General features: G+C 48.5%; 2 protein-coding genes across 2 annotated transcripts in view; both read right to left on the reverse strand.

Moving 5' to 3' along the window:
• Positions 1-1,046: 1,046 nt before the first annotated feature.
• Positions 1,047-58,909, reverse strand: tnrc18 (trinucleotide repeat containing 18). The gene is made up of 30 exons (XM_076032296.1): positions 58,742-58,909; positions 56,458-56,829; positions 39,169-39,309; positions 34,949-35,053; positions 32,848-34,509; positions 29,515-29,599; positions 29,093-29,322; positions 26,717-26,863; positions 25,095-25,279; positions 24,399-24,840; positions 22,559-23,518; positions 22,177-22,322; positions 21,941-22,074; positions 21,712-21,831; positions 20,599-20,776; positions 20,174-20,495; positions 18,813-19,034; positions 14,962-15,171; positions 12,907-13,355; positions 12,346-12,483; positions 11,180-11,360; positions 10,973-11,090; positions 10,018-10,093; positions 9,779-9,887; positions 9,445-9,561; positions 7,812-7,967; positions 4,616-6,369; positions 3,598-3,834; positions 3,388-3,462; positions 1,047-2,454 (listed from the first exon to the last, which is right to left on the reverse strand). The coding sequence occupies exons 2-30, from the start codon at positions 56,675-56,677 to the stop codon at positions 2,248-2,250; spliced, it is 9,126 nt and encodes a 3,041-aa protein (XP_075888411.1). The 5' UTR covers positions 56,678-56,829; positions 58,742-58,909; the 3' UTR covers positions 1,047-2,247.
• Positions 58,910-67,664: 8,755 nt separating this feature from the next.
• The window catches only part of actb2 (actin, beta 2), a 4,508-nt gene continuing 910 nt past the window's right edge, over positions 67,665-71,262 (reverse strand). The window contains exons 2-6 of the mRNA XM_076032297.1: positions 70,326-70,455; positions 69,700-69,939; positions 68,884-69,322; positions 68,592-68,773; positions 67,665-68,482 (exon numbers count right to left, since the gene is read on the reverse strand). Coding sequence (XP_075888412.1) covers positions 68,339-68,482; positions 68,592-68,773; positions 68,884-69,322; positions 69,700-69,939; positions 70,326-70,448 — 1,128 coding nt within the window. The 5' untranslated portion in view covers positions 70,449-70,455 and the 3' untranslated portion in view covers positions 67,665-68,338. The remainder of the gene's footprint in view (positions 68,483-68,591; positions 68,774-68,883; positions 69,323-69,699; positions 69,940-70,325; positions 70,456-71,262) is intronic.

A 71,262-nucleotide genomic window follows, 5' to 3' on the forward strand; every position in this document is an offset into this window, starting at 1 on the left:
GAGCATTGTAAGTCATTATAAGGCCAGGGTGGGGGGGCGGGGGGGGGGGGGATGGATAAGGCCGCCCAAAAAAAAGACGGGGAAAAAAAAAATGCTCACAACCCTGAGCAGAACATTCATCAGTCTCACCCCCAAGAACAAACCCAACAGACCATCAAAACTATAGGCACGTGTAGAAAACAACAACACAAAATAGACTGGTAAGCAGCAGAGAGGTAAAAAAACAAAAAAAAACAAAACGGAAACAAGTGTTTGAATGACGCGGGGACCGTGGTTGATGTGCGTCACTTCATCCGTCTTGGAGGAGGAGGAGGAGAAGTGGGAGGCAGCGGTCGGAGGTCTCTCTGGGAAGACGTGGAAGCCTCTGTGTTCAAAGTGCTCTCGTTTTCAAAGGTGATTGCTTGGTAGGATTGAGGAGGGGGGGGGGGGGGGGGAGTGTCGGGAACTCTGGCTCAACGTGCGCACCCGCGACAAACACGGAGGAAAGCTGAAGAAGAAAAATGTATTCGTTCGTTCATTCGAAGCAAATTCAAACGGAAGGACGCTCGGAACCTCAGTCGGGATTCGATTCAACTAGCTAGCACAGGCATGGGCTAACTACGGCCCGGGGGCCATACGCGGCCCGTTAAGCTTTTCAATTTGGCCTTCCGACCTTGAAGAAATGATATTGGTGTGTAACTCATAAAATAAGTGGATTCCATCCATTTTTTTTTTCAGTGTTTCAACGCAAGTTGTTGAAACTTTTGTTAATTTTTAATTGACATTACAACAAATTATTATATCCCATGATATATATTTTTTTCTCCTCTTAGTTGAGTCACCAAAACACCTCTGGGAAACTTTAGAACCCATTGTGGCCCACCTGTCAGAAAGTTTGCCCACATCTGAGCTAGCAGCTAGCAGCTAGCAGCAGCGTTCCGACCTCAACGCATCCCCGAACGGACCGCAGAGAAAAAAACATCCATGATGCACCTCTCTGTCGCTTTGTCACGGCCGAACGTTTGAAAAATAAATGCTCTGTATTTCATTTTCTATCAGGGATCTCCTGAAATCTTTACGTTTGCTTGGAACGGAAAGCATTTTCCCGGGTGGATTTTTTTCTTTTTTTTTTTCCTCCCCATCCCCTTTTCGGCAACTCAAACCATGAAATTGGAAAGTGCTTTTGTTTCCTCTCCTCCTCGTACAATATTCCCTGTCCTCTCTTCCTCTCTCTTCGAGCCTGAGTCTCTGAGGGAATCAAACAAAAAAAACAACGTTTTGGATTGTCGGGGGAGGGATTTTCTTTAAGTGCTTTCTGTTGGATGGCCATCGCTTTCGCTCTCTCTCTCTGTAGCTCCTCCTCCCTCCTGTGCGTCTCTCCTCTCGTCCGTCGCTCCTGCTGTTCTCTTGGGTACATTAATCACGACTGTAACACGACTGTAACATCACCAACCACAGCAACATCATAAGCACAACGTCACACCGTCCGTCGCCCCGGATCGACCGACGCGCTCTCTCCTTCTCTCGCGTCGTTCACAGTTCATTAAAGCTTCGCGGCTTGTTTTCTTTTTTCTTTTTCTTTTTCCCACCTCCATAGAAAAAAGTACTCTGACATAACAAATCTATCACATGAAAAATAAAACACTCATATCTTCCTCTATAGTACTTTGTGGCTATTAGGTGTGCGTATTTACACGTTTTGCGCGGAGAGTCTATTTACATGTAAAAGAAGTGCTTGCACGTGTGTGTGTGTGTGTGTGTGTGTGTGTGTGAGTTCTGAAGCTTAAAAGTCCGAGTGTGCAAACGTCTATTGGAACCATCCGTCCATCCATCAGGGTCACGGGGGTGTGCTGGAGCCTCTCCCAGCTGTCATCGGGCGAAGGCAGGGGGACACCCTGGACAAGTGGCCAGTTCATCGCAGAGCCTCATAGAGACAAACAACCATCCGCACTCACAAACGCACCTACGGACAATTTAGAGTTTCCAATTCGCCTCACATGCATGTTTTTGGAGTGTGGGAGGAAGCCGGAGAACCCGGAGAGAACCCACGCCAGACACGGGGAGAACATGCAAACTCCGCACGGTAAAAAGGCCCGGAACGGAACCCGCGACCTGCTAGCTGCGAGACGACGGTGCCTAAGCTAGCGCCGCTAATACTGTCATAATGTCGTAGCCGTCCGGAACGGTCCGAAACGTGGGAAACGGTGTTTCACGTCAGTGATTCGACTCGTCCCGAGGTTTGTTTCCTCTCCCCCCGGGTCCGACCGCTCAGCAGATGACGGGCACGCCGTCCGTGTTGAAGATCATGCCGGTGGTGGGCTCGTAGGTGCCGGCCAGGTAGTAGAGGTCCTCGCTGTCGGCGTAGCGCCGCGTGTGGGTCATCTGCTCGTACTCGTCCACGCTCACCACCAGGCACTTGTGGCTCACCGTCTGCACGTCGTTCTCGTCGCTGTGGGACGACTGGTAGAGGGCGCGCTGAGGGAGGAAGGGACACGGACACGGACACGGACACATATAATGTGTCATTTTACTTCTCTTTGCACAATATTTATACTGTAGCTACGCAAATTTACCCAATGTGGGATTAATAAAGGTGTTCTTTTTGGTAGGAGCAACTCTCACAACTTGCATTACGAAGGGACAATGCATCAGATGTGGTGCACCCCAGGGTTTGGTACTCGGACCCCCTACTGTTCATCATCTACCTCCTGCCTGTTGCCGATATTATTTATCTCCAAATGTGACAAAGGAAATGAAGATTCCTATTGCTAGATAGCTTGTCACTATTATTTTTTATCATCGTTATTAGCTTATTAGCAGTCACTTAACTGTTTTCAGTCCTTAGCATAATTTTAAATCTGATGTTTTACTTTCATTTATGCCTTAGATGTGTGCTGGGGTTATTCCTTTCTTACTCTAGCTACATTTTATTGTCATTTCTTTTTAGTTAACATAACTTTCCTTCTCTTTGCACTGTATTGACACTGTACTGTAATTACGCAAATTTCCTTATTATGGGATTAATAAAGGTGTTCTACTCTATTCTATTTGGTAGTAGCGACTGACAACTTGCGTTACGAAGGGAAAGTTTGTATCAGGTTAAATAGGTTTTTATAATCTTAACCCCCCCCCCCCCAGGACATCATCACACATCACATTTCTTTGATTCTCATCCCGTGTTTTTTCCCCCTTTCTTGCTACCATTGAAAAAAGACAAACTAAAGCAGGCAGAAACGGCGTCACAGTTCATAAAAGGGGTAAAATGGGTGAAACACCCATTTTGGGTTGAACCGTTTCCTCTTAGTTACAAGTTAGACTGCACACCTGATCAGGCTTGAACCTAATTATTAACATTTGCCACAGTTTACGTTTTTTACGTCTTAAGAAAAAAAAAAGATCACTCCTCACCTCCATGAAGTCTTTTCTCTGGATGGACGAGTGCAGGGCAGCAGGTAAAGACTGACCGCACATCTGATCCCAGTTCTGAAAAAGAAATGAGTCATTTTGAGAAGCACTAATAAAAAAAGAAAAAGGGAATTTTTATTCTGACCCTGTTCTGATTCACTACTCGGCTGCAACCATCCTCTCCCCAACCAAAGCGACTCCTCGCGCTCGTACCTTCTTGTCCGTGAGCTTCTTGCCGGGGTTGGTCTCCTCCGGGTGGTAGAACCAGTTGACCCGGACCACCATGTTGCTGCCCCACGACTCCCACATGCTCTGGATGCGGCCGATGAAGGGCAGGTTGGGCCGGCCGGCCGACAGGAAGACGGCGCAGTCGCCGATGCGGATCATCTCGCGGCCGCGGACGATGGCCTTGTAGAAGAGCTTCTTGGCTTTGCCCTTCATACCGCGTCTCTGGATGGGGGTCAAAGAGGGAGATAGTGTTGTAGTCAAGACGGCACCAACCAAGACCAAGGCATTATTAAGACTGTATGTCAAACAAAGCACAGCAAAACAGAAAAAAAGAACCAGTATCTTTTTTTAACTTCAGCAAGAATAAAATAGGACCGAGTACCAAACCCTGGGGTGCACCAGATCTGATCCACTTTCTCTTCGTAATGCAAGCTGTGAGAGTTGCCACGACTACATTGAACAGATCGCCTTTATTAATCCCACATTGGGGAAATTTGCATAATTACAGCAGCGGTATGGTGCAAAAAGATGGAAAATTATAGTAATTAAAAGGAAATCAGGAAATTAAAAAAATAAAAATTAAATATTTGTAGGGTGAAGAAGGAAAAAAAGGTTTTGCTGCTATTTAAAACAATTTCCAAGAAAGAAACAATAACTTTGCTTCGTAAAATTGAAAAAAAAAATGAACTTGGAATAATTTAACTGGAAATAATGGCATGTTGAGCGCGAACAAAACGCGGGAAAAACCCCCCAAAACTTTAATGTCTGAGCTCAACTCATGGTGGTTGTGAAAGACCTCAGAGTTCTGCACAGTTGGTGGTTGAGGTGGTTAAACAGAAGTTCTCTATTCTGTTATTATCTGTGCAGTGCCGACTCGACTGGTCCTGATCAAAAACCCAGAGTCCGAGTCCGGGACCCTTTAAAACATCAATCTCAAGTACTCCAACACTAGAGTGAGACATCTGACTTGTGCCCTCCGCCACCCCCCCACTGCGGTCCTCACCTGGGTGGGCTTCCCGAACCACTTCCACAGCTGCCTGGCCGGCAGGAAGGCGGAGATCTTGGGGCGGTTCTCCACGCTGGGCAGCCGCTGGCGCTTGGCCAGCTCCTTGGTGGTGGGCAGGTGGACCCCCTCCCTCCGCTTGGGCCGGCCCGCCTTCCCCTCCCCGCCGCTGGGCTTGGGCTTGGGGGGCCGCCCCCGCTGGCCCGAGCCCTTCTTGGCGGGCTTGGCGGGCAGCGAGGCGGGCGGGGACGGGGAGGTGGAGCAGGAGGCCGACTCGGAGGGCGGGGACAGCTCCTCTTCCTCCTCCTCCTCCTCTGCCTTTAGTTCCTCCTCTTCTTCTTCTTCTTCTTCTTCTTCGTCCTCCTTCAAATCGTCCTCCTCCTCGCCGTCGTCTCGCCGCGTCTCTTCGCTTCCCCGCTTGTTTGGCGCCGGGGAGGCGGAGACTGCGTCCGAAGTGGGCGTGGCCTCCCGGTCGTCGTCCGAGCTGCTGGAGGAGTCGTCGGTGGACGAGGAGGACGAGGACGAGGAAGAGGAGGACGAGGAGGACGAGGAGGAGCCGGAGCAGGACGAGGACATGGAGGAGCAGCTGGACGTGCACTTCTTCTTCTTGCTCTTCCTCTTCTTCTTGCTCTTCGCCGCCGTCGTCGTCTTCGCCTTCCGTCCTCCCTCTTCATCCTCCGACTCGGAGCTGCTGCTGCTCCGAGACTCCTCCTCCTCCTTTATCTTTCTCTCCTCCCGCTTCTCCACCTCCTTCCTCTCCTCTTTCTTGCCCCGCCCCTCCTTCCCGTCCTGCAGCCTCCCGCGGCTCTCCACCTTCTCCGCCACCTTGTAAGGCTCCTTCTTCTCGACGGGGGCCGCGTCTCGGTTGCGGCCGCTCGCCTTCGGCCCGAGCGGCTTCTGATTGATCGACGGCGACGGGGCGGTGGCGGGGGCGTGGTCCCTCCTGACGCCGGCCCCCGTGCGCCCCTCCAGCAGCATCAGCGCTTTGGTCTTCTTTGTCTTGGGGGAGGTGACGCCCTCGTGGTCGAGCTTGACCAGGGGCTCGTCCGAGGGGGGCTTGCGGCGCGCCGGGTCGCCCGCCGCCGAGCCGGACTTGGGTCTGGACCTGGCGCTGGAGGACAGCGGGTCGGGCAGCGGCCTCGGCTTGGGCCGGGGGGCCATAGCCGCCGAGGAGGAAGAGGAGGAGGATGATGAGGGTCTGGGAGTCGACGAGGAAGAGGACGAGGAGGAGCCGGGTTTGCTCATCCTGGAGACGGAGGAGGGGAGGGAGGGCCTGGAGCTGCCGCGGTGGTCAGGCGGCGGGGGTCTACTTTTTGGGGCGGAGGAGGACGAGGACGACGAAGGCACGGCGGATCTCGCCAGCGGCTTCGCCGGCTCCCGCTCGCGGCCGTACGAGCCCAGGTTGGGCTCGCTGTACAGGTCCACCGTCAGGACCTTCCCGTAGTGGGCCGCGTAGAGGGAGGGGGGCGGGGCCGGGCGGGAGGAGGGCAGGGCCGGGCGGGCGGGGGGCGGGGCTGAGCCGCTCTTGCGGGCGGGTTTGGACGGAGCCCCCACGGACCCCAGCGACGGCCGCGAGGCCGCCAGCGGCTTCTCCAGCAGGGGCGACTTCTGGGACGAGGGGGTCCGTTCCTGGGGAGGGGGCGGCGGCTTCTGGGCCGAGGCGGGGGGCGGCGGCAGGGGAGGAGGGGGCGGCGGCTGGGCGGAGGACGGCGAGGGGGCGGCCTTCTCGCGACCGTCTGGGTTGGAGGAGGTTTCTGGGAAGATAAACAGAGGGTGGAGGGCTTCAAAAAAACGAACCGCGCTGACGGGACTTTGGCAGGGGCGTTTTTACGGGCTAAGAACAAGACGTCAGCGTTAAATCCTTTCAGGGGATGGAAACGCAGCCCTCAGCAAAGTGCTTACGGAGGAGAAGCGAGGGGATCAGCATCAGCACATCAGGCAGACAGCGCGTGAGCAAGTTAACCGACTTTAAGAACGGAGGTTTAGGCAAATTCCTAAAAAAAAAATTACGACTTCAGACGACTGCCAGGGCTGGATTCAAAAAATAGCTTCGCGCTATTTCTGTCGGCTCTGTTATTGTGTAGGTGACACAAGCCAAAGGGGAGGCAAAAATTACACATTAATGCCAATTAAAAGATATAAATTGTTGAATTTAATTTAAAGGGACAGTTTAGAAATGCATTTATTTATCCTGTGGTGAGTGGCTAGCTAGTGCTTGGAGAGGAGGAAAAGCCTGGAAGGTGATTGGACGATCTCCCTGTCCAGCGCATTCAAGCAGACCAATCTGATTTTTTTTTTTTTTGGTTTTACTGCCAATTCAGTTGATTAAATTTTTTAATCGTGATTAATAGCATTAGTGTCTTGAGTTAACTCGTGATTAATCGCAAATTCAGTGCAATTCTTTTTACCCTGCTCTATATGTAATTGAACAATATATTTATTGTGTTTCTTATACCCTAGGAAAAATTGGAGGGGACAATATTAATTCCTTTGTGGATTATAGTATTATATATATTATAATATTTTGATTTTCATTGGAACGTTCCAAAATACATACTCAAACTGTCCAGATACTCTCAAAAAAAAAAATACCTCGAGCCTTGAGGCATTCTCAAGCCAATGCTCCTAACCGTCAAGGTTTACAAATATAACAATTCCTTTTCACTGCTGTGTGAGATTGGTCTGGTGTGCCCCTTCATTGTGTGTGTGTTTGTATGTCTGTTTGTTTCGTCTCTCTCTCTCTCTCTCAATCTGAAACTAAGGTACGGACAAGTATAACGTACAAATACGATTGCCTTTGTCAATCGCGACATTTTATTTTGAAAATTGCTTTTATTTTTTTTCAATAAACCGGATTCTCTCATGTTTCTTTGAGTGACTTCCTGTGTCAACGTCGACAGCCTTAGTTTTTATAACTTTATTCTTTTTTTTTTAACACACTATACGGTCCCTGCTCCCAGACAGAATAATATTTCTATTTCAGCAAATGCTATAGAGGTTCGACAGTTCAGTTTGTTCTTCTGCGAGAAGCAGCAACATTTCTTTGAGCGATTTCGCCGATGTGTTCTTGGACTGGGATCCTCCTGCCGGGGTGTTCAGTGTATTCAGCTGGCCGGGCGGTTTGGCAATGACGACCCGACGGCAACGACTCCACTCGGAGGCCTGGTTATTTTTGGCCAGCGGGAGGGGGCCTCACCTGGCTTGGCTTTGGGTTTGCGCCCCGGTTTCCCTTTAATCTTGGGGGCGGCGGCTTCGTCGGCCTTGGCTCCCGCCTCTTTGCCCTCCTTGCTGCACTTGCGCACCCTCCTCCTGGAGCAGCTGGCCACCAGCAGGGCCGGGGACGGCTCAGCGCCTGCAAGGGAAGCACCGAGCCAACAGGCTGCAGGGTAAATGTGTGGTGGGAGAGCAGGAAAAAGACAAGGAAAAAGAAAGTAGAGAGGAGAACATGGCCTCTCGTGTCTCCCTTTGCTGCCGTGTTTCAACCTCTCGGCTGAGCCAGGAGCTATTTTTGAGAGCGCTTTGTGTTTTTTCCCCGCCGCGTTCAAAGCTTGCAAAAGCGCCAGCATGCCGGACTGCATCAAACCATTGAGAGCTGCCTTGAGAGTAATAAGAGGAGCAAATGAAAGGGTTTGATTCTTCTCCTTCATTAATATTTATTTTTCACTTTTGGGAGGGAAAAAAGATGCTTTGTGGGATTTCAAGTCTTTAGTGGCTCAAAGGAAACTCATTTGGATGTTTTCACATGATATCTGATTTGTTAGCTGAATAATCTTTGACTGTCCAATCCAATTCACCGATAATAATCTATAATACTACATATAATATAATGATTGCAACCAGCTCTTCTCCACCACTAAACTGCTTTTAACAAACCCTGTCCGCATATCTTGAAAAATCTCAATCATGCTTTCATCGACTGTCACTGTATCACACTGAACATCTGCACAAACTGGTTGCCACCCGTCTAAATGACTCTTGTACGTCTGTCTTGTCTTCTTATATTATTGTCTGGATATTATTTTTATTGTATTGTTTTGTTTGCACTCATTGTATTGCGCCGAGTTATGCTGTGTCTTGGTGTCATTCATGAACCAAAGGTGGCTATTGTTGCTATATAATAATATAAATGTAAATATTAATATTTAGTTACGCACCATGTTAGAGGGTTACTTTCAGAATTGAATTTGCAGCATTAGTTCTCTGAGAATCTTTTCCATTAGCAAAGCAAAGTCGGTGTTATAGCTGAAATATCAATATTGAATCGTATCAGAAATTGAATTGACTTGGGACCGAATGTATCGGAATGGTATCGGGAGGTCAGTGGCGATACTCGGCTCTACTATCAACCTGAAAAATCAAGCATTTTGGTGGGGTTGGCAGAACAGTTTTTGCACATCAATACAAAGGAAAAGGAAGCACATCCATCAGCTTATCAGCGCCGTGGATTTTATTGATGATCATAACGTAATTAAGTCATAAAAACGTGACAGTGGTGCGTTTTAACGACTGGTGAGTCTCTCTGCCGAGACTCCACAGGCACAGATCTCTGACGGGTTTCCACGCACTGAGGAATCCCGACGCCTAGCTGAGACAATTTCATTTCGTTTGTTTACACTGCAGATGTGATCTGCGGCTCTCAAGAGGGAAGAACGTAAAAAATAATAAACTCGTGGAACTGGGTCGCTTGAAAAAAAAACGTGCGATTAAACTCTGAGGGGCGGCGTCCGTGAGACAGAAGCGTGAGGAAATCCTGTGAACCTACAGATAAACATACTGTGTGTGTGTGTGTGTGTGTGTGTGTGTGCGCGCGCGCGCGCGCGCGCACTCACAGTGGATCTTGTAGTCCGGCGGCAGCAGCCTGATGTGGGACAGCGGGATGCGGCCGGCGTCGCCGTCGTCGAACTCCACCGTGATGAGGTCGTCGTTCTCGTCCATGTCTGAACTTCCTGTTTGTGGTGGAATAAAAAACAGAGTTTACGGAATGATTTGTGCCATTAGTTGAAACTACATCTGCACTGAATATGAGCAGCGGAATCCCGGCCACCGTTTACAACATTCTGGTCGCCATCTGGCTCCATGCGGTAGCAAACCGTGCGTCAGTGAGTCAGAGGGCTCGGCTCAGTTTTCTCTGTACATGTGTTCCTGCATAATAGTGTTCCGTACCGTTGACCACGGTGCCGGGGTAGAGGCAGCGGTACTGCTGGCTCCAGTAGGCGGCGATGCGGGTGCCCTCGGGGAGGTAGCGCACCGACGGCGGCTTCACGTCGATGATCTGCACGCAGGCAGGATAAAGACCTTTGGCTTTCACGACACGCAACACAGGTCGGGGAGGAGGGGTGAGAAGAGGAGAGAAGGAGAAGAGGAGAGAAGGAGAGAAGAGGCAGGTGGAGGAGTTGACTCACAGCCTCCTGCAGCAGCTGCTCCAGGCAGTAGATGTGCGGCCGGTTGCCTCGCTCCCCCTCCACCACCACGCTGTATCTGCACAGAGAAGCGGCGGCAGCAGCAGCAGCAGCAGCAGCAGCAGCAGCAGCAGCAGCGACACAAGGCAATTATTCACAGAGCAATGAGCCAAGCTTGTCTCGTCTTCTCAGACACACCTGGGTGACCTTTGACCCTGGCCCTCTGGTAAACAAGCTGGGCTGAAAACTATATGATAAATTATATATACAATATAATACAATACAATATAATATAATATAATTCAATACAATGCAATACATCTATACGTACACACACACTGTAAATATATCATATCATATCTATATGTGTATACATATGTATACATGTATATATATGTATGTATACATATGTATATATACATATATGTATATATATATATATATATATATATATACATATATATATATACATATGTATACATACATATATATACATGTATACATATGTATACACATATACACATATACACATGTATGCATATATATATATATTTACACATATACACACATATATATATATATATATATATATATATATATATATATATATATATATATATACACATATACACATATATATATACACATACATATATATACACATATATATATATATACACATATATACAGTGACATTAAATGTATAATTTTTTTTAGCTTTTTGAAAATGTATATATGTATGTGTGTATACACACATATATATATATATATATATATGTATATATGTATGTATACACACATACATATATACATTTTCAAAAAGCTAAAAAAAATTATACATTTAATGTCACTCTTAAAATGTCTTGAAGATCACCTCGTCTAATATTACACTTGTGTATGTGTTGTGTGTACGCCGACCGTGATGGCCTGCAGACGTGTGCTTCTGGTCTTTACTCACATGTCGGGTGAGTGCACGGTGTTGACGTGCCCCGCGTACAGCAGCTGGTCGTCCATGGGGATGAGAACTCGGAGACCATCCACCAGGGAGTCCTTATCCAGCACGCACTGCACTGGGGCTGAGCACAGACACAGACAGACGGCGATGAACGGCTGACGTCAATTTCTTATTTCGCCTTTGGTCATTTGTGGCTGCGCCTGCACCGACCTGGTGAGGGCGACCTCTCCGACACGCTGCCGCCACCACTGCTGCTGCTGCTGCTGCTGCTGCTACTGCTGCTGCGCTGAGGGAGGAGCTCGTCCTCGCTGAAGCTGCTGTCCTGGTTGGGCTCGAAGTCTTCGTCGGCGGCCATGCTCTCCATCAGGCGGCTCACGGCTCCCCGGGATTGCTGAGACAGGCCAGAAAAGTCGTCATTCTCACTGGCAAAACTTCAAAACTTTCTCATCACCTCGCATGGAATTTCCATGACCTTCCAACAAATACAGAAATTTCACACTCAAAAGACAGGTGAACCTTATGCAACCATAATTGCTTCAAACATAAAGGTAACTGCATGTGAAATCTGTAGGTCATTTAGAATAAACTACACAGGCGAAGCTAATCGGCTAGGCTAGTTGTGTTCACGGAGGTGAGGGCGGCACGTTGCTAATGTTAGTGTAGAATAACAAACAAATGTGCTCGTTTGTAAGGGGCACCATAAAATGTTGTGACTTTTCTAAAACGTTTAGCGATTTTACAAAGTTCCATGACTTTCGAAAATTCCCCGACTTTTCCAGTTTTCCATTACCGTGGGAACATCTGAACATCTGATGACATCACCGCAGTACTAAGATGTCCGTCTAAAATGCGTGGGTTTCATATTTTTAGAGAAAACCAACATGGTTAAAGACAGAGCGGTAGTTTTGGCAAAAGCCGGTCGAAATGCGGGGAGGCCGTCACTTTTCAAAGCAACACATTCAGCTTGTGGAGTCGAACACACAAACTTCTGTACGAATCAGTCACCGCGAAAACACACAGATTTTTTTCTTCTTCCTTTGCTTCTAAAAATAACCTCAAGTTTCCGAGGTGGCGACCGGTGGAAAGCAACGCGACACTTTGACACAAATCACACCTCACCACACACACACAGCGCAGGACGTCTTACTTTTTTTTTTCTTTTTACCATTTGCCGACAGGAGAATTGAAACTCAACTGAACCTCTCGGTGCAATTCTAGTAAACTCCATCACGTCTTTCCACACCTAGAACCAAACGTGCGCGTGCCTGCCCCACTTAATAACGACAACGTCCCACTCTTGTCCTCGACAGGCTGATTAGGTTCACCTGCATCGGGACCCCCGGCACCCCCCCCCAACGATCCATCACCCCACTGACCTCTCTGGCCTTGGCCTTGGCTTTGGGTTGGCTCTTGCGCACGAGTGGGCCGAGACTTAGGGGCCCGGGGCCGTCCGAGATCGGACTGCACAGAGTGGGCGGGCTCACTGGCAGAGGAGAATCCTTCAGCTTCTTCTTCTGGGTCGGAGTTGGAGGGGAACAGAGGGTGGGGGGGTCACATTTCAACTTTAAAAAAAAGTGTTGAAAAAAAAAAATTGTTTAAAAGTAACTTATTCTAGGTATATTATGAGCATCACAGTATCTAACAGTAACACACACACACACACACACACACACACACACACACACACACACACACACACACACACACACACACACACACACACACACACACACAGAGCGAGGAGGCCGCCTGCAGTTGTCCTCTCCTGCTGGCAGCAGCACAGACACACAATCACTCGCACACAACAGAGGTTTAAGGGGAGACAAGAGGGAGGCGGGACAACCAGAGTGGGACAGGTGAGGAAGATGAGGAGGAAGGGGGACAGATGAAGAGAGGAAGGTCTCCTCCTCAGACAATCCAATGAATCACCGTCGTACCTTCACGCCCTCTTTGTTCTCTCGGCCAGGCGGAGGAGGTTTGGGTCTGGAGGCGGGCTTAGCGCCGATGGGCGTGGCCAGGCCTGAGGGCGGCGGTGGTGGCGGTGCCGGCGGCTGTCCTACGACGGCGTCATGGAGGAAGATCCTCTCGCTGCGGCGCCGTGTCCAGGCCTCGTCCTCGCTGAAGCCGGCGGGCAGCTCAAAGCTGAAGCGCCGCGGCGACCTGGGCGAGGGGCGGGGCTTGGGCTGGGGCTTGCACTTGCCGGGCGGGGCCTCGTCCCTCCTGGAGGGGCCGCTGCTGCCGCCGGGTCCAGGCGGGTCGGAGCGGCAGTTGGCGGGGGGCAGGTGGGGCAGCTCGGGGGCGGAGCGCTTGCCGTGCAGCAGGGAGGGGAAATTCTTCCGCACCCGCAGGTCGGAACCCGAGTCGGACCACTCGTACTCCGAGGAGCCTGGAGGGGGAAGAGGGAGGGAGAAAAAGGGCAGTGGGTGGGAGGGGTCAAATCTAGGTCTACCTTCCCCTCCCCCGGCCCCCAGCATCCGCGCACCATCCGTGAAAATAAATACATAAATTAATAAATAAATAAATACAAATACTCGGGTGTCAACGAAATGAATTGAAATCAATGACCCCCCGTGAACGAAGACTATTGATCCATTTAAAACTAATAAATTATGCAAGGCCGGATCATTACAGGGCAGCCCGAAGTGACAATAAGAAATGAACGGATATTCGAGAATGAATCAATAACACAATCCTTGGGAAGAAAAAATAAATAATCAACAACAACAACACTCGGGCAGTGAAAGCTGCTCACCCATGAAAATCTTGCCTTTTAAAAAAAGTCTCTTGTCAGATTATTTCTTCTTGCTATAGTATTGAGATTTTTACAATTTAGCGTAATTTTATTTTGGATGTTTTGGTCTCATTTTTGCCTTAGATCGAGCAGATTTTTGTATAATTTCCTAACCAATTTATTGTCTCATGGTGCCTTCGACAGAGCTGTTGTTCATTTCCATTGCTTTTTTTTTTTTAATGCTCTTATCCACTGTAAAGCACTTGGAGATCATTCATTTGATGTAAAGCACTCTATAAGCAAAATCTATTACTACTTTATCATTATTAAAACAAGGAGATAGAGTGGAACACGAGCACCTGCTGTTCATTGTGAGGACAGGTTTGGCGAAACTGCGGTTTAAAGGTTCAGGATGTAACATTCAGGGGCATCTATTTGGTAAAAGCCTGGATGAAATAAACGAGTTCTGGGTCAGATAAAGTAGCTAAAAATATGCTAAATTAAAATATGCTGCGCAATTACGGCAGCCGTAAAAGTCGGATCCACTCAAGGGTTTGTCGGCCAGCACAAGAAAGTGGCGAGACCCAGTGGGACCAACAGGAAACGGAGTTTTATATATGTTAGCAACAAGCCTCCTTGAGTTCCCATAGGGAGCCTTTGAATATCATTAAAACTACAGTCTAGGTCAGGAATGGGCAAACTACGGTCCAGGAGCCATATGCGGCCCGTTAAGCTTTCCAATTCGGCCCGCCAAACTTGAAGGAAATATATTAACATATATACATACATATATATATATTAATTTATAATTAAGTCATAAAATAGCTGTATATAATCTTTTTTCAGTGTTTTAAGAGTTATTTCAATAAAGAGCTAAAAAAAAAAGTAAATAAAAAATGGGGCTTCAAAGATATATTTTTTATTGTAACTTTGCTTTTGTTAATTTTCAACTAACAACCCATTGTGGCCCACCAGTCAAAAAAGTTTGCCCCCTCCTGAGCTAGCAGCTAGCAGCAGCGTACGAAAACCACCGGTGCTGCGACCTCAATGCATCCCCGGCCGACAGTAGCGTTTACAACCTGTTAACACCTTGAAAGAGGAGTGAGGGTGAGGGAGGGGGCAAAGGAAAAACACAAAACAAAACAAAACAAAAAAAAGCACCCATGATGCACATCTCATGCGCTGGCGTTCAACCCTCGCTTTGACACCACCAGTCAAAAAGTTTGCCCACCCCTGGTTTCGGCACGACTGTCAAAATTACCCATTTCGTTGCGCCTGCTGCGGTGCTTCCCGTCGTGGAGAAAGCTCAGCGGCGGTGGCGGCGAGCTGACGGGCAGCGCGCTGGCCGCGAACCGGGCCAACAGGCCCAGCCCGCTCTCCTCGCAGCCGCCCACGTCGTAGTCCGAATCGGACTCGTCCTCGTCTTCATCCTCGTCGTCCTCCTCCTCCTCCTCCTCTTCGTCGGAGGTGTCTGCATTCAGAGACCAAATGTTAGGGCACGGCTACGGCTGCAACGCAGGTCCAGAACCAAGCCGCATTTTTATTTTGCTTTCTTCTTCTTTTTTTTTTCTAACAAGATGTTATTTTTCTTTAGAAAAAAAAAAAAAAGCCGAACGCAAAGTTGGTTGCAATGTTTGACAGGATTCATCCTGGATGCACACGGACTGGCCCAGGTCCCCTAAAAAAAATAATGAAAGGGAGGAAGCAGCTGCCGCCTGTATTTCCATTGTAATCCTGCCTGAGCAAGATACAGTGGAGGAAAAAAAAAACACTGGCTTAGCATACATGCATGTGAGCCATAGAACACACACACACACACACAGTGTAAGTATATATTGGAGCAGATGTAAACTCAGATATCAACCTCTGGAGAATGTAAGCAAAAAGGAGTTGAGGGGCTGATGCACACATACACACACGCACGCAGAGTTGCGGGTTAGAGCTCAGCAGTTTAGGTCCTTGGCAGCGGACAAGGAGGGTTTTCCTCGGGGATTAGAACGTTAACACAGAGGGTGGATGCACAGTACGGTGTCTCTTAGAACGTCAAACAGAACCTCCAAAATGTTCGTTTTTTTTGGCACGCAGACCCTTAAAAAGTATGCATTTGCTTAGGTTTGGTTCACCTAGTAACGCCCCCACAGTGGGAGAAACACACTACCATCCAAGAGTTTGGGGGTCACTGACTCATTTCTGCATTGAACTCCATTATAAGCAGCTTCATGATATAACCCACTGGAATGCTCACAGAACATTACTAGTATGCAGGGAAATCAGTCAGGATGTGCCGAGCACATTGTGGGATGGCTTTGAAAGTTCTTGCCTTGAATGTCCAATTGGATGTGATTCTAGAGAATGAATACCAAGTGTGCAATACGCAGCCATCATTACAGAGGTGCTTTAAAATAGCTAAAATAAAACAAATGTAAAAGAAAGCTTTGTAATATAATCACTTAGTGTGTGCCAAACTATAAAACAAAGGACACAAAGCATCATGGTTTATATTTTAGAACAGCCTACTTTTAGAGTAGTTAGGCAGAATTTTGCTCACTTGGAATTATCTCAGTCACTTTTAATTAGACATTGGAAATGATTTTCAATTAAACACTAAAATGTTCCCAGACTTGTTCAGCACATCGTGACTGATTTTCGGGGACTCATAATGATCGCAGAGCTTTCAAGATCATTATTTCATAATACTGGTTAGAATGGAGTTCTACGCAGAACTGAGTCAGTGACCCCAAACTTTTGAACGGCAGTGCAAATTACACAACTACGCATCTGTGGGCTGAAAGACAGATTTCACTACACTTTGGTGTGGCAGCAAGGTCACAATTGATTTTGTGCCAACTTCATTTTGGCTGCAGAAGAGAAACACAAAGGCAGGTCGGGATTAAAAATAGTCACACTAGGGAGACAAAACCTGATGGACGCGTCATACTGTGGATCCACTGTGTGTTAACGGGCAGATGTTTGAAACAGGAAGGCGCTGAGAGGACAGCCCTGCGAGGCCCCTTTGCTATGACACCGGTGCAAGTGACTGTGGTTGCAACTAGGGAGGCACTGATACCGATACCAGTATCGGTACCAATAGCAGTATCTATACTAATCACAAGTATCAGGTATCAGTATTGATACCGTGTTTGAGTACTCTACTCGTACTTGTAAAATACGTGGCAACACCATGACACAGATACCAGTTGTAAATGTATCCAATAGGGATGTTAGCAATCGATAATAATTAAATTAGTCGCATTTAATTGAACATTTTTTTTACACGAGTATCATTATGACAGCGTAGTGGCAGGAAAGAGCAATTGACCTGTAGATACAGCGATGGTCATAATATACCCAGAACAAGTTCAATCAACAAACTATTAATGAATCAATTGATGATTTGCATCCCTAGTTTGCATATGACAATTTTAATAATGTGTGTACTGCAATGAAACTCGTGGAAAGAAAATTCTGTGTTGTGTTGTTCAATAACAGAACAAAATCTCTGTGATTCTATTATATGTAATGGCCTTATCAAGTGCACATGTGGTAAGGGTATCCTATCCAATTTCGGTGTATCCTGGAGTACAACGACAATAAAGTACTCGGTATCGTGAGTAGTGAAAGGCAAGTACTCGTACTGTACTCGTACTCAACTCGTACTGTAAAAAAGTGGCATCTGTGCATCCCTAGTTACAACCATTAAAACCTTGCAACATGAACCTGGGGTGGGGTGGGTGGGGGACGTTGCCATGGTTCTCAATGTGAGCTTCAATTTAAATTAAAAATATACAAATATACCAAAAAAATTGAAGTGAATAAAATGGTGATAAATAAATATTTCAATTTCAGCCAATGGTAGCCATCAAAACAGAATAGAGGGGGGAGGAGTGAAGGGGCACTTCCTACTTACAGAACAGGTGACAGGGGTGTGGCCTCAGGCAGGGTTGGGGCGGGGCAACGCGGGCGGCGAGGGCGCAGCCTGGCCGTAGCGCAGCCAGGCCTCGAGCAAAGCTCTGCAGCCGAGGCTCAAGGCTGCGCTAGTTCCTGGCAGAGCTTCTGTAATGTCGAAGCGGCAGCGGCAACAGCAGCAGCAGCAGCAGCAGCAGCAGCAGCAGCAAGCACATGGAACAGGCTGAGAGACACTCAAAGCATCATGGGTAGTACAGAGGTACGGGGTGGGGGGTGTCAGGGGAGAGGTGAGAAGACAGAGCGAGGTAAAGGGAGAAGGGTTATTGAGAAGGTTTAGTAGAGACACGAGAGGAGCTCTATTGTCCAAATATCCCAGACACTGATCACGACTGGTGAAAGAGAAGATCACATCATCAGCGAAAAGGAAGCAGCTACCATTTCCGTCTTTTCTCTCTTTCTCCCTCTCCCTCTCTCCAGGATTCGGCTCTGCGACGTTTTCCAAAATTGTAAAGCTGAAGTCGGAGTTTGCAAGTGTTCAACCAACGGAATTGAAGGGATATTTGACAAGCAGAGCAGAGGGTCTAGAGGATGTCGTGAGGTGCAAAGTGGCGACTGGACAGACTGAGAGACAGAGGACGGACAGAAGAACGGACGGACGGACAGACGGATGAAGCAGACACAAAGGACCACAGTGCTTTTTTTGCTTGGTTTTTTTTTCGTGTGCCAATCAGATCAACACCTTTTAATAAAGCTTTATAGGTACCAAAAAAAAAAAAAAGAAAAAAAAAGTCATACAAATTTATGCAGGGAACAAAAAAAAAATATTGCAATTTCACACAATTTCCATAATGTACAAATGCTATACACACACGCACACACAAAAAAAATCCTTTTGCAATCCAGGCGATAAAATAAAATGGAAAAAAACACCATAGAAGTTGATGCACTGTTTTTTTTTTTTTGTTTTGATTTTTATATCTTTATATATATATAAATGTAAAAAAAAAAGGCAACTTTGCACAGCAGCCAGCAGCGAGAGAGGTAGTGATGCGTCGCGCTAAAAAACAGCAGCAGTCTGAAAGGAGCCTCGAGACGCAAAGCAAGGGGGCGCAAGCTGTGGCGAGGCTCGGGCGAGGGGTCGAGGCGGGGGAGGAGGTGGGGGTCGGAGCGGAGGGGAAGTGGGAGGGCACGGTTTCGCTCAGTAACCTTGGTCGAAGGAGTCGTCGGAGGAGCTGAGGCCGGCCTCCTCCAGCAGCAGCGACAAGTGCTTGTGTTTCTTCTTCTGCGACTTGCGGCCGGGGAGCAGCGACGTGGGCGACGTGGCCGAGCGCCGCTTCAGGACGCCGCCCGGGGCGCAGGGGGCGCGCGTCCCCGGCAGAGGGGGCCAGCCCCCTCGGGCCGAGCCGCCGTGGCCCTCCGAGTCCGAGTCTGGTGCAGAGAGAAGAGGGGCGTCAGATGTAGCGGAGGAAGAGGGGGGCAGCGGGTCGAACCACCGGCATCATCTACTCGGGCATTCGTAAAGGTCCGAGTGTGTAATATTTGGAGATTTGAAAGAAGAAATGGCGACATCAAGTGGTTACATTTTAGACTGCAGCCATCTTTCGCTACCCCCGCCCCCCTCCCGAGCCTGCCAGTGGCCTGCACATCCAAACCTGGATACCTCTTCCACCTTGGGGGTTGGAGGGTCACATGGGAAACTTCAGTCTACCACCTGTGCTCAACTACGGCTACGTTCACACAGTGGAATCTGAATTTTCTCCCCAGCCACATCAGATTTTTAATGACCGATCCCATTTTTTCCCTCCCAAATCAGACCCAGGCCACCATTTCTGATTTAAATGATATAGAATTGTTTTAAAATCACTATAATATCACCAGATGAATTACTCAAATAATGCATCACATCCCTGTTTTTCTACCCAAAACTTGTAAAAGCACCATTTAAATGTGTTTGGTGGTGTCCCGCGGCCCACAGACCACTAGATGTTCCACGCCAGCGACTGGCCAGCAAAGATGCACTGCAGCTTCGTCTTGCAGATCCAAACCACGTTATTGTGTTCACACATCCAAATATAAAAGTTGTCGAGTCAATCAATTAAATCCCAGGCTAACTTTCCCCTTCCCCCTTTCTCCCATATGTGGAAGATAACCTCAAATAGCATGTTATTTTATTTTAATACATTTTTTTTTAAAGCTAGGCCCAAATTAGAAAAATAGATAAATAAATGAATAGGGGGAAAAAGTGAAACCAAAAAAGGCTGAGTCATCTCCTTCAAGGGCTGTTCTTAGGAAAAGCTGGATAGGAAGAGGGAGGAGATTATTCCCAGAACTCGGCTGGAGTGTAAATAACATGAGAAGCAAGATTTGCCCACTTGTTGTGAGCGTTTTCAAACAGATTCGCGGGCAGCAACCAAAGCTTACTGAGTTGCAATTCTGCAAGAGAGGCACTTTTTAGGCGAGGAGAAGAACATCGAAGCCTCCGAACCCTCGGAGGGAATCCCCCGTTGGCCGCGGCGTGCTTCGAGCAATAACATCTGATTGTGTAGATTGGAGGTCAAAGTACTCACTGTTGGAGCAGCTGCTGAGCTCCGACCTCACCGAGCAGAACAGGCTCTTCTTCTGACCTTTGACCTTGCGGGCGGCCTCCGAGGACGACGGCGGTGGTGAGCCGGCCGACTTGTGCTTCCCGGCTTTGGCCGGCGGGTGGACGCCGCCGCGCTCCTTGGCCAGGCCGTCGGCCGACCTGCCTTTTGATCTCTCCGACTTGGAGGCGGGGTCCAGCTTGCACGAGGCGGCCAGCGAGCTGAGCTGCGAGAGCGAGAGCGCCCTGTCCAGGTCGGACGCCAGCTGCTCCTGCTCGCACATGTGGCTCCGCTTGGCTTTCAGGGCCTGTGGTTGGGAGAGGGGGCGGGGGAGACGAGGTGTTGGTTTAGTTCTGGGGGGGGAGGGGGCAGCGTGGAGAAGAGTTGACGTAGAAAAGTTCGGGACTTACGGCGTCCAGGCCATGGCTGCTGGACGCCTCCTTGTCGCTCCAGCTCTTCTTCTTCTTTTTCTTCTTCTTCAGCTTCGCGTCTCGGATGCCGGCGTCCGTCTCCTCGTCCTCCCGGGACAGTCGAAACCTCTTCTCCCCGGCCTCGGAGTCCTCGGAGTATTGCACCGACCTGCCCACCCTGAGGGAGCAGAAATAATGAAAGTCGGCGGAACTAATAAGGAACAACAACAACGACAACAACAACAACGACGAAAAGACTGGAATGGCGTCTGAAGTGCGACGTCCAAAAAACGACATCTTGAATTATCACTCATTTTCACTGAAAAAAATTTTCCATGACCGTAAATGAAATTTTCACGCCCTTCCCACAACCTATAACTATAGAATTTTCATACTTAAAGGTCAAGTGTGTAAAATTTGGCCTCATTAATGATTTTTATGTTGGTAAAAGCTTAATATACTGCCCATAATTACCCAGTACAATGAAAGCAATTTGGTTTTCCTACCCATTGAACAGTTCTTATTTTTATATAAATAGAGTAAGTAAGTAGAGCAACTTGCTCCCATTTAGCTAGCCATATTGTACTGCCATATTTCTAAGGAAGCCTGGTGTGGACAATCCAGCTGCCTGAACGCACATTTTCTATTTAGGGTGAAGGCTTGCATTCTCAAACACACCAATGAAGAAAAAAGTGAACGAGGTATCCAGTTTAGGGCAGAAAGGCCACCGTAGTTCACTGGCAAGCTCAGGAGAGTGAATGAGCTGAAATTCAAGATGTAACCACTTGATGTCGCCGTTTCTTCTCAAAATCTCCAAATATTACACACTTAACTTTTAAAATACACGTTAACTTGACAATCACTATATGGTACAGTAGTTGATTAAGCCATTCAAAATTCAGACACAGTATTTGTGTAAGTGTAGTAAACTGGTTGCCCTTCATGTGACTCATGTGGTAAATCCTGCTTTATAGGCCCCTATGTGACATTTTTATTTGTAATTTATTTCTCTTTTTTTAACTTGCAATACCACGGGTGGCCACTGGGGGCAAGCTCGCCCGCGGCACCATATCCAAGTTCCTCAAACACATCCACGGTGTTTCGGTGACTCACTTCGCAGGCCTGCTGTCCAGTTTGGGGGGCGTGGAGGTCAGGTGTTTCCTCTTGCGGGGTCGCCCTCGGCCTCGCCTGGTCAGGCTCCGCCTCTCGTCCTCCTGCTGCTGCTGCCGCTCGCTGACAGGTGACAGGTGGCGAGACGCGAGTCACGGGCCGGTTCGTCACGGCCGCTTGGCACCGACATTCCCCCCACCCCCCGCCTCCCCCGCCCTGCAGACACACTCACCGCTTGTCCCGCCGCCTCTGCAACCTGCTCAGGTGTCGCTGCTTCTCCTTGTAGGTCTTCTGCAGCTCGGCCAGCTGGATGCGGTACTCCACCTCCATGGCGTCCAGCCGGTCCACAGACATCTTGCAGTAGAGCTGAATTTGGAGGGGCGGGGGGAGAACAGGCGTTGGGTTTGTCACACTGCGGGTATTGGGATTTTTTTTGGGGGGGGTAGCCCTGGTCTTCTGGTTTCTCACCGGCTCCTCCTTCCTCTGCCTCCAGCTGTATTTCTTGTTGGGGTCCAGCGTTCGGGGCAGGTCAATGTGCGACTGCTGCTCGATGGCCTCCAGCAGGACCTGCTTGCCGGCCGCCAGCAGACAGTCCAGGCCCACCAGCTTCACCTCTGCTCGGGAAGAATTTCAGTTTAAGGATTTCTCATCTTATCAATATTTATTATGATGATAATATTAATATTAATAATAATAATAATGATCATAATAATAATTATTATTATGATTATTATTAGTAGTATTATTATTATTAGTATTACTACTACTACTACTAATGATAATGATAATAAATATATAATTCGATTTTATTTTTTCCTTATGTTATTAATTTTCTGCGCCCCCTACTCACCGCGCTCCTGTCTCATGTTCTCCAGCTCCTGCTGGGCCATCTGGCTGAGGAGGGCCATGCCCTCTAAGGCCACCTTCTCCAAGGCCCCCGTGGCGCTGTAGTCGGGGCCAGTGGAGGGGTCCTCCACCTGCGGGAGCAGGATCGGTGCGGGCGGCGTGGCAGCTCGGGCGGCGACCATCTCGGAGGCGGTGGCCAGGGCGAGCAGCCCCGCCATGGGATCCTCCGAGCTGATGGCGAGCGGAGGCGGCGAGCTGTAGGAGGAGGAGGAGGAGGAGGAGGAGGAGGAGGTGCGGGGGGGCCGTTCCGGGGTCTCGGCCGCGACTTCCAGCGGCAGGTCAGTGGGAGAGTCCGGCCGCGTCTTGAGGTTACACGCTCGCTCCTGCGGGGGGCAGACGGGGGTCGACTCGGGGGGGCTCGGCGGCGCCGCAGAGGTGCATGCTGGGTATCCCTCCGGGTCTCTCACCAGCTCCGGTTTGGCCTCTGAGAGCAGCAGGGGGACGGGGTAGGATGACGCCTCTACCTTGATCACCTGTCCGTCCTCCTCCTGCTCCTCCTCCTTGTCCCGCCTGACCTCCTCCCGTCTTTCCGCTCGCTGATGCTGCAGGGGCGGAGGAGGCGGGGGGCTGAAGACGCGGTGGGACAGGAGCGGAGGCTCGTCCCTGCCGGGAAGCTCGGGGTTGCAGCTCAAGCGAAGGGCGGCCAGCGGTCGGGGGGCGGGGTCCGCGTCGGGCTCCCGCTTGAGGACAGACGGCATCTCTGACGGCTCCACTTTCTGAGGCTTGACGTCGGCCTCCAGGTGGTCGCGGTGGAGGAGGGGAGGGGGTGGGGCCAGCGGGGGGGAGCGGTGGGGCGGCAGGAGGTCCATGTTCACCCTCGCCGGCGGTGCCGGGACGTGGTAGGGGGGGAAAGGTGAGGCGAACGGGGCGGTGATGGACTGGTAGGGGTAGCCGGGGGGGAGGTCTGTCCAGACGGTTCGGAAGAGGAAAGACAGATTTTAGTCACAACATTGCAGACAAGGTGGTGTTTTTTTTTGCACTGGCATGCTTCAAATGTCCCCCTTTGACTCTGTATAGAGTGAGTGCAGTTTATATGTCGTCTTTTCAACTTAATTTGTTGTCATTTGAACTTTATTAGTTGTCTTGTTAACTGTATGTGTTGCCTTCTCAACTTTACACGTTGCCTTTCTAACTCATGTGCCATCTTCTTAACTTTGCGTATCGTCTTCTCAACTTTGTGTGTTGTCTCTTGACTTTGTGTGTCATCCCGTCAACTTTACAAGCACTCGTGTCAACTTTACATGGCATCTCCTCAGCTTTACGTGTTGTCTTCTCGACTTGCCATGTCGTCTTCTTAACTGTACATGTCATCCTGACGACTTTATGCGTCGTCTTTTTAACGCCTGTGTCGTATTTTTAACTTCACATATCATCTTCTCAACCTCACATGCTGTCTTTTAAACTTTACTTGTTAATGTTACAGGTCGTCTTGCCAATGTTACACGCATCCTTCTCAACTTTACAGTCATCTTCTCAACTTTACGTGTCGTCTCCGCAACTTTACGTGTCATTTTTTTTTCTTTGCAACGTCTTTTTTACTTTTGCATCATTTGTTCAACTTCACGTGTCATATTTTTAATGCGTCGTCTTTTTTACATTCAGTGTTGTCTTTTTATTACATTTTTATGTCAACAATTTAACTTTACCTCTCATCTTTTTAAAATTTTTAACTTTGTGTTGTCTTTTTAACAGTTCTAACTCGACTCCTTGAACGACCGGTCCACTACTTCCTATGTGTGCACGCAATCAGCCCCAACCCTAAAAAAAAAAATCTTGACCTTGACCTCTTGTCCGATGCTCCATGAACTCCCCCGAGTAGATTCCCTGGAAGGGCAACGTGGCGGGCTTCCTCCCTCTCCTCTGCTCCCTCCGCTCCTCCCCCCTCTCCTCCCCTTCATCCTCCTCCTGCTTGGGCCGCCGCGGCGAGGACGGCGGCGGCGAGGCCGAGCGCGGGGAGGCCGGGTGAGGCGGGGGCGTCTGCCTCCCCCGCGGCCCGCGCCCGCCCTCCGACTTGAGGGCGGTCACCGGCGACGGCAGGGCAGGCGGCGGGCTGAGGGAGGGGTCGGACGGGGTCGGGAGGCGAGGCGGGGGCGGGGCCTTGTGGGGGTGCAGGGCCTGCACGGAGGACGCGGGCGACACCGAGGACGGGGAGGGTTTGGGGTCGGCGTTCCGCTTGTCCGCTTTGTCCTCCGCCTCGGGCCGGTGCTCGCTGGCCTTCAGTCGCTCCTGAGAAGTCGGGGGAGGAGACGGCGTCCGCATGAAGGCTCAGGTTGTGTGTGTGTGCGCGTGTGTGTGTGTGTTAGCGTGTGCTCGAGTGTGTTCCGCTAAATACAGGACAAACGGCGCATATTCTGTGTACACTGTCGGCTTGCGTGCATAAAGACTCCACATGGCCGACGATACTTGATATCTTTGTGTGTGCTTTTGTACACGGTTGTGTCTGTGTGTGTGCGTGTGTGTGCGTGCACGCCAGCACTGACCACAAGCTGAGCGTTCCTCTGCAGCTCCAGCACGTGCGCCGTGCGCTGCTGGATCATGAGCAGCTCCTGCTGCCTCAGCATCTGCTGCTGGGACAGGAGCTGCAGCTGGGCGGCGTGCTGCAGCGAGCTGCCGGCGCCGTACACCCCCGGCCACACGGGGCCGCCGCGCTCCATGACGTCACTTCCTGCGGGGCAGCACAAAAGGAGAGGAATTGGTTCATGCGCGTGTGCAATTGCGCGATGCTTCACTGACCGACAAATGCACTGAATCGCAAAAAAAATGACGACACTTGTATTTGTGATTTCGATGGTCCATTGACTCTATTTCGCCTGTTAAAGATTGTAGTGGCTTATAGGTGCATTCTGACAAATTCAAGAAGCCAAAGAATCCCAAATTCAAAGTATCGTGAACTTATGGCAAGTGGTCGCAACGTCAAACTTTGTTCTAAATTTGCACGATTCAGGCTTGACCGCCGAGCAAACCGCAAAAAAATAAACACGAGGCCTCGCGAGCGCCATTTTAACGCCTAATAAAGAACCAATATAGAAGCGAATAAGCCTCCAGCTAATGTATCAAATTAAGTGTCTAATCAACAGCGTTGAACGTTAGTTTTTCCATCTACATGATTAACAGGCTAATGAAAGAACTTTGCCGTTGAGCCCTAAATGTTTATAATGTTTGTACGAGTGCGTGTTTAATAATGACGACTGCTGCCTGCACGGGAGTTTGTGTAAACGGGGCCGATGCAACAACATATGGGGGGGGGGGGTCACGTAATAATGACGTGTTGGTGTACAGACATCATCAGAGATTCGAGGGGGGCTGACGGTCTAGATGTCCGTTTAATTTGATCATTTTTTTATTGGGGACGCCGGATGGAATTTAGCGGCAAGCTAACTCCGGTATATTTACATGTTTAAAGCACTCTGTATTGTGAACGTAATACAAATACAATGTATTATTATTATTATTATTTACATGAATGTATACTGTCCTGTCTAAATAAACAATAAACTGAAACACTCCCATTGTGCTTTTTTTTTTCCTATTCAAATAAATTTATATTGTTTGACATTCAGATGCTCGTGTCTCATCTTGTCACGACTTCTTTGAAGATCCAGTGCGTAAAATTCGCCTTAATTTATGATTTTTATATTGGTAAAAACTTTATATACTGTCCATAATTACATTAATAAAAGTGCATACTCACAGTACAATAAAAGCAATTTGGTTTTCCTACCCTTCGAACGGTTCTCATGTATAAAAGAAAATACATATAGCAGGGGTCTTGCTCCCACTTAGCAACCATTTTACACTATATGCAATATTTCTAAGGAAGCCTGGTGTGCACAATTCAGCTGCCTGACAGTGCGTTTTGTATATAAGATGAACCCTCGCGTCCTGAAATAAACCAATGAGAAGGTGGACTAGCTATCCAGCTTTGTATGCGCAGGCCACTGTAGTTCGCCGGCAAGCTCAGGAGGGAGAGGGGGAGCTTAAGAGCACTGCGATCTAAAATGTAACCACCTGATGTCGCCGTTACTTCAAAATCTCCAAATATTACACACTTAAGCTTTAAGAGTCCAGTGCAGACAAGTGGGGTGGGGGGGGCGTTCCATACCGTAGTGCGGCAGGTGTTCGGTGGGGATGACGATGAGGTGGCCAGATTGAGGGTCTCTGGCAAACTGGTAGGGAGGCGGTATGGAGCCTGGCAGAGCGGGCGGGTAGCCGGGTGGGAGGGTCTGGTGCAGGGAGGAAGGACCCAGGCCTGCACGAGACACAAACACAAGACAAAGCAGAGCAGCTGAGAGTGCGGAAGAGTCGGAAATAAACGTGAACACATGGTGGATATTATGATTCAGACTGAGACACGTCCCGCCTTAGATCAGCTCCTTCCCTCAGCTGTTGTCTTGACAGTCGCACGCACACGTCGACATCACGCCACGGAGTGAATTATTCACGGGGTTCGGAGCGGTGTTGCAGTCAAGACCGCACCAAAACATTATCAAGGCTGAAGAGTATGGAGATCGAGACGAGTTTGGGGTTCGAGACTAAGACTGTGTATATCAGGCGTGGGCAAACTACGGCCCGGGGGCCATTTGCGGCCTGTCAAACTTTCCAATCCGGTCTGCTGAACTTGAGGGAGTTATTTTAAGAGTAACAAAGTAAAGAAATAACTGGATTTCCTCAATGTTTTTCAGTGTTTTAAAAGTCATTTCAATAAAGAGCTAAATACCGCGAGGCTTCACAGACACCGATTTTGTTGTCATGCTTTTGTTCATTCTTTAATTGACATTAAAGGAACATGTTTTCTGCATGTTTTATCTCATGATTTTTTTTCCCCTCTTATGAGAAACCGGCCCCTCTGTCAAATTTTAGTACCCACTAGTCAAAGAAAAACGTTTGTCCACCCCTGGCGCATGTAAAAAAAAAACAAAAAATCAAAAAACAAAAACAAGAACAAAACAAATGATTTTCTGTAACATTTTGATACTTTGCCAACTTAAAAAAAATATTTCAAACAAACAACTTTGCTTCGTGAAGATTCAGTTTCAGTCGGCCAATCGACATCCTCCGAGAGGAGAGAGGCAGGAGCTACTCTGGTCTAAAAAACCGGGGAGCTGCATCAAGCTCCCGCCTGCTGCGCTAGCGTCAGTTCCGTCGGCACGAGACAGCAACATTCCTCCACCAAAAAGAGGAGCAAACGGCAAAGTCTCGTCTCTGTGTTCTCCTTTGGGAAGAGTTCAGCCGCCCCTCGCACTTGAATGGCTCCATTTTCTCGTCACGGTCCTCGACTCTCCAAACACAGTCAGAGGGCTCTTTGTCAGAGAGGCATTGTGAAACTTTAACTTTTAATCAAATGATTTACTGGTGTGTGTGTGTGTGTGTGTGTGTGTGCATAGGGGCGGATGTCTTGTGCCGGCGCTTTGAGGCTTGTAAAAACACTGTGGTTTGACAGACTTGTGGCCGTACGAGCTCGGCGCGTGCAGCAGAGGAGAACAGAAACGTGTCGACCACGGACGATGGCAGTGTTATTCACCCACTGTAACACCAGTGCACCGTGAGGTAATGTCAGGTGTGGCCTGAAAAATGATCCAATGTCACTTAATTGCTCTGAAATAATAATAGCGACTGTGCTTTCAGAGCAATGAGAGCCTTTTTTCCTCCCGGCCTATCGGCTTTGTGGGCATCTGGACAGGCCCAGCTTTCACACTGAATGGATGCTTATAAATGAAGAGGCTATATTTTCATTATTAGGCTAAAAAAAGAGTGTCATTTTAGGATATTTTTGGTTGGTGGAGTGCAATGGGATTTTTTTTTTTTTTTTTACAATGTGAAGACTGTGCAGTGGCTCCATAAGGTTGAAAAAAACTGGACTACACTATCTTCTCTTCAAACGCGCCCTATGTGCAGTTTAAACACCGTCAGTTTATTCACTTCTCCACATTAGATCTGTTTGTTTCATTGAGTTATAGAAAAAAAAAACCCTCAACCTCAACGTCATTAATTCAGCTCTAATGTACATTTTATCGACATGCTGTAGCGGAGGGTTTTAGGAAAAACACGCACGAAAAGTCAAAACGACGGCAAAGAATCCGCAACAAAGGCCTGATACTCGCTTCTGACCGGCACTCGTGTGTCTCAACCGCGGTGTATGTTCGAAATTGGGAGTCTGGATACAGGGAGGGTGGGTAGCTTTAGCGGCAGTCATTTTTATTAATTTATTTACGCCGATTATTTATTTTAATTTAATTTCTTTTTTTCTTTTCTTTCATGTTGCCTTTTCCCGTATCTTTATTTTTCTACATTTGTTGTTCACTTTCCAAATATTTGTACCTATGTATACGCATTTGTGTACGCAAACATATATTTTATGATTCATTATTTTAAAAACCTAATTTGCACCTTTCTGTATTTATCCGTCAAGAGCAAGAAAAAGTTGATCACAAAAAAAAAAGAAAAGTCAAAATGAACCAATGCACACTGGTCCACGTACTGTACGGCGAGCCGGGCAGCCAGACGGGCGGTGCTCCGTGCCGGGGCATCCAGGGGTGAGAGGTCAGAGTTGAGGGCTCCGGGGGCCAACGCCCTGCCCCCGCCAGGGCGGCCCCGCCCGTCACCATGAGGTTGGGGGTCATGAGGCTGGGCGTCATCATGCGGGGTGTCAGGCCGCCAGACAGCGGGGGAGGGTGCATCTGGGTGAGCTCGGCCAGCTCCTTGGACTCCCTGCAAAAAAAAAAAAAATTATATAATATTGAATAAAATAGATAAACATTTTCCACACACACACACACACACACACACACACACACACACACACACACACACACACACACACACACACACACACACACACACACACACACACACACACACACACACACACACACACCAAGTTGAACCGGAAGACCCTCATACCTGAGCACCTTCTCCTGCTCGAGCCGGCTCGCCAGCAGCCTGTCATTTTGGTGGCGTGCGCGCTCCTCCCCGCGTTGCTCCTCGTCTGCAAAGGGTTCGAGTGGTGGAGGGAGGGGGGTGAGCGGGAGGGGGGCCAAAAGGAGAGAGAGAGAGAGAGAGAGAGAGAGATTAGAGAAGGCGTTCAGGGGGCTGCGTGTTTACACCCCGAACGTGCCACGCATAAACACAAAAAAGTGTGTGTGTGTGTGTGTGTGTGTGTTTGGGGGTGGTGGTGGTGGTTTTGGTGCTTGGGTGGGGTACACAAGCTGTCAAAATGACAGCATTGTGCCGGTGAGACGCAGCGCAGTGGCGGCGCTGGCTGTGTTACAGTGACACGACCCCGCGTGTCGAAACCAGAGACGCTAAAAGAAAAATAGAGATGAAAAAAAAGTAATAATAATAAAAAAAATATATATATATATATATATATATATATATATATATATATGGGGTCACAGCCGGAGTGCGCAAAGCCAGGAAAAAATAGTGGGAGTGACATCTCTCTCTCTCTCTCTCTGGAGTGTCAACTCTTATCAGCCATTACACTGGAGCTGCAGGAGATGTGGGAGCATAGCGCCTCAGGATGCACACACACCCTTAAACCTGCTCAACGCCAGGGCTGGAAAGACAAGAGTTCAACAAAAAAAGCATTCAGCCGAGCACTCCGGAATAAACATGAGGATCTCCTCCTCCTCTTCGGCTAACCCTCCTCTTCCTACTCCGACTCTGACTGAAGGTCCCCGAGCAGCAGAAATGTTGAAGACGTGAAGTGTGCTGAAGCCTTCAGCTCTGCCCCTGGAAGAGTGTGTGTGTGTGTGTGTGTGTGTGTCTGTGTGTGTGTGTGTGTGTGTGTGTGTGTGTGTGTGTGGCGAATGGCGGGACTTTAAACCAACCCTGACGTGCTCGGCAGGAGAGTCCTGCTGCCCCACCATGCTTTTCTCCCCAAATCAAAGGGCGACGCAATTAGCGCCGCTCCGCCTTCCCTCTTTCTTCTCACGCCTCCCGTCATCTTTATCACTCGCTCATTCAGTTATTTATTTATTCTGGTGGACGCCGACTTCCCGACGCACCTCCCTCTCTCTCCCTCTCTCCTCTTCCCGTCTGTCAACCCATCGATCCGAGGCCGTCGCATTTCATTAGAACCGTCCTCCTCCTACTCCTCCCTCTCTCTCTCTCTCTCCTTGTGTGTGTGTGTGTGTGTGTGTTAATCCATTCATCCTTCCATCTGTGTTTTCCCTGCAAATCCTCAGCTGCTGTTTATTCAGGGCCTCCGCTAACCCTCGGAGACTGATGCCATTAGATCAATCACTCCCAACCAGCGAGGGGAAGCGCATAATTAGCCCCCCCCCCTTCCCCCGCCCCTCCTCCCCCATGCTAGCACTTACGTTTTAGCTTGCGTGGCTAACACGTAAGCACGCCGCCCATCTTTTTTTTTTTTTTTTAAGAGCGTATGCGCTTACTGACATTTGGCACGTGTAAACACACACTCGCATAAACACGCTAGGGCTGCAACTAGGTGTTCGCGTAGCGCCGTAGTGCTAGCATGGAATGCTAGGTGAGTTTGCACCTAGCATGTTTCGACGCTTCATTTCCTATGAAATATTCCGAAACTTTAGGTCGGAGTTTTTCAAGCCTTTTTTCGAGAAGAAGCCGTTCCTTCTTCTCGGTTTTTTGCAGAATGTAAACATTGAGCAATACTGCCACCCTCAGGGCCCAGCACACCAATGCAGGTACAGATGAGCACGTAGCGGCCGGAGTGGGATTTTATCGCTTGACAATTTACGATAACGACACGATGCGTCAACGCTTACATTTTGGCGGCGACGAATCTGTGTTGTCGTCGTAACCAATTACGTCGACTAATCACAGCCCAACACACACACACACACACACACACACACACACACACACACACACACACACACACACACACACACACACACACACACACACACACACACACACACACACACACACACACACACACACACTTCTGCAGTCTGATCCATTGCTGCTTAGGTAGAGCTGGACAAGAGCAGGTGGGTGGAGAAACAGGCTGTGGAGCTGCTTTTTTTTTTTTTTGTTGCGTGTCTAATGAGAACATTTTCAAAAGGAGGGAGGGCAGGAAGCGCACCAACGGACGGACAAAGCGAGAAAAGAAGCGAACTTGGGAGGAGGGAGAGAGAGAGGGAGAGAAACAGAAGCTTATTAAAGTGCCGCGTTTAGTGACCTTGACGAGCGCGTGAGTGATGTGCGGACTGCAGCAGCAGCAGCAGCAGCAGCCGGCGCCAACACGCACTCATCAAAAATGAGCCTTTCAACGAAATTAAACCCACCAGATAATTAGCAATTTAGGTTTTCTGCCCCCCCGCCCTCCCTTCTCCACTCGAGTTCCCCCCTTCACCGGTCCAATCACTTTTACAAGCAGCAAACGCCTCAAAGTCAAACAGGGCCGAGGGAAACTTTGATTCGCATGAAAATGAATTTCTCCATTATTCATGCGAGTCGAAATGAGGGAATGAATCGTTTGCTCTCGGATCATTTAGTTGAAGGGAAACCTGTGTTTTCAGAGTGGGGGGAGGGGGTTGGGGGTGGTGGACACCAAAAGTGGGCAACAGGAAAAAACAAAAAACAAAGCAAACAAATTCTTGGGAAAAATGTTTTAAATTGTTTTAAACTTAAAGTGCTTGATCCAACTTGCTGGAACCAAAAGTAACAGAAAAAACAACAACAAAAAAACAAAAAAAAATGTTTCAGAATAAACAAAGTTTATGTCTCAAATGAACAAAGTGGACTTGAACTAACTTGCCAGAAACTATATATAAAAAACATTGAGGCTTTCAGCGTTAACGCATTAATCGCGATTAGTTCAATACAATCCATAACGCGTTAATTTTTTCTTTTTAATCGCATTTCAAATGTAAGCCTTTTTTTCCCCTTCACTAACCCGTAGTCGGCCCATCTTGCCGATTTCTGGTAAGAAATACTTCATATTATGGGCTTAAAACTGCCTTGAAATACAAAACAACAGATTTTTACACATGCAATTCAAACCGCGATTAATCGCAGTTAATTATGAAGATTCTGCGATTAATCGTGATTAAGAAAATAATCGTTTGACGGCCCTAAAAAAAAATAAAAAAAACAAACACTGGAGTGTGCGAGTGCGAACCCCCCCCCCCCCCCCTTCTGGCAAAGGCTTGAAATACCAGAGCCAAACTGGGGTTGCGCTCCTCCAACAACTCCTCCTCCAACCAAAAGAAAAAAAAAAAGAAAAAACATTGGCACGCTCACCTTTGATGGACGCCTGCAGGAGGCTCCTCTGGGGGTCCGGGGGGCCGGCGCCCTGCTTGCCGCTGCTTCCGCTGTCCCTCTGCCGGGCCACGGCCACGGCGATGCCCACCGGCGGGTGCCGCACTTCGCCCTCGCCCTCCCGGCTGAATGACCGCGAGCTGTCGGGCCGCTCCTGCTCCCTCTTGAGCGGTGGTGGCGGCGGTGGCGGGTGGGCCCGGAGCGCGCCGGTGGCGGTGGGAGGGGCCGACAGCCGATCCCGCTCCTTCTGGCCCTCCGACACCATGCTGCCCAGACCCCCGAAGGGCCCGCGGCTGTCGGCGGCGGCGGCGGCGTGGTGCCTGGACGACTCGGCAGCGGCGGCGGCGAAGTTCCCGCTGTACTTGATGAGGCTGTGCATGGCCGACACCTCCTTCAGGTCCGGAGGAGGTGGAGGCGGAGGTGGGGGTGGCACCCCCGGGCCCACCGGACCTCGTCCCCGCTCCCCCCCAGTCCGATAGAGAGCCGGCGGCTCCAGGTAGCGCCGCTGAGCCGCCGCATCCTCGTGTCCGTGTTGGGGGGAGGGGCTGTGGGCGGAGTGGGCATGAGGACGGTGGGAAGAGGAGGAGGAGGAGGAAGAGGAGAAGGAGGAAGAGGAGGATGAAGGCGTGGAGTGGGCGTGTCCGTGTTGGGCCGCCAGGACGGCCATGTGTCCGGCGCTGTAGCTAGTTAGCGGGCTGCTCGTCTTCCACTTTGGCTCCGCCCCCAGCCCTGGCCCCGCCCCCAACCTTCTGCTGTCCCGGGAGGCGTCGTCCTGCTGCCTGGGTTTGCAGAAGGAGCCGTTGGAGCAGATGACCGAGCCCTCCTCCCTCTGACTGGCCGGATCGCCGGGGAGGGCGGGGACCCGGGGTTGCTCCCTGTGCCGCTCCGCCCCCCGCTCTGCCCCCCGCTCCGCCCCCCGCTGCCGGTGGTGGTCCCGGGCCTGCGAGGCGATCTGGATGGGCCCCGCCCGCTCCTCGTACACCTCCACCGAAGGCACGTAGGTGGGCGCGATGACCCGCTGCTCCCGGGACAGCAGCGGCGGCGGGGGGTGGTGGTGGTGGGCGGGGCTGAGCGGGGGCGCAGGGGGGGCGTGGTGGTGGTGGGGGAAGGTGTAGGCGAGGTGGTGGGGGGGCGGGGCGGAGTTGGAGGCGGGTGGCGTTGGGTCGGCCCTCCGCTGGGGGTCGGGGTGGTGGTGGTGGTGGTGGGGGTGGGGGTCCTCGTCGTCCGTTTCCGCCCCCTGGAGCCTGGAGGAGAAGGGGGGCCGCTGGGGGTGCAGCCTCTGGTGGAGGGAGTGGTGGGGGTGGTGCGGGTGGTGGGGTGGGAGGGTCCACGCAGGGTCCCGCTCCGCCTCCCACTCCCGCTCCTCGCCCCCCCTCGCCCTGCGCTCCTCCTCCGCCCGGCCCTCCTGCGTCAGGTCCACCACGCTCAGCGGCCTCGGCTCCTCCCTCGGCCGCTCCCTCTCCCTCTCCCTCTCTCTATCCCTCTCCCTCTCTCTATCCCTCTCTCGCTCCTTGTCCCGCTCGCCGCGGCCCTGCCGCTCTCTGCCGGGGAGCTTCTGCGGCGGCGTGGAGCTGGACGGCGGCGCTGGTGCCGGCGGGGGGTGCAGGTGGAGCTGGCTGAGGGAGGACGGCAGGTAGAAGCCCTCTAGAGGACACAAGAGCACACAACATGGGATTGTTTAAAAGGTAAAATACAAAGAATATTAAAATATAGTTTAGAACCGGGGTCGGCAACCTGCAGCTCTTCTGCACTTCTGCAGTGTCACAGACACTTCTTAGTTTTGAAAATGTAGGTAATGTAGGTCCTCCATCAAAGTAGCCAAAAATAAACTGCACCTCTCGCCTGCAAGAGCTGTTTTTAAACGCTTAACAGTGCACATTGACAACATTGAATCCCACTGAATCCCATTTTGTCACAGGGATGCACAAAAATTTTACCCCAAGGTGGCGCATCAACAGTCGAACTAAAGGCCAGTGATGTTTTCACTGATCGCAGCAGGGACGACGGGGTGTGTGTGTGTGTGTGTGTGTGGTGGAGGGAGGTGGGGGTGTAGTTACGAACGCCGTCGCAGACAGCGGCTGACCTTTGTGCGAGTCGTAGAGCGGGTGCTGGGAGAGCGGCGGAGGGTCCAGGTGCCCCAGGGAGAGGTAGGGGCTGGAGTACAGGCTGCTTGGCAGAGGAGGGTAACCTGGAGGAAAGACACACACACACACACACACACACACACACACACACACACACACACAGCAGGAGTTTACACACAAACAAAACCTCGAACCGCCGAGTGATGTTGCAAACATCGGGGGGTTCAAATGTGTCAGAAGGGGGTGGGGTGGGGGGGTGGGAGGGGGGGTCTGTGGACATCATGGGCAGGTGAAGCCGCTGCTGCTGTCAAAGCAGAAACACAACGCAAGGAGGTGGAATGTGAGGAAAATCCCCAGGGGTTCATTTCCACAGTTACGAATTGACATTATACTACCCGTACAGGTTTTTTTTTTACTTCAATAGCAGCATTTCACGCCCTTTTTATTACTGGTGTGCTTGTATTCAAACCCCGTTAAGTCTGATCCATCACATGCTGACACGCACCGACAATAAAAAAAAAATAAATCTCTCATCATAATCACAGTTTTCAGCCCGGAACAGTCAGCGTCCGTTAGAGCAGAGTTTAGCGCCAATGTTGCCGAAGTGGCAGATGTAGCATCACTGAGTATTTCACCCCCCAAAAAATGGAATTTTTGACAGTTTAGGCAGCAGCCTACCAGCCTACCGTTTTTCGCACAATAAAAGCGATATTTCTAAAATCTCGACAAAGTACTATTGCGATTTGCAGGTGTTTCCACTGAATGGTGTGAAGCGCATGAGCCGTAATTCTCGTAAAAACTTTCGTGGGACCTAAATCTAGAATTACGTATGCTTTTGTTTGTTCACGTTGTTTTGCCCTTTGATTACCAGTAAGAAATATTTCGTCTCCTCCTCTGTCCGAAACATAGCACGGCATTTTCACTTGAAGGGAACTTTTCACGTGACAACTTTTTTTTATTCTTTTCTTTTAAAAAAAACAGGCTGTGGGCTTCCCTTTCCAGAACGTCATAAAATACATCCTACTGACGTAGAAAAATTACCTGTCAGCTTAGCTAGAATGTTTCTTTTGATGACTTAAAAACGCTAGAGATAAAAGTGCCTTAAATGCAACTGTGATTTATTGTAAAAGTAGGACATTTAGGTCGAAGCATGCAACGGTCCACTTCTTTCTAGACATGTCATGGAACATGAGACCTTTTTTTTTTTTATGTCAGGCGTCATCATTGAACTGGGACATTTCATCGTCCGTTCATGGATCAGACACTCAGTGTTGCATGCAACGCAACTACTGACTCATTTCAAAGTTTAGGGAGGTCAAATTAAGTTCAGCTTTCATGATGAAATCTCATCTGTAAAGGCCAATATCGCCAACTTCTTTGCGAGTGCTGAATCGATTCAGTTTTATTTATTGGAATTCTAACTGAAAATCTTTTCTTTTTTTTCTTTCTTCGGTGACTGTGGGTATTTTGCAGCGGAACTGAGTTTTGCGAAAACAGAAGTTGGTAAGAACGGTGGTTTCAAAGACGGTGACAACGGGGAATTCAGCAAAACATTATTTTCACTTTGACTCACTATCTGCTGATTTGAACTACTGTTCAACAAGTCTTATTGGATGGTGGGGGGGGCGGAGAGAGAGAGAGAGAGAGAGAGAGAGAGAGAGAGAGAGAGAGAGAGAGAGAGAGAGAGAGAGAGAAAAGAGTGGGCCAAAAATGTAATTTATGTTGATCATGTTTCGGTGGACCTGATGTGAAAACAATGAGGACACCCCAGTCTGCAACCGCCAGTGCTTTTCTGCCCGGGAGCCAGCTGCTGCTCTCAGAGACAGGCCTTAAATATAGAGCCGGGGGCCTAGTGCCTGGCTGGCGTGGTGCTCTGGATACATGTGCTAGCAAGTCTGATGGCGGCTGGTGCAAATGTGGTAAGGCCTCTTATAATATGAAAATCTTTAAAAAAAAAAAGAAAAAAGAAAGAAAAAACCGAAGGACCCTCACCCGCCCATAGAGGGCGAGACATTCCTCCCATAAGAGGCTGCTGCCATCCATACCAATCCACCTCCAAGTTTAAATTTGTTTCATCTCTCCGTTCGGAGGGGCAGAAAATGGAATAGCATGGAGGGGCAGGGTTGAGGTTGGGTGGGGTGTCAGTGGTTAGATGAGGGTGCAAGAAACATAAGACCACTGATGCGGCGAGGCGGAGGGTGGCTTTCACGCTAAGCCGTCTTCCAGTGCAGCTAACGGGAAAAACCAGATCTGCGACGGCTTTAACAAAAGGCAGTCGCACATCCAAGTCGCCCATCTTTTAGCTCTTAGGCTTTTAGCTTTTAGGGAATCCTGCCAGCCAGCCAGCCAATCAGCCGCCGGGGAATTAGGGATCTCTGGCAGGGCCCTCGTAGCTTCTCTAGTCAGCTCACAGCCGGTGGATTCAGAGGCATCTGCACTCGACGGGAGGTGCAGAGGCTTCTGCAGAAATGGGAAGTGGTGGTGGTGGAGCGGCGGGAGGGCTGGGTCCACCATCCTTTATCACCTTCCTCTTTGGCTGAATAGAAAATGAAACAGGTTCCGTTTTTGTTTGTTTTTTTAAACAGCGCTGAGAGGAAACCTTCTGGTGTGGGTTTTTGTTCCATCCGCCTTCCACTCGTGTTTGAATGTGACTGACGGCCGAGTCGCGGCGAGGAAACGAGCCGGTTTGTGACTCTGACAGAAGGACGACGCGGCCCGAGAGCAAACGCCCACTTAGAGAAACTCGGAGAAAAATCGCAAACAACGAAAAAAAGAAATCATAAAAACTAGTCGCACGTCTCTGAGTGAATCCAAGACACGATGGAGTTTGTCCTTCCCGCTTCGCTTTAACCGTCAGAACGGTCCGTTCAAACCCATGTGACCCTCGGTCTTAATCGATTAAATTAAATTAGTCGCGATTAATTATTATTAAAAAATTTTTACACGGGTAGTTAATATCATTATAACGGTGTAGCGGCAGGGTTTAATAATGTGTTCCTTACACGTTTTTCATGGTGAAATTTAGGTTCTCAGGAAAAATTGCCACTCATCAATTAATCGTTAATCGATCGGTAAGGTCAATCAACTAATGGTCAATGAATTAATCGATCATTTGTATCCCTAATCCAGAGGTGAGTCCATAAGGATGTTCTAACACACTGGCAGTGGCGAGGGGTGGGTTGACAGGAGGGAGATGGTGGCTAATATTGGTTTTGAGTTACCTGTAATACCGTGCGTTCTACTTGTGTTACCCGTTGGACTGATACATGCAGTATATATTTCATACTGTGCCTTGGATAGAATGACATTGCCCTTTTTTGTAGACGTTTATATCCTATCCTGCATATACACGTATGTATCTTGCAACACCTCTAAGGATCCGTTAACTGCAATATTTGCCATATTCTGTTTGAGGAAAAAAAAATCTTCACTAAAAATATTTGGGTTAAAAGAAGAGACCGAGAGGACACGGATGCGCCCTGAGAAAGTGTGTTAACAAGGCGGACGTGGGCAGAGATGGATGTTGCGGCCAAGTGGGGCGCTCGGAGAGAGGGTGAAGACGGATCGCGTCGCCACCGCACCACGGGGCCGAAAGGAAAGCGAGGAACGTGCGGAGGACGGCGGGGACGAGACGGGATGTGGGACACGGCCGGCAGCAAGGACGCACGAGACGGAGTGAGGACGAGATCCTCTCCTGGGGGTTTCTGGCGGACGGGTGGGGGATTGTGGGTAAAAGAGGCGCTGCTAGCGCAGGTCCTTCCTGAATGCAGCCAACCGGCTTTTCCTCAACCACCTACATTTCACAACAGCGCGATAAGACACTTCGTTTTTAAAACTCATATAGATGTAAATCATTTGTTGATGTCAATTTTTATCTCTTTTTTAATCTCTTTGCACTCTTTAACTCTTCTTCTCTTTGCACTGCATATGCTGCTGTAACCATGCAAATTCCCACAACGTAAGATAAATAAGACAAATATTCTTCTTATTCTTAGAATCGTGGATGTATTTCAAAAACTGGATACTGGACCGGCAATATGGCGACGTAGCGATTTTTGCCCCAGTGGCCACTCGAGGTACTGCAATCAAAAGCCCCGCACGGCCCGAAAAGCATTTTCCCCCCATAAAGCGCAATACTGACCGGATGACAGTGACCGGAAACGCAGTTCATAATAAATATTTCTGTGGCAGATTTTCAAGTCAAGGGGGGGGGGGTTACCTTCGTGAGCGTGCGACGCCCAGAGATGAGCCATCGGGAGAGTGCTGGGATTGGCCGATCTGTACGAAGGGTCCGAGGTCAAGGAGGACGGGCCCGGGTAGGGCGACAGGAAAGGGCTGGAGCCTGCTGGGAAGGCATCACCTGTGGGGGGGGGACAAACCAATCAAAGCGTGAGTCATCGGCGTTACGGTTTAAAAGACAAACTGACGAGAACGGCTGAGAACGGAGAGCAGCTGACGTCTTCTGCTGTGCACTTCACTCCCCCCCCCCTCCCCCTGTTTCATAAGTAATCAATTACTAATTACTAAAGTAAAGCAATAAAAAGATAAAGCAACAGTTGCTCAGTGCCTTCGAATGAACTTTATTAAAGTGCAAATATTGCAATTCCAAATATTGCTTCTGTCCATCCATGAGTGAATGTTTGCTCATGTACAGCACTGGTGCCTTTTGCACAGCCCGTATTGTTTAAAAATAATTAGAAGCACAGCAGTTAAAAGATCTCCACTTTGTAAACAAGGCTTTCAACAATTCGAGGTTTGACGTGGATATTTTCCAAGGTGAGAACGTCCCGTTTGCTGCACATAACGTACAACGAGCGACAATATTCTTTGATTTAGACGAGATGAACTCAAAATAATGTTTGTATCTCCAGCTGTCAAACAAGCAATCGCTGTTTTGTTTTGTTTTTTCTTTTGCCGCCGCCGTGCTTGTTTTGGTGCGCCGTTGCATATCAATTACATGCAGGGCTGCATCGCCAATCTGCGACGTCGTTTTCAGTTGTTGTTCTAAATTTCAGACATTTTGTGGATAACGAGGCATTTTTTAGCCTTCCGAAAAATATTTCGGAAAACTACAAAATTGTTTCTTGATAAAGTAGCTGTGATGTGACTACCGGTTTTGCCACAGTAATCCCATTAAATTACTCCGTTATTTAAAAAGTAGTTAAGCTAAAGTAGTGGATTACTTAGTAATAGATTACTCACCACCACTGCCCCCACCCATCCCCCCCCCTCCTCCTCGCGTTTTTTTTTTTGCAAGCAGAGAACAATCGATGGGAGTCGGTTGGCCGTAATCACATCATTGAGGCCTCTTTCAGCGAAAGAGGCCGCCACAGACGGACGGGACTTAACAGAAAGCACAATCAACGCGGCGGGAGAGAAGCACCAGCCCCCCCCTCCCTCACTCCCTCACTCAACCACACACCCCCCGCCAGGACGAAATGATTGGACGGGAAAAGATCAAAGCTGTGTACAGTAAAAACATCCTGGGTTAGAAGAAGGCCAGAGGTTGTCGCCCCCTCCACCCACACACCCACACACACCCACACCCACACACACAGTTTCTATTTCAATGTGAGGGGGAAACTATGAACCTGCGAGGGCGAGATGCGTGACAGATGGCGCCGAGCAAACACCCCAACGGTCGATCAACGGACTCGTCAGAGCACTAAAGATAAAACGCTTTCAGACGCAGTATCTTTTTCTTAATGAAACGCAGCGTTGTTGTCGCTCTCAATGGCTTTTGATTTCTCTGACGCGCCGGGGGGGGACCGACGGAGAGCAAACCGTCGGCGGCGGATGAGATTAGCGCGGCGGCGGCGGCGGCGAAAAACGCATTTGTGCGGCCGGCTCGTTGCGAAGCGGCGGACCTCCGGGTTCCGCAAATTAACCGATTCAGTGGCCGTCTGGCGGCCTCATTAACATTTTAATAAACCCGCTATTGAGGTAATTGTTTCAATTCCTCTCGCGATGAAGCGCCGAATGTGACCTTGAATTGCTATTCTCCTCCTCCTTGTTATTATTCTTATTTATCTCTCCAGTGCGCTTTATGGCTCTGGGTGGGAAGGCGAAGAAGAAGAATCAGCCAACAGTTCGGGACGTCTGAAAGTTTGCGAAAGCCAACATATGATTAGCGAATGGCAGCTCTCGGGCGGGACTTAGCAAAGGGGTGAATTTTCAAGGTTTGATTTATTATTACTATTGTTATTCCTTGTAGAATCGCCCCCCCCCGCCCATTGTCCCCAGTTCAGCATGCAGAGAACCTCAAATCAGCGACCCTGGACTCTCACGCAACCGCGTGGAAATGAGCGGCGCACTCTCCTCGAACCATCTTCTAAAGAGCAACTTCACCACATCAGGAGAAGTGGGTTGGGCGGCACGGCCAATTAAAACCCGTTCATATCTCAGACGTGATAGCCTTATCGATTCCTTTCCACCGGACCTGGGGTTTTTTTTTTTTTTTTTTTTTTCCCTTCTTTTATGGGGCTCCGCTTCCTGCCGCTCCACATGTGCCGTCTGACCATTAGTACACTTTGAACCTTTCAACCGCTGCTGCTGCTGCCCTCCCCCTCCCCCTCCTCCTCCTTATTCCTCCCCCTCCACCTCCTCAAACCTGCGGAGAGGCTCTGTGTTTACGCCCAGGTTTGCCCCCATAGCCGGCCCATTACTGGACGCATTACCCTGATAAAACTAACCATGTGTGTAGGGGAAAGGGTGCCGCCGTCTTATGTATGGCCTAGAGTGGGGGAGGGGGGACCCAGTGTGTGTGTGTGTGTGTGTGTGTGTGTGTGTGTGTGTCCGTATTGGTCCCGTGGGAGGTGGAAAGACATGCTGTGCTTGCCGAGTTGCCCTGCATCTAAATCACTATATTAAAAGAAAGAAGCAGAGTCTGCTGTGAGTGCACGTGCGCGCGCGCACGCACGCACTCTTATTATCCTCCGCTCCAAAAACGAGCGCGTAGGTGGACGATGGCACACTTGGCGCTATCGCACAAGAGTTCTTTCTTTCCGATCCGTCTTCGCGTGCACATGTGCGTAGACGTGCACGTGCGCGTGCGTGCGTGCGTGCGCGCGGAGAGGTCTCGGCGAGCCTAGCTGAAGTGGCTGCGCCGCGCTGCTGCGTAACCACTGACATGTGCAAACACTCGTGTGTGGGTTCGCAGCAGCGAGCGGCCTTTGAGTCAGACACTGCAGGGGCTTCGTGCGCGCACACAAACACACGGGCACGCACATGTAGGTATACACAGCAGCGCAAACACACACACACACACACAATCCTTTGACAAACCTTTGGTTAGCCTCCATGCATCGACTCGACCGCATCAAAAACTCACACGCGCGCATACGGAGGTGAAGAGCTGCACCTGTCGCTAGCTGCGTTTCCATTGAGATTTTTCGCAAAGTAAAAGCACTATTTCGAAAACATTTCAACACAGCACAAATTGCGATTTGCAGGCGTTCCCACTGAACGGCGCACAGGCCGCAATTCTCGTGGAATCTCGTCCCGCGACATTTACGAGAATTCCGTTCGCCTTTGTTTGTTCATGTTTGTTTGCTGTCAAGAACGGCCGTTATATTTTTCTCTTTGATGACTTGGAAAAAATATTCCGTCTCCTCCTCCGTCCAAAACGTAACCACGCACCATTTTCACTTGAAGTGAACTGGTCACGTGACCATGCACGTCACGTCCGGCGACGCGTAATTGCGAAAGTGTTTCCATGGCACTTTTGAGAGGTTTTTCTAATTTTTCCCCTCTCCCTCAAAAACCAGCGATTGATGTCTCTCCATTTTCTCCGACCACTTGTATCAACAACACTCAATGGAAACAGCAGCCAGTGGTATCTGACTGCACACCACATCCCCCAACATCGCAGGCGTAAAAAAAAAAAAAAAAAAAATGCTTTTAATTCATTCATTATTTGGCAAGGAAGTATTTTTTTCTTTTTCCTCAGGAGGCAGATTCTTATTCCATTATTCTTCTGCAAAAATTAGGTCAGACGAGTGGCTAGGAAAAGAAGAAAGAGAAAAATGGGAAGGCTATGATCATTTCAGCCTCGCAATCAAGATGAAAAGCGGCTGCTGCTGCTGCTGCTGCTGCTGCTGCTGCTGCTGCTGCTGCTGCTGCTGCTGCTGCTGCTGCTGCTGCTGCTGCTGCTGCTGCTGCGTTCCTGGGAGTTTGGGGCTTGCGAGAATCAATGGAAACTCAGCGCAGTTCTCTTCATTATGATCAGTAGTAGACAGGCACCGTTTGGTTTTTCCGAGGCCTGCTTTGCTTTGCTTTAATAACAACGGCTTAATCACCAGTGTGCAGGCCCCGCCGAAGAACAAGCGGTGAAAAAACTCTACCACCACCCCCCCTCCACGCCCCCCCGGCCCCCTCCACCTCTGCTCCCCAGCCGGCAATTAGCGACACAGGGATGCGAGCAGGTACGGCACGCTCCCAGCAGTAAATCCGAGTTGTCTGAGGAGTGTCGGACGAACTCCACTTGCTGCCCGTCGTCGGGAGCAAAGGGAACGTTAATGTTTATCCGAACGCCGGCATTAATAGGAGGGATGTCGGCTTTTATGGCGGCAAGTTTGACATTGGTCACAAATTAGTCAAGATTAGATCACCTGACCTGACTTGACATACTGGTGTAGATGTTTGGCGGGGAAATACATTTATAACACAGCTACAGCCTATTGATATAATGAAGAAACCGGCCATGAAATTTTTTAGATAATGTGGGATAGTATCACCGCACTAATGAACTGTTTGCACATTACAGAGCATTAAAATGTCCTGGCCACTTGGATCTCAAAAACAGCACAGACGATCTACAAAGCCAGAAATAATTTTCTCCAGAGTCACTTTTTTAAAAACTATTGAAGGACATAGATGGGCCGGATACAACCACCAAGTGTTCACACTACAGTGAAAGAATGTGTATTGCTGTTGTTGGAGCGAAGTTGTGGGATAGCTCGCCAGCCGATATCAAACGAAGCAAAAGTATTTCACAATTTTAAGACAAATTAAAGCAGATTACGACTGCGTTATACACACTGACTGATTGGCAGAATGCCAGACAACAACTTTAACACTTGCAACATATGTATTTATTTCCATTTATTACTTTATATTATATTATTTATTTTCTCTTGCTACTTCATGGTGTTGGTTTGTGTTGTCTTTCTGTTACTATAGAGGCTTAATATCGTAGCCACATCAGCTGTGGTTCTTTATGTAACGGTGACTGTACATGTGCATGTGCTCAAATAAACTCACTAGCTGGCTAGCGGGCGGACAATAATGATCAAGTATTATATGACAAGAGTGAGTGCTGTTGTAGTGAATATGAACCACTGAGGACCAGGCTGACAAACAGGACAAAACTATATTCAACTAGACCAGGCATGGGCAAACTACGGCCCGGGGGCCCATATGCGGCCAGTAAAGATTTATAATCCGGCCCGCCGAACTTAAAAGAAATGATATTAATAGTAAGTAAGTCATAAAATAGCTGGACTTCATCCATTTTCTCAGTGTTTTCTCAGAGTCGTTTCAATAAAGAGCTAAACACTGTGGGCCTTCAAAGACACTGATCTTGTTAGAAGGCTTTTTGTTCATTTTCAAAACACACTCATGTTTTCTACATTTCCTATGATATATATTTTTTTTTCCTCCTATGAGGTGGGTCACCAAAACACTCCATCCATCTGTTGCTGCTCCATCCCCTGTGTCAAACGTTAGAACCCATCAGTCAAAAAGTTTGCCCAGGTCCGGTCTAGGCGCTACGACTGCGGCCGAGCAGAGCTGACAGGAAAAACCTTCACTGAACTTTACAAAAGGAAAGAGATCAGACGGACGCACCACCATCTTTAACCTTCTTCTTCTTCTTCTTCTTCAAAAAAAAAATCCCAGTCGAGCCTTCGTTCCTTCAATCAAACTCTTCACCCCCGATGTTTTTCAGGACTGTCAGATACTTCGGTTGAACCGTCTCTCTTTTCCAATTTTGGACTAATTCACCATGTGAGAGAAGAGGCCTGTTTAACCTCAGGCCCCTCATGACACCTTGTAATTTAATCATGTGGGGCCATGACACAGGAAAAGCATTCAGAGCTCCAAAAAAAAGAAAAAGGAAAAACTAAACCCAGACGAAGTCCCTCTGGCGCGCGGCAGCCGTGTTGTTCTTAGAAATGATCCTCGCTGCAATTCACTTTCTAATTGTTACCACATGGGCGCGCGTGTGTGCGTAATTCAGCAACTGCATCCTTGAGCCATTGAACACACAGAATGCATTCATCCAACAGCGCCACCTGCTTATGAATGATGTTAAAGGTTCTCAAAGGATTTCAGCAGCTCCTATTCCTTTAGGGACGTACAAGCCACCGCTAGTTACATGGATCAATCTCACTTCCACGGGCGCCCACGGGCTTTTCATCCCTGTGTGTAGAGTATATATACACGCGCACTCACACACTCCACCCCACGTGCACGTCCCAAAATATGCAGCATACGGCAAACTGCCTTCGCCCCCAAATCCAAGACGGCGGGGAGGACCGGGAGGGAGAAGATCCGTCTCCCTTGTTCCAGCAGCAACACGGAAATGGAAGCCGAGAGGAAAAATGATTTGCACTTTACACGCACACACACACACACACACACACACACACACACACACACACACACACACACTTAGGCTTTACAACATGCTTTGCCATATCGGGGCTCAGCAAGTTGCCAAGAAACACTATCCCTGGCTCCCGAACGCGCTCAGCCTTCCCGTTTCACATCGTCATAGCCAGAGCGAGCATCCCCGCCGAGTGAGCCAGCGAGGAGGGCAACTAGAGGTTGTGCAGAGGGGGCACACTTGAAAACATCGCGCGCACACACACACACGTGCATGCACGCTCGGTGAAAATCAGCGATTGCCAAAGTCAAACTCCTGACCGAAAGCCCCCCCTCGCAGCAGATCGATGGGAGATGAACAGAAACCAGAGCAGGATCTTTAAGCAACAAAGCTGGAACAAAGACAAGAAGCCCCAGAAATAGGAGCAAAAAGAGAGACACACACACACACACACACACACACACACACACACACACACACACACACACACACACACACACACACACACACACACACACACACACACCAATCAACAGAGTTCTTCTAGGTGGGGTGAGAGGTCCTGCTTTTGTTCAATCTTTGTGGGGTTTTTTATTCATTCCTCGCAATAACACACACATACACACAGAAAGTGGTCGCTCTCCATCACACACACGGCACACTCAGAGCCTTAATCTGTGGCTGGTGCGACAGAGTCACACTGGCGGTTGGCGTGCATGTGCGCTGCTGCTGCTGCTGCTGCTACTACTACTACTACTACTACTTTTTCATCAGTTAATGCTTTTCTCTCTTTTTTTTTTTTAAACAAAGAAAAGAAATTAAGAAGGAAAATCAGACACAGCTGCTTTAGGAAGAACTAAACCGTCTGCGTCAAGCGCAGAGCAGCTTTTTATGTCCTGACAGTCTTTATGACGGCAATTTTGTCTTTTTTTTAATCGTTAAAAACGCACTAAAGTTGCGACGCACACGTGCTGAATATACTGCAGATCAGTGGTTCTCAACTGGCGGAGTCTTTTTCCTTATCGTGAAGTCACGGGCCAAGATTTATTCCGCGGCGGCACTAAAAGCCAGCCCGCTGTCCATCACGTCTAGTAAATAAATTATTGAAATTGTCTGAGACTGACTGACAGCCATTCATATCCTGCTGCACCACATTAAGTCGGTTTTATCGTCTCGGCTCTTCCCCTCCATTGTTGTGCCAAACGTCGGCGCTCCCCGGCGGCCGGACGGGCAGGTGGACGGTTTATCTGGACGTTGAGGAGCATCAGTTACCATGGCCACCTTTCACAGCGCGGAATCCAAGCGCATTTCTGCAATTGCCTCGATCAAACGGCATCGCGGGCTGGCCGAGTCCGGATCACGATTGCATGATTTTTCCATTCCGCCTCGGCCAGCTAGCTCTCGCCGTCGGCCACGTAGCGATGACGCCAACTGTTAGCTTTGCAAGTCCGTATTAGCGCAGTTAAAATTTAAGGAAGTGTGATATTTGGAGATTTTGAAGAGAAAAAAAAACATGTCCTCAAGTGGCTACATTTCAGATTGCAATAATAAATAAATTGGGGCTAATTTATTAAAAGAAAAACGGTTGACAGGAAATCTATGCAGGCAAACCTCAGAGAGTCCTGAGTCAAAGATGTGTAGTTTAGCCAGTTGTCGAGTAGTTAAAAAAAGGTAAATTGTGTAAAGATTTACCACCTTTTGGTCAGATTTTAGATCGCAGCACTCATTTGCTCAACCTCCCTCTCCCGGGCTCGCCAGTGAACTACAGTGGCCTGCGAACCCAAACCAGGATACCCCGTCCACCTTCTTCTTCGTTAGTACATTTGAAACCGCAAGCAGTCACCCCAATTATGAAAGTAGCAATATATTACGCTTTTTACAAAATAAAAATATCATAAATCAAGCCAAATATTACACAGAGGACCTTTAAGGAGAAAATATATGCTGTGGAGAGCTGATGTTTTTTTTATTATTATTATTTGTAATGTAAAGGTTCCGAGATGGAGAGAAATGTTGCTCTTATTTTGTTTGTGGCTTTTTGTCCAATGGTGATGCGAGTCCCTGAAAAAGTCACAAGACAAGTCTAAATACCCTTTAGGTACCCCAACTTAAGTGGAGATTTTTATACCAGCCATGAGGAGAAGGAAGAATGCACCCGAAAATAAGGAAGCCACAATAAGCACTTGGTGGCGATTTCGAACCAAACTCCACATCTTGGTTCACTCGGTGCAGTGAAAACCTTAACCCCATAACCTTTGCTGAGGCTTTAATAGGAACATCTAATTAATTCCCCACAAAACAAAAGCCTCTCGGCTGCAACTTAATCTTGTGGCGCAGAAATGCAGAAATTCACCAACTAACACCGACTGCAGGAACAACTTGCAGCGCTCAGAAACTGGAGCGTGGTTAAACTTTGGATACGCTCATTTATTAAGGACAAAAAAAACAAGAAAAAAAACCTGGCAAAGTGAGAAATATAACAGGCCCCCTTTTTTTCACAGCAGAGACACCAGGGACACTAATGACATTAATGAGGCCCCTTTTATTCATGACTTACAGCCGCTCGTGCACAAGCGCCGCACGAAAGCTGCTCGACGAAGTTCAGCGGCATCAAATAAAATGAAAAACCCGAGGGCGATTTATCATCTCCACTACGTCTGGAGGGGGTTGGGGCGGGGGGGGGGATAAAACACGGAGTGCGCGAGGCAGGTGTTGCTCTGACACTCACGACGCGCCCGCGGCGGCTCGCACAGCGGAGGAATGCGCTACAAATGGCGAGCGCACAGTTTGTGGTGGCACCAGCTGCTGTTAGGGGCTTTGACTTTACATTGGAGGCACGTTGGACTCCGTTTGTACTACTGTAGAGGAAGAATTGTCAGCCAGTGACAGATTGCACAGGTGGAAAGGAAGCCAAGAGCAGAGGTGGGAAAGCAGTAGCACCTTACTTGAGTATTCCTTTTTTTTTTTTTTTTTTTCCTGACAGCGTTTTACTTTTAACCCGCTGCATTTGTCCACAAATATCTGTACTTCCAACTTCTTACTTTGGACAAACACGCTCGTTACTTTGGTGTTTGACAGAGTTACAAGTTCATTTGGAAGTAATTGATTTTATAGTGGTTGTTGCTTCAAGTGGAGCGAGTTGAGCTTCGCTGTCGTGTAGTTAGATATAAAGGTTTATGATGTTTTAGAGGGACATTATTTCAGAGTACCTTGGCTTATTTACAAATGTATCGCTTTATTAATAGCATAAACATCATTTTAATTAAGCACTACTCAGAAACTGTACTCTTACTCTTACTTGAGAAAAGGAGGTGAATCAGTACTTTTACAAGAGTATTTTTTTAACACAAGAATCCATCATTTTAGCCAAGCTAACTTTTGCCACCTCTAGCAAATAGTGAAACGTGCCACTAATGCAATTGAAACATTTGATATAAACGATGAAAGTCAGAGTCTCGTGTAAAGAGATCCAAAAAAAAAAAAAAAAAGGAATTTACAACAGGTCTTTATTTTGTCTAATCTAACCTCATCATCCAATACTCATCAATGAACCCAGACTTAGTCTTTCAAAATTTAAGACGCGGATTGAAGGCATCTTGCGTCTCCAGTGAAACACATTCTGACAGCTACAGACGTCCCTCCAGACTGATTGATAAGGACCTGCAGCGTCCACACCATGGATCTATTGTAAGAACTGGATACCCGACAGGCAATATGGTGGCGCACCGATTTTTAGTCCAGTGGCCACTCGGGGTACTGCAGCAACAAAAAAAATCCCTATGGCCCCAAAAAGCATATTCCCTATGGACCGCAATACAAAACGCCTCTAAAACGACTGACAGCACGACTGCAACCTGAAATGTGATTCATAATAAATCTTTCTATCGCAGAATTTTCGGCCATTGTCTTTTAGCATTAGCCGGAAAATCGCCTGAAAAGACTTTTTTCCCGTACGTGACGAACGTCGCGGCGGCGTACGTCGCTGCTGTGTCTCTGTTCGTTCTTGATTGGCTTATGCGTCCTTTCGGAAGTCAAAAACTTTTTCGGCATGTGCGCTAGCTGACTGCCTTCAAACGAACGGGCCGCCACATTCGTCGTTTCCACGGGCTCTCGGGATAATTGACGGTTAGCGTTAGCTCTCGCCAGAGTGGTTTGGCGTTATGCAACGGGGACGTGAAGGAACGCGGACGGACAGACAGAGAGAGAGAGAGAGAGAGAGAGAGAGAGAGAGAGAGAGAGAGAGAGAGAGAGAGAGAGAGAGAGAGAGAGAGAGAGAGAGAGAGAGAGAGAGAGAGAGAGAGAGAGAGAGAGAGAGAGAGACACGCAACAGCGTGACCTCCGTGTGTTGTTGGACTTACGGGGAGGCGAGCGACTTAGCTAATGCTTTGGGTATTTCAACATGCCGCGACAGGCTACGTCCTCTCTCTCTCTCTCTCTCTCTCTCTTATCGCTCTCAGGGGGCTGACGGCTGCGTACGTATGCGTGTGGATATGCGCGCGCGCGTTGTGAGTGTGTGATTTGTGTCCGTGCGTGCCAGCGCTAGCAGGAGCGCGTGCACGCCCCCCCGTGTCGTTTGTCTGCCTCTGACAGGTTTATTGTAGCAGAGCAGCAGTGCCTTGTGCTTTCTCTTAAGGGGCCTGTTTTCTCTCCTGCAAGATTCAATTAATCTGAGAGAGGGAGAGAGAGGGGACATGTCCAGCCCACATCTTTTCTCTCTCGCTCTCTCTCTCTCTCTCTCTCTAACACACACACAAAAACACTCAGGCTACCACACGCTAAACACTAGCCTAAGCTTTAAATACTGCCACAATTGCGGGTTTCCTTTTTTTTTTCTCCCCCCCCCCCCCCGACTGTTACACCAACCGTGAGGAAAATGAATCGGCCGAGACAGGCGGCTCAGCGAGCCGCATGAATTATTCTCACGCGTCATCTGTGTGTGTGTGTGTGTGTGTGTGTGTGTGTGTGTGTGTGTGTGTGTGTGTGTGTGTGCAAGTGAGAGATGACATCTGAGGGGCTGCCACATTTACGGCAGTGTGCTTGAACATGTTGTGGTCAGGAGGCATCTTTCCGCTCTCTGCGGAGTCTCGGGGGGTGGGGGGTGGGGGCGGACTCGGCAATGACTGCGCTTAAACACAATCACATGCTCTCATTCATGTACACAACACCTCCGTCCTCTCTTCTGCACCGCTTCCCCAACACACACACACACACACACACACACACACACACACACACACACACACACACACACACACACACACACACACACACACACACACACACACACACACACACACACACACACACAGGCTTTTATCCCTTAAAAATAAAACACCTCTTCTCACTTCAGGGATTGTGCCCATTTAACTCTCCTACTCCATTTGTCTTAAGCGCTTTCCACCTCCCGTCTATTGACTTTCTTTCCTCGCCCTGGTCGCAAACACCTACATTTGCGAACCCCAGAGGGAGTGGGGGCGCGGGGGCACGCACGTGAGAAAGAGAGACAAAGGTGGAGGAAAAGTTACCGGTTCAGACACGCGCACCATCAGGTCGGACGTGTAGGATTATAGGACGCTGCTGCTGCCGCCGCCGCTGCCACAATAAGTTGTCGCCTCGTTGGGACGTTTTGTCCCGTTGAGGCGGCGACTCCCGTGAGATCGCCGTCCAATCGCAGTTTCGATAGACAAGACAGAAAAACTGATGGTTTGTATTTGTTCTGCACTCACGGACTTGATTTCCCTTTTTTTTAATGAATGTATGAGTATACATGCACATGTGAATATATAAATGAACATGAAACAATCTGCTGTATTCAGATAGATAGATAGATAGATGGATAGATAAACAGATAGATAGATATGCAATTGTATGGCTGCCAAAAGGGTTGCGATTAAAACTCAATTACTGCGAGTGTAACAATCCATACATTCCATGCGCAAGCCTGATAATTGTCGTGTCCCTTCAGACCCGATAGCCAATTAGGCTGCGCTCATCAAGCAAAACCCATACGGAGTGCGGTCACATGACCAGTCAGCGAGAGGAGCAGGTGGGCGGCGACGCCAATAATAATGTCGGTGTTTATGGTAAGGTTTGTTGGTTTTTTTTGTTTGTTTTTTTAAGCGAATGAATTTCGACTCCGTCGCTAAAACTGCACAATCCGTCTGTGAAGGAAAGACCTCGATTAGCGGGAAGCGCGTGGCTGTACCAAATCACTCCAGAGGGGTTCTACCTCCGCCGCCCTGCGAGGTGCTGAGGGGAAAGATGACAGATGGCCGTTAAAACCGGTGATGGAGGCAACAGCACATCTTCCGGCAGGGCACATTCTCCCACTTAGTGAGCAGCGACTGAGTCCTGTACTGCGTTGAAATAAATGGCAATTGAGTTTTGCAGAACAAGGACGTACTCACAACTGACGTCTCACAGCAAGGTTCCCACTACAAAAAAGGGTCCAGTTTCTTAATCGGGGCCTCCGTCGATTGTCAAAACTCCACAGCACATTGAGGCCCTGGCTACACCAACACGGTTAGTATTGCAACCAAATTTATTTAGCCTCTGGTTATTTAAAAAAAAAAAAAAAATCCCCATCCACACCGACAGGCTGATGAAAACTATTTCCGTCCGCATGAAAACGCAAAATCCATCTCAGACAATGCAGTACACATGCCAAAGCAGTAGGTGGCGATATCACTTCTAACAGGAAGCTAGGGCTGGGCAATACGGGGTAAATGTAATATCTCGATATTTTTTAGCTGAATGGCGATACTCGACATATATATCGATATTTTTCCGCAATGTAATTTTGGTTCCCCCCTAAAGCTCCCGTTTCATTTTTTTTTTCCTAAGGCCAAACCTTCAACATTGAGTTCTCAGTCAAAGCCCCATACCAAATCAAATCAAACAGGCACCTTTAATTTGAAGCCCATTTTAGCCAATCCAGACTGCAAAAACAACAATGGCAAACCGAAGCAGGGCGGATTATTTGGTGTGGACTGACAGCTAAGTGGCGTTACCGCTCACCGTAACACACGAGTGCAAAATGAATAAGAATTCAACAAAATGTGGGTTGGGAGTCGTGTCAGTCAAAGCCCGCCGACACACACAAAGCGCTGATAAGCTGAGCTGATAAGCTCAATAGCGCTAGCAGTGTTTTGGCTAACCGCTCCATAACAGCAACTCTGTCAGTTGGCCACGTCCACTCGTCTCCGTGGAGACGCCTCGCTGGTTACCATCGCACACTGCGACGCTTTGCGATGCCGGCAAGAGATTATTGCGGTTTTCTTTGGGTTTTCCTGTCCACGTGTGACTGCTGTAACCGGAGTTCTGAAAAAAAGTTTACCCTGGACTCCGGTTACAAAAAAAATCTCAACAACTGTGGACGAAACGGTGCGGAGAAACACACGGTTTCAAAAAAATTTTAACATCGCTTTTTAGCTTCAGGCTAACGCGGACGCTTTGTTGCACCTTCCGTGCGGTTTGAATGGGGCGGAAGCAGCGCAACCTCAGAGGGTGAAACAGTGCCGTCACTGAACTAAAAGTTGGGCGAGCGAAAGAGATCGAGACTTCCTCTGACTGAATGGAGAGAGCGACACGGCGGTTAGAAAACAGTGGTATTAGTGGATTACGGAGTCTTTAAATTGGCCTCGGCTCTTGCATGACGGCCAAGCCAGCGCTGCCAAAAGTGCGTGACACTCCCCTGACTGTGCTTTAGATAATAACAGGTTTTGACAAAATGTGAATTATGTGCAGCAGGTGGAGCTTCTGGTTCCTCCACTCTGGGGAAATGTAAACATCTTCTTGAGTGAAGTGTTGACTTGAACAATGCGCCGACATAAAGAAGCTGCTGCTGTGATTTGATCCGGCGCAGGCTGGTAAATTCATAAGAGAAACTTTGGGTTGGTTGGACGCACATGGGTGACACGCCCCTAAATAAATAAATAAATAAATAAATAAATCTCTCTTGCTGCTCCCGCTCACTTGTGCCAACGCCGAGCATAAATTCTGAAACGTAATACAGATAAAAGACGCTGCTGTGTGTTGAGACAGCTCCACATGCCGTTAACTCGATCGCCTCCGTTTTAATTTAAAACAGAACTAGAAAAACATAAGGCGGCCTCCTGGGAGGGAAGGTTGCGATTTTCAAGCATCGGCAGTCGACGACCGCGAGGCCCCTCGCAAAAAGAGAGAAAAAGAAAAGCTGAGAAACGTTAAGAATTCCATGAAGCGTATGAAAACTAAACAACAGTAGAGGGAGGGGGGGGGGAGAACCTTTGGTCCCACCGACGGCACGCCGGGTCCTCTCGCTCACGCTGTTTATGGCAATTAAACAGGCACATTATAAACCATTTTTAAATTGTCGGGTAATTATCGTGCGACTGGAGCCGCGTGGCGTTATTAAGAGCGCGGGACCTGCCAACCTCTCGGTCGGGTTCGGCGGGAGTCATGTGACGTGCAGGGGGGCGGGGGGGGTGAGCGGCCGTAAAGCTAAATGAGCTGCGGCGCACAGTCGGTGTGAGTGTGTGTGTGTGTGTTGTGGGTGGGTGGACGCTGAGAGCGAGTACGTTGGTTGGTGGGGAGAGCGAGAGGGTCAGCGCGTGGGCAGATGAAATGTAGCGTGTTTTAAATAAATGTTAACCCTCCTCCTCTCCCCCCCCCTCCTCCTCCTCCTCCTCTCACCCCTTTCCTATCATCATCAACGTATCAAGGCAAGTGATGTCATGCAAACAAGTGCGCAGGCACGCACGCACGCACGCACGCGCCCCCTGGTAGTCGCATAAATACGCGGCAGCAGCAGCGTTTGGAAACCAACTGGAGGGATATTTTTGCACGCTTTACGGCAAATCCTCCCCTCGGATCGTCTCACGTGAACGCTCCGCACACACACACACACACGCGCGCGCGCACTCTCCGTCATACGCGAGCTGCGGAATCGGTCCAACCGAGCTGCCAATAAACTGCGCCACGCCGCATCCCGTCGCCGCAACGCGTCCATCAATCATCCCGCCGCGGGTTGATTCGCTCTCCGAACCGCTCGCGTCTGCTGGCGTGCGCGTGCGTGAGATTAACGCTCCATCAGAGCACCCCACCACCACCACCACCCACCCCGCCGGGAGCACCGCCTCACTGTCACTCACTTCGGCAGACCTCGCACAAACCACCGCGCACTTTGTCCCAAACGGCAAAAGTGTTGCATTCAGGTGACTCGGTCGGTGTTCGGCAATACGGAGCCGCTAAAACCGGGGATGTTGATATCATCTCTGGGGGGTAGGGGGGAGGTTTACCTCAGAGGAAAAGCAAAGGACCGAGTCACAGTATCACCGTCTGCTGCTGCTACGTTCGTTCAGGGAATGAAAAGTAACTGGATCAGGGGGCGGTTTGACTTTGCTTTTTTATTTATTATTATCATCATTATTTATCCCTCCAGAAGACGCAGGAGATTTGCGTGTATTCTACCTCACATACACGCACGCGCACACACACACACACACACACACACACACACACATATACAATATATGACGCGCAAAGCCAGATGACAGCACTATAGAGGGATGCTTCTTATTTCCGAACCACGGAACTGAATGCAAACAAGACGTGTGGTCTTTCTGCACGCTTTTCAGGCTTCCACGACTACTAATGCTGCGTTCAGACTGCAGGCGAATCTGATTCAATTCTGTTATCTTCTCAAGCCCATTTTGGGGTTTTTTTTTTTTTAGGGCTGACTGTCCACACTGTTTTTAGCAAGAGTCCAAATGGGATCTGGCTCTGTTCAGACTAGCCCACATTATCAACCGATCTGACAGGTTTCTGTAGCACGTTAACAGGTTTGGAGCTGTTCAGACTGATGTGATTTGTGACTGTTCGGACTGTAAAACAGCCATCCGGGTTTCAATCTGGATGGGCTGAAAATCGGATTTTGGCTGGCAGTCTGAACGTGGCCTAAAGGTAAGGAAGAGCCGCAGTGCAAAGAAAGTACAGAAAAGTGGATTTGGGGAAAATACAATACATGCAAATACACATGGGTTCGCATTAAGACGGCTCTCCGGTCCGGTTCGTTTCACATTTTTAGTTGAATAGGAAAAACACTAATCCATAGCCCAGTCCTTTGCTCAATCAAGCGTGCACAGCCTCGACCTCTTTTCCATGCCTTCAACATGTTGTTTTTTTATTTCGGGGGTTAGGGGTGGTTGGTGATTCTCAGCTTGGCCAAGTGTTCCAGGCAGAAAGGCTCTTCTCCACTCCAGAGCCACGGCCATCCGCACACTCGCAACAACAATCACACATTCCTCCATCCAAGCAGGCTAAGAAGAAGTGTTCTGTCATCCCCCTTTATGGTCACACTCCACTACTCCCACCCCTACCCACCCTCCCTCCCTCCCCGAGCAACGGCACTCGCAATAAACCGCATCTGTTCTCGCTGCAAACGGCGGGCGCGACTGTTCCAAAAAATGCAACCCGAGACCGCTGCGCCCTGATCCGCATAGTGCTGCGACAACACCCGGCCGCGGTGCCAAAAGGCATTTTCCACTAATGTGCAGCCAGGATTATAAATGAATAATCACAACAATTAAACAATAAAAACTACAATACACACACGGGCCAATACTTTCCACACCCAAAACTTGTCACAGATTATTATTTTTTTTTTTTTTTTCCCGTATGACAGCCACTCACTCCTCCTTATCAAAAATTACATCTGGGTTAATTCTCCTCCGGAAGACCGTAGGCAGCTGCTAACTTAAGACAAGCCGCTACGGGCGCAGAGGTAGCGACGGTGTGCGTATTTTTTTTTTTTTTTTTTTTTTCGCACTGCTATCATAAGTTAATATTTGCACACCGGGACGTCGCGAATTTGGAGCAGCTCACGTTAGAGAATTTTAACCAAGTCTGTCGTCATGCACTTACTGTGGTGCGGATGTAGGTTAATGGCCGATGGCAAGAATTTCCCCGAGTGGAGCGGCGGTGGCGGCGCCGGCGGATGACTCGCACCCAAGTGGCGGGGCGAAGGAGGGATCCTTCCGGCTGCGGCCGCTGCTCCGAGTCGGTGAGGCTCCATGGCGAGCCCGGCCAGCAGCGGAGGTGGTACGTGGACGGATCGGGGAGGTCCAAAATCTCTGCCATCCATTATCCACACAAGGGGGGAGGAAGTTGTGAAATAAAATAGTCCCTTTTTCGGATGTAAGGGCCCCCTTTTTTATTCCGAAAATAGCCAATTGCTGGCTATAATAATGTCTTTAGTTTCTCGGGCGACTCGGACTCCTCAGCCATTCTGCTGACCTACAAAAAAAAAACAACACAAGAGGTGAAGAAAATCACTTGTCACGGGCTTTAAAAAAGAAAAAGAAAAATCCCAACACAAGCTCGACAAACTGCTGGAAGTTGGCAGTTTTCGCTTTTCTCCTTTTTTTCCCCCACCAGCAAACAGACAGGTCCGAACGTGTAATGACGCAGTTTGGAAGAGAGAAAAACAAGCGTTTCAAAGCCTGAACATTGAATGTGTGCTACTCGACGGACAGGGCATATGGGCTTGCTGTCCGACGTGTCTCGTAATGCGGGTTTTAATGCAGCCTGGACTTTTACAGTATGGCTAACATTATCGCGAGCCGATGTTTTGGGACTTAGCAGCAACTCCACTCCACCGAGCCACCCGCCCACCGCACGGCGAGCAAGGCGGCCGCTCTAAGGGCTGCGCTTCCCGGGGAGACAACCGGGAGAGGGTCGGTCGGTCGGTCGGTCGGTCGCAGCTGCTCTGCCCCGGCCGTGAAAAACGTAGAGCCACTCTGCTAAAGAAAGCTAAGCGCATAACCGTCGAATTTTCTTAGAAAACAAAATACCAACTCCGTTTGTTTTTGGTGTTTTTTTGTGGGGTTTTTTTTTACGATTACACGGCTGTTTTTCTTCTTCTTCTCTCTTTCGATCGTAAACAAGAAGCCACAGCTTACAGTCGCTCTGTAAGCCAATACACCATAAATACTGGAGGCGCATCAAATATAAATTTGCAAACGTGTTAAAAAATATATAAGGGTTTCTAAAAAAAAAAAAAAAAAGAAGAAAAAAAGCCTGCACCGCGATCATGAGCGGGGGGTTTCGCTGGTGTTTAGTCAACCACATTCGAACATTTCGACGTCTTTTACGGACGTATATATGGGTTATTGCCCAGCGAGAGAAGCGCATTTAAATGCAGTTTAAAGACGTGAATGGGGACATTTGGTGGAAGCCGATTTTAACCCATTAATAAACAGTTAAACAGGATGGGGGATGTTTGGCTAAATTTCACAGATGTCTAATGAACCCCTTTTAAGAAAAATTGTAATCGATCTACAGCAACGCGTCTTTAATTTGCGCAAAAAAAGTCGATTTTAATCCGTTTTCGAGTACAAATCATACAACCGACGTGAACCGTATTGAATTCGCGATGTCGGGGGGACGGGACGCAAACGTTGAAAATGAATTAAAGTTCTGCTTATTAAAGCCATTTCAGACTTGAGACTTTAAGACGTGGAGGGGGAACACACTGGAAACGCTGCTTGGCGACAGTAGCGATGTAATTTACTGAGCGAAGACTCGGTAAACGGTCGGGCAAATGGCAAAAATCCAACGCGGTTTAAGTTTTAAAAGCGACTCTTAAAGTCGAGTTCTAACCTTCAAAGGCTGCGAGCAAAAGCACCTTGGCGTTAACAGCAGTGACTCGTGATATTCAGGCGGGCGGGATCGAAATAATAGCTCGTTCAGAAACATAAAAAACAAAACAAAACACCTTTCCGTGCAAGAAGGGGGGAAAACCCGACAGTTGCCGGGAGATCTCCTTGAATCATTGCCCGGAGGTGGGTGAGAATGTGCCCCCTTTCCTTTATCCAGCACCGGGGGAGAGAGCCGTGCAGCTCGGCGCGGAGCAGCTCGGCGTCTCACAGCCACGTTTCAAACTTTTTCCACGGTTCCCACCAACGACACGAAACTTTCTCGGGCGGAAACAGCCCTCAAGTTGGGACGTTCGAACATTGAACGAAAAAAAAAAAAAAAAATCCCTGGAGAAAATGTGCGCGACCTCCGTATGATCTCCGCGCCCTTTTTAAAACCAACAATTACACTAAGAAATATATCGTTTAAAAACCACGGGCGTATCTCTCTGAGAGCTCCGGGGAAGACTAACTACACGGCAAGCAAACAACCCAATAGGATCAGCGCTTACTTTGAAAGTGGTAAAATCCGAAGGAAAGGGGGGGGGGGGGGGGAATAAAGGTAAACGTTTCCTCAAAATGCGCCCAGGTCGCTGGGAGAAGTGGAGTAGTCCATTGCGGGCTCGTCCAAAGGTAAACTGGGGTGTATTTGGGAAGGGAAGGGGGGGCGGGCAGCCCCTGACTGACGCGGCCGTAAGCTCTTCAGCAATGAAACGGTGCATTGTGTTACCAAACCCCGCCCAACTCCCAACGTCCCGCCCCTTTGCTGGCGAGCCCGCCCAACCGCGGCGGCGCGCCGGGTGACGTATCATGCGAGCTTCGCTTCCCCGGACTGGCTTGAATGAGCTGTCCGTCAAAATGACCAGCCCTTAAAAAAAAAAAAAAAAAAAAAACACTGGCCGCTTGCCAGCACTATAAAACCAATTATGGAGCAAAAGAAGGTTGAGCTGTTTCAAGGTCCCCCCCCCACCACCTCTCTCTCTCTCCCTCGGGGAGGGAGAGCAAGCGCAAGAGAGAGGGGGAGACTCCCCCTCTCTCTTGCTCTCCCTTTCTCTCTCTCTCTCTCTCTCTCTCTCTTTCTCGCTACCAAAAACAAGCGGCGGGTTTGTGTTTGTGTCGCCGAGGCAGTGGAGTGTGACGACTGTGGTGGAGGTAGCAGAGGGGTTTCACAGATACATGCACTCCACCTACTTCCACACTAGTTGTAGCAAGGCTCGCAAAGATTTGAGGAAAAACGAAGAAGAAAAGAAGTCGGGTGGGGCGTTGCAAACTTAAAAAAATAATAATAATAACGATGAAGCAAAGACTTGAGTTTAGCATTCAATTACATAACTTAGTCTTTCTTTTCCATGTCGTTTTCATACGTCCCTAAACCAACGGAATAAGTATCCACACGCACAGAAATTGAATACACAATGAAATGGCAATACGCAATGCGGTAGCCTATATTTGCATCGAAATGAAAATGCAAATTTAAATTCCAGCGACCGTAATGAGTGCAGCTTTGAAGGGGAATCCCCCCCTCTGAGAGACGCCAGGAACTCGTTAGTCCAAAAAAGATTAATATGAATTCATAGTAGGTATCCAGGTGAGGGGAATAATATATAATACATATTTTTTTTAGCTGTCAAGCACACTTTTCAATCTGTTTTGTTTCGCCTCTTTATGTTTCAAGATGTTTCTACTTGTGCGCATTTATGGCCAACCAGTCTTTCAGCTGGACGCTGTAAGTGTCCAGTTTAGGCCCTCGGGCAGTTTTCAGTGGTCTCGCTCTCCCTGGATCTCTAAGGTCACATTGGAACACTACGCTTTTATTGCGCTGCTTTCGATACTCCTCGCTATTAAAACGAATGACATCTTTTCGAGTATGCAAATAAGTGTTTAGTTGAATAATTTGCAACACGATTAAGGCGTTGACGAGGGGACCAGATTTGCATCACAAGAGAGGTGGGGTGGGGTGGGGGGGGTCTCACTCCTTTGGTGCTAAATTATTTTAACTGGGGGTTTGTCACTCTTCGGCAAGAAAACCATTCTCAAATGGCCCGCTCGCGCGTTTTCTCTCTGTGACTCGAAGATTTTTTTTTCCACTCTTTTTTAATCCTTCGCATTTTTTCCTCTGAGGTAAGCCGCTCCGCGCTACGATGTCGTAAAAAATGTTGATTAAAAATCTTCCTGTTTCAAGATGCCCTCGCCACTTCTCCAGCCCCGCCTCCTTTACAGCGCGTATCGGTTTCAAGGCAACCCCACCACCACCGCCCGCTGCCGCCGCCGTCGGGAGAAAGTAGCGAGCGGTCGAGAGCGAGAGAAGCGACCCGCCTGCCGAGCCGACAGAGCGGCGAGGCGAGCGGCCAGCGGTCCGTCTCGACTCTGCCTCAACATTGAAGTAGTTTCGGGCTCGGCTTTTTTCTTTTTTTTTGCCAATTCGCGGCGGTCGTAACGGTGTCGCTCGCGTAAACTCGGACAACCGTCCCAAGCAAGCTAGCTCGCGAGCTGTATCCCGCCGAGCTACGGCCGTCCGCCCCGTCGGCTCGAAGCGGCCGTCTGTCACCGCTGAAGGGACCCGGGGAGGGAATTACCCGCTTGATATTAGGCTGCTGTCCCCGGCCGAGGGTGGTGGTGGTGGTGTGGGGGGAACCAAGCCGGCTATTGTCCTCCCAACTCGTTCCAACTGGGGATTTAGACAATGCCTTTAGATTAGCCCCCCCCCCCTCCATTCTTCTCACACTGCGATCAAGAAGCAGGTCTCATCTTCTGCTTGTTTCCCTATGTAGCGTGGCGGTGATCCTGGGGGTTCATCTGCGCTTTGAGGTGGGTTCCATTGACTTGTGGTTTTGCGGTGGTGGCGGTGTCCAACGCGTGTTTTTCTATTTTTTTTATTACGCTGACATATAAATTGCGCTTTACAGTACACCACGGCTGCCGTATACGCACGCTTTCAGCGGTTCAACTGCCATACTATTAAATTCAGAAAGAGAACATAAATATATATTCCTGAGCAACCGGCTAAATCCTGTGTGTTGTTTACACGCAAGCTGTCATCTTCATTACACGGTGATAACACGGGCATCTTATCTGTTTATTTCTAAGCCCAGGCATCAGTGGTGCCTCAGCACAGTGAGCAGATGGCACCATTTGGTAGATTGTTTTTTTATAGCTTGTACACCAACCAGATTTTTTTTTGAAGTCGGTCCAACTCGATGCTCCGGGCCCTGCTCTCTATTTGGGGCTCGCAGTGGAAAAATACTGAACACTATGATTTATAGCTCAGTGCATTGCTGAGTCAATACATAATCCACAGCAACGTTTCCATTTCTTTAATGCTTTCGCTTGTTTTTCTATTAGTCTTAAGAATATAGAAAGAAAGTCTTTCATCTCCAGCCATGTTTATCTCCCCCCCCCCCTCCTTGTTCTTCACCATCGGTCTTTACCGCAGCCCCATATGTCACATCAAACCCTGCTGGTCCTAAGGTTGCACGTAATTCCGTCCTATCACTTGAAGGATCAGGTAAATGATCTGGATTGGTGGCCAGACTGATTTTCCACGGGTGTGTAGCTGCATTAACCCACAGGGGACAGGAGCACAGAGGCAGCATTGATTAATTCAGCTGGGGCGAGGGATTTTCTGCTCTCAGGGAAGGAATTACATAAATAAATAAATACAAAAGAGCTCCTGCTCAAGCAAGCAGCCCTTTGCCAAATGCACACTGTGTCAAGGCACCAGAATGGGGGGCATGAAACCTGCATGTTGCCATTTTAAAAGCACGTCTTTGACAATATATCCTGAAGGGTGGAAAAAACGAGAAGCTCGGGGGGGGGAAAAAATAATACTCAAATTCTTTTTATGCAACCCCTCCTAGTCCCTGTCCACAAAAGGCCCTGAACGGCTCCACCATTCATCATAGCCAGCCTCGTGTTCTGCTGAGCATATTAGTGCTTCTGCTGCACTGCAGCAACGCACAGCGCAAACAGGATCACAATGAAGGCTAATTGCAGCGTCGTGGTCTGAATGAATGGAACAGTCATGCATACAGGGAGAGGTGAGGGGGGGGGGGCGCACACCCTCCTACACACATGCAATAAACATGCCGGAGTTGGAGATGACTGACATCAACACACACCGACCCCCCACCCCACCCTCCCCTACTTCACACACACACATGCACACACAGCTCTCATGGGATACCTGCCAGTCATCCGACAGTGCCTTGCGGGGTTGTTTTTTTTTTTTATGGTGGACTACTCAACAGTGGGGGAGGAGGTGGAGGGTGGGGGGTGCTTTTGCTGGAGGACAAGCAACCGGCCACATGCGCACCACCCCGACAGCCGCGCAACTGAATGCAATCAGTAGCATCAATCAGGAGATGAAAATGGGAGTGAATAGGCTGTCACGCAAACTGCCCCTATTTATCAACGTAACGAGCTGATTGGTTTTTGCAAAGTGCAAAAAATAGATGAGTGCACATTTACACATACAGCGCAAATGTGCACTGTCCGCGCACATGGGTGAGCACACACACACACACACACACACCGTATATGTATTAAAATGCAGTCATTTTAACTCATGATGATAGTTTTAAGCGTTGTTGAAGTCGTACATTTTGTTACTTGCATTCATTTTATTGTGTTTTTTAAATGATTGTTGAATCTTGAACTGAATAATTTTCATTTACTTTTGGAAGCCAAAGACGCGTCATTGCATGGCACCTGCTTTGTGTAGTTGTGCTAAGCAGTGCTCTGTGCATTTGCACTTGGGCATTGTGCATGTAAAGTAACATGTTTTGGTTCGCCATGGAGTAAGAACTGCAAAATTCGCATAAAGCGCGCTTCGTTTGCGCGTCGAACAAATTCAACACATGGCTCTGAAGTTAAAAATAAACACGTGGAAGTCTGCTCTACACGCAGGCAGCCGAGTCAAAGCAAAGCCACTTCCATCTACAACTGCTTTGCACCAAAAAATGACGGCGGTGCGGTGCGGGGAGGGGGCGGTGTCGTAAGCCATGCATGCAGGGTCACTGAGCAAGCTTGCAGTGCACACAGTTGTGTATCTGGGCCCCGGTTGTGTGGTTAGAGCTTTGAGAAATTGTGGGTGTTATTGTAGAGAAAAAACATGCAGCGTCGCCACGGCAGTGAGGAAATATTGATGCAATAGGTGCTTCTTATGCCATACCTCCCCAGATACCTCCACACCTTCACACCTCTGCACTGAACGTTCTATTTTTCAGTCATCAAGAAGTGTTGAGTAAGTGACTTGTATGGGTTTGAGTCTTTCTAGTATTGTGAGAGTTGGGTGGGGGATTTTGCCTTCTTTTTACGGCGTGGCGGCGCTGAAAATAGAATTTGACTAGAAATGAAATGTGTCAGCTACGCGTAGTCCTTCCTCACACACACCCCCGTGACTGAAGCGACACTTACATTCTGGTTATTGTTGGGAGCTGTAGCTCAGGTGTAATGCAGGACTAATGATGTATACTTACAACAGGAAAAAAAAGTGGAGCTGTACTGTGGCACTGTGTTTGGAGTATGATCAATTTATGTTCCCTTGGCCTCCTTCTGTCAGCAGTGGTAACCTTCCACTTGCCTTTCACCCAGTTTCACTGTCAAGCAGACTCGTACAATGCAGCGGCCCCATCTGTTGGAGAAAGAGGAGAAGTTGCAGGGAGGGGCGAGGGGCACGTCACTAATGTCCCCCATCCTCTCTCCCTCCCTCCCTCCCTGCCTCACTTCTTCACAAAACACATGCAGTGAACACACCTGGCATTGTGCAAAAACAGACCGTCAAGCACAGGCATGGGCAAACTATGGCGCGGCGGCCATATGCGGCCCGCTAAGCTTTTTCGTCCGACTCCTCCAAATTTCGAAGAAATTATATTCACGATAAGTCAGCCATGAAATAGCTGTATCTCATTCATTGTTCAGTGTTTTAGGAGTCATTTCAATAAAGAGCTAAATGCTGCGGGCCTACAAAGACACATATTTTGTTGTAACTTTGCTTTTGTTCATTTTCAATTGACATTAAAGCTACATGATATGATTCTTTTTTTTCTTTACATAACCTTCATACATATTTATGGGCCCATCTGTCAAATTTTAGAACCCATTGTGGCCCACCAGTCAAAAAGTTTGCCCATCCCCTGTCAAGCACAACAAAAAAAGGTATACTGCAACAATGTACCGGTACCCGTCTCTTTCTCTCCCCCACACACATGCTTGCCAGGCACTGATTCCTTGCCAGTGACTGTTCTGCTGGCGCGGCAATAAAAGGGATATCAGAGAGCAGCGGCCTCAGCAGAATCGCAGGCACAAAGGAGGGCGCGGTGAGATGGAATAAATCTGCAACACGGAACAACACTTGATCTTCGCCGTCCCGCGTCCAGAACGGCAGCCGCGGACGGAGGCGCTGACCAGTGCCAGTGGGCTCCCGCCGTCCCCGACAACCCCGCTTCTGTGCAGATCAGTGTTGTTGGGATTACTCCACAAAAGTATTCCGACTACAGATTACTGATTACTTGTTTAAAAAGTCATCAATTACTAATGACTTTAGTTAAAAAAGATAAAGTGACAGTTGAGAACGTCTTGTTTACTGCACGTAACGTGCAATGAACCACATTATTCTTTGATTTAGACGAGATGAACTCAAAATAGTGTCTGTCTTTCCAGCTACAAACGCAATCAGAGTTTGTTTGTTTGTTTTTTATTTTGCTGCCGGTGTAGGTACCGCCATGCTTGTTTTGGTGCGTCGTCGCATATCAATAACTTTGCGTGCACGGTTGCACCATCAATCCGCTGCATCGTTGTGTTTGGTTTGTTTTTTCCTAAATTTCAGACATTTTGTGGATAACGAGACATTTTTTTTTTTTTTTTTTAGCTTGCAAAATGTTTCAGAAAAGTAACTAAATCATTACTTGATAAAGTAATTGAGATACAATTACCCGTTTTGCCACAGTAAACCCGTTACATTACACAAAAGGAAGTTTAATTACAGTACTCGCCAACACTGGTGCAGATGCACCGCACCATCGGGCAGGCCAGCCCCGCAATATTGCGCGCAAGTGGGACAGTGTGACAAATGAGCAGCGCGAGTGTTGGCAGGCACACTGCAGGCGCAGGTTGCGATGCATACACAGTTAGATCCTCGGCGATGGCGGGGGCCGCACCATCCGCCATCAATCTCGAACCCTACATCTGTTTCTCATGCCACAGTGAGGTAATGGATGTGAGCAGGAAATGTGCGCCCCCCCCTAAAAGCAAAACCAGCCGCTGTTCAGCCCCTGGAAAATCTCTCCGGGTGAGACCCGTCGTCATATTGTCCGGGGGGGGCAAATCAATATCACATCGCCCGGTTTATTTATTTATTTGTTTGTTTTTACGACGCAGAAGGATAAAACCAGGCTGCACATTTCCCAGCGGACGGACTGACATTTACAGGGCGTCGACGAACAATACATAAAAATAAAAAAAAGAAAAAGAAAAAGAAAGAGGAAGCACAAAATCATCTGTTTCAAAGTAAAAAAACAAACAAAAAAAAAAAACACTCGTTCTTCCCCCTCCACGTGGCTCCACCCAAGACGAGGGTCCATATTTCTGGCGAGCTCGTCACCAGACGCGCAGCACGGTGCCACTGATGTTCCGCTAGAAGCTGCATTATTCAGAGAAACCGCTAAATTTAGCTATTAACACTCGCATTGATGATAAAAACGATCCGAGCTCGCGAGCCCACTAGTTGCCATGCGACCAAAGAAAAGTTGCCCTTCCCATAATGTGACGATAGGGGGCGCGGATTTACAGTGTACGCGAACTGTAGATCCAGTCGGAACTGACGATTCCCACAAATGACACCTTGTTGGAAGAGGAAGGTTTGCCCTACACGAATTACACGAATTACAATGGGGCTGTACGCAAGAGGAGCAGGAAATAATTCACGCTGCCCACAAGTCCATAAGAAAACTTTGACTGCAAAATGTATTCAAACTTTTCAAAGCAAACCGAGACCCTGTATTCTCATTTTGTCGTTTAAGGTTCGTAAATTATGCATTATGTACAGTAAATTATGTGAGTAAATTATTAGGTCACAGCCCACCAAAACGTCTTTACGGATACGAATAAAAATTGACTGATAGTGCCATCTGCTGTTCAAACTGCGCATTTCACTGGGCTAATTTATTTTAATAATTTTTATTCAACATTTGGGAGACAGATCAGAAGAACTAAATGTTATGTGATGTGACTGTGTGTTGTTTTCTATTGGCAGGGTGACGAGAAGGGTCCATTCCTCCGATCAAGGAACTGAGAGCTGCAACTGAGCAAAAGCTATTGAAAGCTCGCGAGAATTTTCCATGCACAAGAATCACACATCAGCACTCTCTGCTTCTTATTCTTTATCTTCGGAAAAACAATCCGACGAGGTCTCATGATCCCAGGGGGAACCATAAATCAAGTCATGGTGAATCACTGGAGTATTACGTGTGACCAGGGACTAATGAGCTCTTGTGGTGAGTCATTATTGAGGAAGCCCTGATCTTTCAGCTCACTGTTTAACAACATATCAGCTGAGTGAGTGAACACAAACAAACATTATATGTACATTCATCCTGGGGCAGAAACTCCAGAAAATTCTAACTCTTTAAGACTCTTTAGGGTTATTCTTTTGTGGCAATCAAAAGGGATTTTCAGTTCCAGTTCTTCAATCTGTTTGGCTTCCTGCTTACCGTGTGTTTTCATTCGGCTCTGCGTATCTGAGTAGAGAAAGCGAGCTAGCAGCTAATATAAAACATCAATTTTAAATTCCCAAATATATGAGATCCATATAAAAATAAACATGTACTGTATGATGATGAAAAACATTTTCACAGCAGATACGGACATTCACGTCTAAATTCAACCAGTTTAGTAACAGTGCCGCTCTAATGCAACTCCACTGCTATTGAGAATAACTTTAGTTTTGCCTTGAAATCTACCTCACCTTTAATTCTCTGTTATTATGGCTGACAGTTTGTCATAGCTAGTTACTGGATTTGATGCAATCAGGAAATGCACAAATTGCTTGAGCGATCACACCGAGGCCCTTAGAAAGTCTGAGATACCTGTTGCTACAAGTACAATCAAAAAGCAGTTTAGTGTAATTGCTAGATTTTTGCAGGAATTATTCGAAGTCTCTCCAAGTAAACCTATAGATCTGATAACCATGAGGCAAAAAAACCTGAATAATGAAAGATTGTAACAAAACTCTACACTTCATGCCAGTTTCTGCAACAAACCTACTAGACTAAGTGCAAGTTCTGCAAATTGGCAGCAGTAAATCAGAGCAGCCGTTTAAAGACACATTTCATTAAGAAAATATAATTCAGTTAAAATACTATTAAGAAGCAGGCCATTTTTAAAAAGATTTAATTTAGATAATTACACGTACCAACACAAAAAGACATGAGTCAGACGTTGGAACACATGTGCACTTTATTGGGATTGTTCAGTCAGTGTACAGGTTGACCCCACCAATCTGGCACCCTAAACCCCATAATGTCGAGGCCCCTTAACCCCAATTACCCCGGGGAGTGAAACCTCCAACATGGGAAAGGTTATGACTGGGTTTTGCATAACAAAAACAAAAAAAAATTAAACAGGACCAAGATATTTTTTTAAGGCTGAAAGTACAAAAAACCCAGACATAATTTACATACAAGCAATACTATAACCATGTTTAAGTATGCTCCAACCACTGGGCAGCCTTCACAGAGGCGAATACGTGTCTGAACAATGCAGTTAACATTTGGAATCATGTTTCTGAACAATGCAGTTAACAAACATTTGGAATGACTAAAAGAAAATAAAACGAACATTTTTCATGTCCCCAGCTGCAAAGTGCAGAAGTCTGGGGTGCTTTTTTATTTACCTAGCCAAAAAAAACATTACCGTTTCCTTCATCGTTCCAGTTTATTTTATTTTTTTTTTAAATCCTGAGTCAAGCGCCGAAAATAACTGAAGCCATGCCAATGAGTTGGTCATCTAGGCTCTGCGCCTGAGTGCGTATGAGAAATGTGTGGTGTGGTTGTTTTGCACAGAGCTGAAGTTGTTGGGCATTTGGTTGGGGATGGGGAGAAGGAACAGTCTGTTTAGAAACATTTGCGGTGGACGATGGAGGGGCCGGACTCATCGTACTCCTGCTTGCTGATCCACATCTGCTGGAAGGTGGACAGGGAGGCCAGGATGGAGCCTCCGATCCAGACAGAGTATTTGCGCTCAGGTGGGGCAATGATCTGCGAGAGGACACAGGAACAAAACCCGTTAGGACCGAGAACTCTCCAGCAGATGGTAACCGAGCTGAGGAGGCGGCCACCGTTCGGGCCGTCCAGAGCGTCAACTCACCTTGATCTTCATGGTGGAGGGGGCCAGGGCTGTGATCTCCTTCTGCATCCTGTCGGCGATGCCGGGGTACATGGTGGTACCTCCAGACAGCACGGTGTTGGCGTACAGGTCCTTACGGATGTCGACGTCGCACTTCATGATGCTGTTGTAGGTGGTCTCGTGGATTCCGCAGGACTCCATACCTGAGGGCGGATTGAACACACTGGTTAGACTGATGGAAGAACGACGCGGCTGAGGGTTTCAACATCTCGCCACCCGTCGGGTGCATCGCGATCGAGTTGGGAAAACGTACCCAGGAAGGATGGCTGGAAGAGAGCCTCTGGGCAACGGAACCTCTCGTTGCCGATGGTGATGACCTGTCCGTCGGGCAGCTCGTAGCTCTTCTCCAGGGAGGAGGAGGAGGCGGCGGTGCCCATCTCCTGCTCGAAGTCCAGGGCGACGTAGCACAGCTTCTCCTTGATGTCACGCACGATTTCCCTCTCGGCTGTGGTGGTGAAGGAGTAGCCACGCTCTGTCAGGATCTTCATGAGGTAGTCTGTGAGGTCACGGCCAGCCAGGTCCAGACGCAGGATGGCGTGGGGCAGTGCGTAGCCCTCGTAGATGGGCACTGTGTGGGTCACACCATCACCGGAGTCCATGACGATACCAGTGGTACGACCAGAGGCGTACAGGGACAGCACGGCCTGGATGGCGACGTACATGGCGGGGGTGTTGAAGGTCTCGAACATGATCTGCAGAGAGAGGACACGAGTAGAGTTAAACGCCCGCCGTGCGCAAACTATCCCAGACTTGTGGCCACTGCACTCCATGCATAAGAGTGAGGCTAAGGAGTCAAGTTAGTAGAAACCAGGTGCAGAAAGTCAACATCTCTTCCACACTTGTGCATGTCAGAGGTTTAACGGGTGCTGTTTACTACTGACTGCTTGCTAAGAAAGACAAGTGCAGGTAAAGGCACACAGTCAAGAGAGACCTGTTGATGATAGATCATCTTATAGGAGAGAGTTCCTGAGGGAAGGAATGATGGGAGGAGAAAGAATGAATAGGGGAGAATGGAAAACGAAAGAAATCTGGTTATATAGCCTTCATGTGCTACGAGTTAACTATATACCTGGGTCATCTTCTCCCTGTTGGCTTTGGGGTTCAGGGGAGCCTCTGTGAGCAGGACGGGGTGCTCCTCAGGGGCGACTCTCAGCTCGTTGTAGAAGGTGTGATGCCAGATCTTCTCCATGTCATCCCAGTTGGTCACAATACCGTGCTCGATGGGGTACTTGAGGGTCAGGATACCTCTCTTGCTCTGAGCCTCATCACCAACGTAGCTGTCCTTCTGACCCATACCCACCATCACACCCTGCAGACGAAAAAAAAAAAAGGGAAAGAGGTTTAGTATTCAATTTCGCTCTCAGTAACCAGTAGGCCGCATTCTACAAACTTCAAAGGTGGCTGAATGTTCAAACATTCTATGTGTAAAAAAGGCAAAAAAAAAAAAAAAAAAGGTTTAGCATTAGCATGGTAAAAAAAATACATTTAAGCATTAGCATTAGAATTGTAAAAAATATTCAAGCATTAGCATAATAAAAATTGTTTAGCATCAACAATGTAGAAATATAGCATTAGCATAAAATGCAATTAGCATTAGCATAGTACAAAATTAATAATAGCCTTCAAGAAGTTAATGTACGTAATAGCCAGTGGCAGTAGTTAAATGCTAGCTTAACGTTAGCCGGTTAGCCTCACCTGATGCCTAGGGCGACCGACGATGGAGGGGAAGACAGCACGAGGGGCGTCATCTCCGGCGAATCCGGCTTTGCACATACCGGATCCGTTGTCAACAACCAGTGCGGCGATTTCATCTTCCATGGCTGAACTGCAGAGAGCAAAAGAAGGAAAATAAGTAAAGAGAAAAAGACGACAATCGTTAAAACACTCGGGCTCACATGCCTCCTCCCGCCTCCAACGCCCCGTGAACGCGCCGAGCTCTCACTTCCTGTTCAGTTCGCCGCGCCCGCCTCTAGGGGGAGCACGCGGCCCAACACTGCGCACAGGCGCAGAACAAAAGGGAAATGGCGCCGCATTCTATCATTACCATATAAGGACATGGTTGGTTTTTAGAGCAGCTTTGCGGCTACCGGCGCCATGGCGCTCAGCCAGAGCCGAGAGGGGGGCATTGAGGGAACAGACGTCGCTACGGCCCGGGCGACCACTCCCTCCTGGTCACCACACAACTCTCTTCCGCAAGCCCCCGTCCAATTAGCTTTCAGCCCCGAGTGTTTGAATATGGAGAAAGATTATCTTTACAGATTAATGCGTCATCAGCCGAACCATTCATTCCCACTGCACAAGATGTACAAGATTTTTTTTCTTTTTTAAGAAATCCCAATATAACGGGAACTTAAATTATAGATTGAGTGGAAAAAATGTTACGTTATTTCATTATGAGCTCATGTTGACTCATGAGTAGGTCACAAGTCCTTGACTGATGCTCCATTTCCTGAAGGCCACGCCTTTTCTACGAGTGAATGATTAGTCACTGGCAATTTCCTCTTTTTTTCTCGCTCTCTCTCACTTCCCTTGAACGCAGCCTTGCAAAGACGTTAATGATTAAAGAAGTGCGTTCTGTCACGACAATTACCTCATGTGGGCGTTGAGGCATTTCCTGCTCCAAGCCCCCTTG

This window comes from Nelusetta ayraudi, unplaced genomic scaffold (assembly GCF_046127955.1).
Source record: "Nelusetta ayraudi isolate G7.1 ecotype Tasmania unplaced genomic scaffold, CSIRO-AGI_Nayr_v1 ptg000034l, whole genome shotgun sequence".
NCBI classification, from domain to species: Eukaryota; Metazoa; Chordata; class Actinopteri; order Tetraodontiformes; family Monacanthidae; genus Nelusetta; species Nelusetta ayraudi.

Excerpts from the sequence above, each read along its gene's own strand:
- tnrc18 (XM_076032296.1), bottom strand. The coding sequence starts at position 56,677 with ATGGATGGCAGAGATTTTGGACCTCCCCGATCCGTCCACGTACCACCT. Across the intron at positions 9,562-9,778 it reads CCCCGGCACCGTGGTCAACG|GAAGTTCAGACATGGACGAG; the intron begins GTACGGAACACT and ends CACCACAAACAG. Across the intron at positions 3,835-4,615 it reads GGTTCGGGAAGCCCACCCAG|AGACGCGGTATGAAGGGCAA; the intron begins GTGAGGACCGCA and ends ACCCCCATCCAG.